Source organism: Carya illinoinensis, chromosome 14, assembly GCF_018687715.1.
Source record: "Carya illinoinensis cultivar Pawnee chromosome 14, C.illinoinensisPawnee_v1, whole genome shotgun sequence".
NCBI classification, from domain to species: domain Eukaryota; kingdom Viridiplantae; phylum Streptophyta; class Magnoliopsida; order Fagales; family Juglandaceae; genus Carya; species Carya illinoinensis.
In genome coordinates this window covers 26,040,784-26,112,872 of record NC_056765.1, presented here as the reverse complement: position 1 = coordinate 26,112,872, position 72,089 = coordinate 26,040,784, and the positions used below count along the sequence as shown (strand labels likewise).

The window sequence follows — 72,089 nt, the reverse complement described above, 5'->3', positions numbered from 1 at the left end:
AAGGTATGTGTCTTAATCTTGATCACAATTGGTTTATGTGCTTTCTTGTGGCTTGCTTTAAGTTGGTGGTTGATTTGCAATTTCGAGGACGAAATTGTTTTTAAGGAGGGGAGGATGTGATGACCCGCTTTTGAGTGTATTTTCGCTGAAATAATTGTTTTTATTTTAATTAATATATCAGTTATTTATTTTAATTTATTTGCGTTTTAAAATTAGTTTTTAATTTAATTTAATTTATTTGATGTTGTGTTTTATTTCTTTTAGTTGTTTTTGTGGTTTTTAATCTCTTTTGGCGGTTTAGTTTTGTTTCCCGGAATGAGGATTAGATCTCCTCTTTTCCCTACATCTCTTTTTCTTTTTTCTTTTTCTTTTTCCTTTTTCTTTTTTCTTCTTCTTTTCTTTTTCCTTTATTTTTCTTTTTTTTCTTTTTTTTCTTTTTTTTTTTCTTTCTCTCTCTCGCGTCGTCCCCCCCTCCCGAGCTCTCTCTCTCTCTCTCTCTCTCCTCCCTCTCCCTCACGCCGAACGTCTCTTCAGCCCAACCCAGTGCCGTCCGGCCACCGTGTGGCCCACCATCGGTCCCAAACTTTTCCCCTCCTTCCGACGCACCACCCCTCCAAAGCCCACCCCCAACCGGCCGGCCGTTTGGCCGGAAAAGCTCTCCAAAGGCTGCACGGATTTTGCTCCGATCCGCCGCCGTCGCTCCACCTCCGGCCACCATTTCTTCACCACTTCATCACCGGTCCCTTGCCGTCCTAACCCACCCATTTTCGGCCTCCAACGACCACCGGAACAGCTCCTACGAGCTTAGTTTCCGATTTGCGTTTTCCGGCCATTTCCGGCGATTCCGCCGCCACCCACGGCCGTTCATCACTTCCAATAGCTTCACAACCATCCCTAGACCATTCCCTATCAATTTCGTGTCCTAGTTTGTCCCCGTTCAAAAGTGGGTTTTTCAAACCCACGGCCGCAGTGAATTTTCACTGTGACGTTGCTTTTCCGCCGCCGTTTGCAACGCCGCTTGTTTTCTAAAATTACCGTATAGCACTGTGAGTATTTTCCAAACCCTATTTTCAGATTTAAAAATATATTGCTCATTCAATTATTTTATTTGTTGGTTGGCTGATTCCGGACTGAGTCCGAGGAGTTCGGGGGTCGGATGGATGGAGGATGGAGATACTTGTTTTATTGATTTATGTTGGTTGGTTATCTTATTATGCATTGATATGGCATGACATGGTGCATGCACGTGTGTTTTTGTTTATGTGTGAAAAGCCTGTGTATTGGCGTAAGTGGTCTTACGGGTGCGTGTGTATCACGACCCCAAGCCGGGATGGGGTATTATCCCGGTGGAGCTCCTCTGGTCACTCGGGAGCGGAATAAACTGAGTGATGTCCCTTGAGTTGTCGCTAGACGACGGGAGCGGGGGCCAGGGGTTGCTTGGCTACAAACGCGCCGGGCGCGGAACCGAGCATCGCTCTACGCACCGACTCCGTGGCCCTTCGCTGGTGAGGGCTAGAGGATGCTTGGCTACGAACGTGCGGGGCACAGAACTGGGCATCGCTCGTTAGGTGTCACATGCGTGGTGGTACTCTGCGGTGTGGCACTGGAGCCAGGGTGTGCGGATGACCCCTAGGGGAGGTCATGGTGCATACGGATAAAAAATGTGATTTTGGCGTGTGTGGAAAACTGTGTCTTTGGGTTTTGTGCATTGGGCATGGTTCATGCATATTGTTTGAGTTCTATATGTGTTTTTATCTGGTAGTGTTTGGGTTTTACTTACCTGCGGTACCATTTTTGGTTCCGTAGCTTTTGGTGCAGAGTTCGAGGAGGAGGAGGAGGAGGAGGCTGAGCCCGAGGATGCGGCTCCGCCGGGTTGTTGATGTCATGCCTTGTATTTGATATTTTATTATATGCGTGTTTTGTAGTATTTTATTTATGTATGTTTTAAACAGCTTGTATTACGTCAAGAAAATTCTGGTACTTAGTTATGACTTTCGTTATCCGCTGCATGTTATTCCGTGCACATTTGTTGCTTTTGCACACACTCGGCACCCGTCGATAGGATGGTGACCCGGGTTGTCACCATCCGGACGTCTCGATTTCCCCGTGTTCGGGCGTGGGGATTTAGGGGCGTCACACTTAAAGTACTTGAAAGGACAATGTGAGTTAAATAGAATGTATGTTCTTATCTTTATTTTAAATACGAAGTTATTGAAATTTGAATATTATAAGAAATTATATGCTAATAATGATGACTTTGCTAGTGTGTATGGAACATGTGAGAAAGCATCATTTGATAAGTTCTATAAACTAAATTGGTATTTATCTAGAGAGAATAGATTTTGTGTACCTACTAGTTTTATACGTGAGTTGCTTGTACGTGATAGAAATAGAGGTAGTTTGTTAGGTAACTTTGGTGTAAGGAAGATTTTAGACATGTTACATGAGCACTTTTGGGTGTATCATTTGCCATTTATTGAGTTTGCAAATAATTGGAGTATTCATTCTACTACCAAATTTTCACCTTTTGAAATTATTTATGGCTTTAATCTATATATTATTTTAGATTTAATGCATTTACCTGTTGATGAAAGGAGTAGCTTAGATGGACAAAAGAATGCAGAGTTACAAGTTGAGAAAATTAATGAAAATGTATATAAAATGGATCTTCTATGTGAGTATCATGTTTCTGCTACTTTCAATCTTTTTGATATTTTTCTCTTTGATGTAGGTGAAAACTTAAGGTCGAATCCTTTTGAGGAAAAGAGGGAATGATGAGCCTCAAAGTGGACTGAGTCTTAAAGATCGTTTAAAAGTTCTAGATAGGCCAATTATAAAGTCAAGAGCTAAGAAGATCAAGGAAACAATACAAGAATTAGTGCAATCCACTTAGGATGAGTCTAGCAAGAGCTCAACATTCAAGATGAGCTTGAGAAGATAAGACTCTGTTTTGATCCACATGATACAAGGTATGGAAGATATGACTTGATCCTATTGTTATTGAAGGCTTTGAACTTATTCAATTCATTAAAATGACTTATTTTATTAGTTATATGAATTAGTCTAGAATAATTAAGCTTGAGGATGTTCAGCCCACATATATTTTATTTTGTTAAATTGGGGTTTGAAGAGAAACATTATTGTATGCAATTACAAGAGGGGATGCCGGCCACATAAGGGTAGCTTGGGAATTGTTTTAATTTCAACTAGGTTTTGTGTTGTAAAGAACATCCGAGAAAACTCGCGGGTAGCATGAGCGGGACCACCTTAAACGCTCGCGGGCAGCACAAGCAGCACCATCGTGAAGGACTCGTCGATCAAAACATTCCTCTACCATGAGATTAGTCCCTACTAGGTGTAAGCAGGCAACCAACATCAGTCGCCATACTCATACTAAGGACAAGCATGCATTTCAGAGGATATAAAAGAGAGAGAGAGAGAGAGAGAGAGAGAGAGAGAGAGAGAGAGAGAGAGAGAGAGAGAGAGAGAGAGAGAGAGAGAGAGAGAGAGAGAGAGAGAGAGAGAGAGAGAGAGAGAGAGAGAGAGAGAGAGAGAGAGAGAGAGAGAGAGAGGTAAATAGAAAAGTGAAACAAAACAAGAAAGAGAAGAAATAACATCCAGTAACGGGCAATTTTAGTTAAGCAAAAATTGGTTATAGTAGCTAAAATACTCCGGTCTATCTTTCTCAAAACTTGTGTGAATTCTATTTTTGCTAACATAATTACTTCTTGTGGCACAAAACACTAGCTATGCAGCCTTATTCAGACTCCACTAATGAAATCTCCACCAACTTACCTTCCCGGTGATGTTAATAGGTAAAAGCGGGTATAGTTGCAAATTGCCCAAACAAACTACCTCTACGTGCGGGTTAACAGGCGGGACTAGCCCTGGGCTAGCCCGAACTCCTCCACCGGGGAGAGCTAGTCCAGCCCTGAGACTATTTGAACATTACCCCGTCCTCGTCAAGATGAAGAAGCAGATGACCCCTCAGCCTTCCGACACTTACCTCCTTGCGGGGTATCAAGGGGATGGATGTAATGCTAGAGAATTGTTTTATCCCTCCCGTGGCGAGAAGTGGGTAAGCCCCAATTGCACATCGACTTACCTTCGTCTTGGGCATCGATCGATGGAAGCAGGTCCAATCAGGGACTACCTGAACAGATTACCTCCCCTAGGGGCACCAAAGGGCAAGATAAGCCAGAGACTATCTCGACCCTCTCGCGGGGGAGAGCGGGTCTAGCCTTGATGTTGTTTGAACATATCTCGTCTCAACACGACGAATAGTGGACATGACACTAACTCAATCCTCACTTACCTTCCCTATGATGTCAACACGCGGGAGCCGGTATAGTAGCAAACTGTCCTAACAAACTACCTTCATGTGTGGGCCAGGAGGCTGGTCTGGCCCTAGGCTAGCCTGACCTCCCCCGTGAGGGAGAGCGAGTCTAGCCCTGAGGTTGCTCGAACATTACCCTGTCCCTATCGTGGTGAAGAGCGATAGCCCCTCAGCCCTATGATCCTTACCTCCCCCATGGGGTACCAAAGGGATGGGTGTAATGCCAAATGGTTGCTTAATCCCTCTCGCAGCAAAGTGCAAGTCTGTCCTTAACAACCCGACACACATTACCTTCCTTGTGGGCATCGACTAATGAGAGTTATTCCAGTATGGGACTGCCCAAATAGATTACCTCCCTTCGAGGCACCAAAGGGCTATATGAGCCAAAGTCCATCTCAACCTTTCCAGAGGAGAATAGGTCCAACCTTGAGATTGCCCGAACATACCCTGTGCCACCATGACGAAGAGTGAGTACAGCACTAGCCCAACCCTTACTTACCTTCACTGCGGTATCAACGGATGGGAGAGGGTCTAGTCAGACATACTGCCCAAACAGACTGTCTCCACGTGAGGGCCAATAAGCAAGACTAGCCCCGGGCTAGCCCTACCTCATGTGGGGAGGAGAGCAGGACCAACTTGAAGGCTACCCGAATAGATTAACCCATCCCACCGTGGTGAAGAGTAGTCCATCTTCGAAGCCATCGACTGATTACTTCCCCTAGGGGGCCTAAAAGGGAGGGTGTGGTTTGAGATGCCCTTACCCTTCCCCTAGTGGAGTGCGGGTCTAGTCCTTCGACTACTTGATGCTACTCAAAGGACGACATCTCTTACAACAGATATTACTTCAGCCAGGTAGCTCAAACAGACAAGCATCTTCATTGTACATCTGCCAGACAACTCAGATTTGCAAACTTCAGTGATTATTTATACTAATTAGTTTAACTTTTACGACATCGACAATTAGCCCCCTCTTGTCGACCGCGAGGGTCAACGAAGTGAACCCAGTCATACATACTGCTCGACCCTCTCTCTCCAAGTGCAAGTGTCAATGAGGCGAGCTAGGCTTATCTGCCGCTCGACCTCCGTCTGAGTATTAAGGCTAGGCAGATCATACATACCTCTTGGCCCCCCCTCACCTGGCTTACGTGTCGCTAGACCTCTGCCAAAGATTCTGTGTGAGCCCAGCCTTCATTTGCAATTCGACCTCCTCTGAAGACTCAGAGCAAGTTCAGCCCAATCATGCTGCTTAGCCACTCTTGAAGAAGTCAATAGGCGGGAAAGGTTAGGGACTACCCAATCTCCCATGCACCCAAATAGGAAGGTAGGTCCCTTAACTGCTCGGTCATCCTTCGCGAGCACGTTTTGCAGTAGAGCCTATCTTCCGCATAGCCGAGCTCCACACTCGCACCCTGTTCTGGAAAGGTTAGGGATCGCCCGATCTCCCAAGCACTTGAATAGGCGAGTAGGTTGCTTGACTGTCCGGCCATACTTCGCTCGCACGTTATGCTGTTGAGCCTATCTCCCTCTTATCCCACCAAGACGAGCTACATACTCGCACTTCGTGCGGTTAATCTCATGTCTAGCCTAATCCCAGCTCGAAAGCCTTTATTGCTTAGCATGAGGAATGGATGAATAAGGATCAGCTTCCAGAATTTATTTCTCTACGAACTGGGACAGATCAGTTCGAATACCTATTTTACTTCAGTCCCTCTTCTGAGCGGTCATGTCATTCTCAACACTTAAATGACAACCAATAACAGTTCGAAATGTCAGAGGTCCTCATCCTAATTCCATGAAGCACACTAGGGAGATAGAAAAATAAGAATTGTAAAAACAGAGGGAAAATCGTTCCAGTGGTTCTCTCAACGTCACAGCCTTCACTTCATCCTTCGCAGTTCAGGCCATCACAGCCTCCAGTTCAGGCCGTCACAGCCTCCAGTTCAGCCTGTTGCAACCTCCACTTCAGCCTGTCGTAGCATTCACTTCCGCCCCAAAAAACCTGTCACACACTTCAGCCCCTCAGCTGGTCGCATATGATTGTTTTACCATCTAATAAATTCTTGTTTCCAGATTGTGAACATCTTGTTTTCAGATCTATTAAGTTTTGGGTTTTATTTCATATCACATTCAGTCGATCTGCAAAGCCATCTTAAGTTTTTATTGTAATCTTGAATCTTTGAAGTCGTATTGTACTGATGCCATACTCTTGACAGATTTATTGGATGTAAACTCGATTTTGTTTCAGTGTGGATGATTCTAAATAAACTCCCAAATAATATTTGGGCCGGTGTGTTTGTTCATATTTATGTTGTGAATATTGTTCATGCTATTGGAGTCATACACTCTGTTATAGGTGACAGATTTGATCGATAGAAAACATCCCATTTTAGTTATGAATCACTGCTAAATCCACTTAAGCTATATATCGCTGTTAAAAAAAAAATGAGTCAGCCATCTAAGACATGTAAAACAAGATTTTTGGAATTTTTATCTTCTTGAAAATTTATTTTGGCATATGGTTGGGGAGGTTGGAATCTAACATGGCGTTAGTCATAATAGAAAGAGGAACTGATGCATATATGCACATCAAATTCAATAACTGTTATGCTTCTATGTTTTTTTTTACAACAGAAATTTTTATTATAAGAATTGTTATGCTTCTATATTTATAACAGTAATCTTTTTTACAAGAATTGTTAAATTTTTGTAAAAAAGATTACTGTTATAACAAAGATTGGGTATAAAGTAACGATGTGTATAAAAAAGAATTGTCAAAAGTGGACAGTATGCAAGTTCATCCGCAAACACAACCATGAACTACTTACATCGAGAAGCACTAGTTTGCTTTGTGGACATAGAGGCGTAACACATATCCAAAAAAAACTCATTTTCACTTTGAATGAGTTTGGTGTACCAACAAGAAAGATAATGTCGGTGTTGAACAAAGAATCAGGTGGTGATTTTAATGTTGGATGCATTGGTAAGGACGTCGAAAATTATTTGGAAAATAAAAGAAGGAAATTGTTTGGAGAGGGAGATGCACAAAGATTGTATGCCTACTTTCTTGATAGGCAGTGTAAAGAATCTGGATTTGTGTGTTCCATGCAAGTCGATGAGAATGGGTGTATGGGAAGTTATTTTTGGGCAAATGCAAGATCAAGGGCTGCATATCAATATTTTGGAGATATTGTCACGTTTAATGCGACGTACTTAACAAATATTTATAAGATGCCGTTTGTGCCATTTTCAGGGGTGAATCATCATCACCAAACTATAATATTCGGTTGTGCTTTGTTAGTTAATGAAACAGCTGAATCCTAAATTTGGCTATTGAGAACTTGGCAAGATGTAATGCTTGGGTGTGCCCCTTCAACCATAATTACTGATGATGACAAGGCGATGGCGAAGGCCATTAGTGAGGTCCTCCCAAATACAACCCATGGGTTGTGCATGTGGCATATTTTACAAAAATTTCCAGAACATTTGGCACGTGTATAACAATTTTACAGACTTTCAAAAAGAGTTACGTCATTGTATCCATGAGACAATAACTGTTGATGAGTTTGAGCAGGAATAGAGTTCAATACTAGCGAAGTATGGTCTAATGGATAATGATTGGCTGGAAACACTTTACAACCGACGGGATAAGTGGATTCCAGCTTACTTGCGAACCACGTTTTGTGCCGGTATGTCAACAACTCAAAGGAGTAAGAGCATGAATAAATTTTTTAAAGATTATATTCATTCGAGCACAATGGTGAGTGATTTTGTACATCAATATGAGAAAGTCTTAGATGCACGTTATTTCAAGGAGAAAGAGAAGGACGTACGAACAAAATCGACACGGGCGATTATGAAAACGTTATGGAAAATTGAAAAAGATGGGCCCTCAATCTATACAAGAAAGTCTTTCACGATCTTCCAGGATGAGCTATTCAATAGCCAACGGTACACTCCAACCAAAGTTGGAAAAGATGGTGAAAGTAAGATATACGGAGTCACATGGAATGACAAAGAAAAACCTATTTATCAAGTGACCTTGGAGAGTGGAGAAGTGAAGGCAATATGTACATGTAATATGTTTGAGTTTTTGGGAATTCTTTGTCAGGATATCTTAAGTGTCCATGGGAAGAAATCGAAATTAGATTTGTTGCCACATCATTATATTCTAGAGAGATGAACCATCAATGCTAAGAGCTGGACTATTCTTAACATACCAAATTCTGATGGGCATGTAATGACACAGGATGATCCAATGTTAAGAAAAAGTAAATTGATGATGCAATTCTATCATATTGTCAAACTTGGCTCACAATCAATCAAAAAATGTCAACACCTCTCTCTTGCCTTAGACAAGGTCCACAAGGAGTTACTGTTGATGGAACAACTTGAAGGAGAAAAAAAATTTGAAGATGGAAACATGTCAATGAATAATTCACAAATGTTCAAATCACAAGTTGTATCAAATTTTTCACAAGCTTTACAAGATCCTCCACGGGTGACAACTAAAGGCCGACCAAAATCGTTGAAAGTAAAAAACCCGAAAGAGACTCAAGCCACCAAGAAAAGGCTTTGTAGCATTTGCAAGACTGAGGGTCATGCTAAGAACAACTGTCTTTCAATGAGGTTGTAAGAGAGTTTGAAAATTTGTGTTGTAAATTTTTAATTAGTAAATCAATAATTTTTTTATGGTTTATTATCATTTATGTAGGGATATTAGAAATACAACTGGTAACATATTACAAAGCTTGGACTCGTCAGTTCAAATATGAGGTTGGTGTGCAAGTTGGTGTTTTAAATTATTTCAAGGATTGAAGGTGATGGGATGGTTTTTAAAAAAAGAGTAATTCTAAATATTTATTTATTTATTTATTTAATTTTTTTTACTATTACAGTTAATAAGAGTGAAGAAGCACTTGGTTGCCTTAGAGGATGAAGTTGGAGGATTGCGGTGAGGATGCACTTGGAAATGATTTTTGGATTGAAATGGGAATGATTGTTGGATTGTAATGGAAATGATTGTTGGATTGAAATGGAATTGATTGTTGCATTGTAGCATGTATGTTCATCATCCACTTTCAGCATGTAAATTTTTAGATTTAGACAATTGTATTTTCAGCATGGTGCGGTTCAATTGTTTCAGATTCAGATTCAGGTCCTGGAATACATGCTGAAATATAAGTGGATTTTGTCATGGAAATAAAATCAGACTCGGGCTATGTTCATCATCTATAATGGAAATGATTTCTAGATTCAGACATTCAGATATAAGAAACATTTTCAAATTCAGAAATTTAGATTAAGAAACATCATGTATTTTCAGAAGTACATCATTACATTTCCAAAATAAGTTCAACATTACAAGCTAACTATAATTACATTTCGGAAAAAAGTTCAACATTACAAGCTAAGTATCATTAAATTTCCAAAATAAGTTCAACATTACAAGCTAAGTATCATTACATTTCCAAAATAAGTACAAGATTACAATGTCAAATTCACAAACAGCCGGCGTGCCCATTGGTTGAAACAAGAGGCCGAGGTACATAATTGTTGATGAGATACAAAATGATTATACCCAAAATCAGAACAAAACAAGACCATGACAAATATAAAGCTTTTAAGGTTCCCTTATACTTCTTCTCCATAGCGGTAAATTTGGCTTCTTCAATCATTACACGTTCTTTCATTATTATGATGTTCCTTTTTTGAGCTAGCTCCAACGTCATCTTGCAACATGTGTTTAGTTCCATTTCAAGATCGATCCATTGAAAAAATCCACATTACTTGTTGATCTTATAATTTAGACAGTTGTAAAACCGCCTGCCAAAACTAGTAGCCTTGCCTGAAATCCTAAGCTTGGATAGAATCCCACAGTAGCAAAATGGACTGTCGAAACAGGCACTACTCTCACTGGCACTACTGTCATCGTATTTCATTTTCTGTCAATTCGGGATCACTAGGAGCCCAAGTAAAGCTCAAGTATTGCAACTACTGCAAGCAAATTAAGAAAGCAATGAATTTCGATTTTGAGGAACAAGGCAGATTCTAATTAAGAAAGCAAGCAACTACTACAAGCAAATTAATAAAAGGTTGTACAGATCGATTTTGAGGAACATATTCTAAGATATTTAGCAACTACTGCAAGCAAAGTAATAAATCCAGTGAAGGAACGGCACTGAGGAACTGGTCAGATTCTAAGACTCAAGCAACTACTTAAGCAAATTAATACATATCATACTCAAAGAACATATCAAAGAGATGATGACAAGTTACCTTAATTAGTACAGAAAATTCAAAGAACATGACCAAACAACTGTCCTTTAGCTATATAATAAGTACCTTGCTAATTGAAAGAGTGTTAAAAGTAAATTAACACAGAATGAATGATTTAAACAGATTTCAGAAGAAGATTCAGAGGCAAAAAAACTTATCATAATAGATTTCAGAAGAAGAGTCATACTCAAAGTACATATCATAATGCAAAAAACACAAGTTACCTTAATTAGTACAAAAAATTCAAAGAACATAACCAAACAATTGTCCTTCTGCTATATAATAAGTACCTTGCTAGTTGAAAGAGTGTTAAAAGTAAATTAACACAGAATGAATGATTTAAACAGATTTCAGAAGAAGATTCAGAGGCAAAAAAACTTATCATAACATATTTCAGAAGAAGAATCATACTCAAAGAACATATCATAATGCACAAAGCACAAGTTACCTTAATTAGTACATAAAATTCAAATAACATGACCAAACAACTATCCTTCTGCTATATAATAAGTACCTTACTAATTGAAAGAGTGTTAAAAGTAAATTAACATACAATGAGTGATTTAAACAGATTTCAGAAGAAGATTCACACTCAAAATAGATTGACAAGTTCTAAGACCTTTCACAAAAATCAGGCCAAATGGTTGGAATGCAGTCTTAAACCATTGTACACCAACCTCTCAGTGGCTACAAACAAATATCCAATGCATGAGATCGCAAGCTCACCTTACTAACACATTTCTCAGATAATTAATGACTCAGACTACAACAATTTATCTCACTTGCACAAACAGATAATGATTGATATATCATATACAAATAAATGACTTTGCACCTGCGTTTTGGAAGCAAGTGAACAAAGCATGTAGAAAACCCACATCCATGGACCAGAAAAGCTCAAAAAAACAACGAAATTTATGTTCAACAACTAACACCAAAAGAGGGAAATCCTTTCGAGATTGTTAGAACCATCTATTCTATCCATATAAAATAATTTATTGGGCTCTTAAAAACAAAATTCATAATAGATTCATATAAAATCTACAACTACAAGGACAAACATGGTTGTTCAACATTCATCCATGGAATAAATAAAAAGCAAACAAAATAATGGAAATGGAAATGATTGTACAAAAACAGCAAGGAAAAGAGCTGGCAATCAAAAGTATCAACAAACCCAACAACGAGAAACAATTAGTATTTCGTATCAAGGGCCCTGGTTTGATGGGAGGGAAGGAAGGGGTGGGTCTCGAGCTCGAGGTGAGGGAAGGAAGGTGTGGGGGTTAGGGCTCGACGGAGAGGAATCAGGAAGGAGGGGGTGAGGGTTAGGGCTTGAGGGAGAGGAATCGGGAAGGGGGGGTGAGGGGCTAGGGCTCGAGGGATGGGTTCCCGAGGGAGAGGATGGAGGAGACGTCGCGGGAGGGAAGGAGGGGGTGAGGGGCTAGGGCTCGAGGGATGGGTTCCTGAGGGAGAGGGGAGAGGAGAGGTCGCGATAGGGAAGGAATGGGTGGGGCGGCTAGGGCTCGAGGGAAAAGGGAGAGGGGAGAGGAGAGTTCACGGGAGGGAAGTTGGGAAACCTAGATTGGTTTTGTATGCGGTCACATGGTATGAAAATAAGGTGTCTACGTGTCATGTTTTTATTTTATGCTATTTTTCAAATGAGACCGGCTTGACCGGCAGGAAGATATTCTCATTTTACTTTTGAAAATTCAAAAGGTCAGCTTTTGAGCAAAATTGCTCATAAGAATCGCAGATATCTGTTGGTGGGATTTTTGTCAAAGGGCCCAAATGGGCTCTCAAGGCCTAGCTCATCAAAGGGGGCTTCACTAGAGGACAAAATATGAAGAAAAGGTGGGAAGACGGGAAAACAGAGGTAACAGGAAGATGGTAGGAGGAAAAGATGAGAAAAGACGTGAGGGAAGATGATGTGACATAAAGGAAGGAAAGTGAAGAAATAAAAGGGGTGAGACGAACAACTTGAGGGGGACTTTTCAGGCGGACTTTTTGCTAGGCTTCTCAAGAAAGCTTTTTCAAACTCCAAATACGGGTTCCTGTTATGAGATCTAGATTGGGAAGAGAGATATATGAAATCTATTGTACAGTAAGGATGAGAGAGCCTGAGAGACTATAAATCAAGTTTATTATAGTGGATTCTCCCTTCCTCAAGCCCCTATGGACGTAGGCCAAGTGCCGAATCACATAAATCTGTGCCTATCTCTCTCTATTTTCTCTGTATTTATCTATTATTCACCTTCATGGTCATACATACGGACTCCATCCAGCTGCATCGGATCAGCCAGGGGCCCACATAGCCTTGACCTAGGCCTAGCATACCAGGGCCTACACAGCACTAATCCAAGCCCAATGCCACCTCAGCGAGCCAAGCAGGTGGATAGGGTAACTTGCATGTGGATCTAGGGTAAGTAGAATAGAATCAAGTTGTGTCACCCTCCAATTGGAGAATGTAAAACTCATAAAGGCATTGCATCTGTTTTGAAGATTTTCTCGTGCTAAAATCCAGTACTGTTATTTGAAAGTGTCTACACTACACACTACTTACAGGATATAATTTGATTTGGAATTTTATAAATCAAATCTTGTAATTTTATATTCTACATACCAATTTGAGAATATGAGTGGTGCTATGTTGACGAAGTAAGTGTTTATACTTAGGGCTGAGCACCGACACAACCGGAGTTGGTATCTGGGTCGTCCGACTCCGACTCCGACTTTGTCGGAGGCCGAGTGCGACCTCCGACTCCGGCTCCGAAGGGTATATGCTCCGCTCCGGCTCCGGCTCCGACTTGTCGGAGTGGAGTCGGGACGGAGCCGGTGAGAAATCTTCAAAAAAAACAAACCCAGTAAGGTATGGTTTCGGCATAGGGGGAGGGGAGGGATTCGGTGGATTCGGCGCAGGGGGTAACTTACCCAGTTAAAAAACAAACCCAGTAAATGGGATTCCGGCGCAGGGGGAGCCGGGGAGGGGAGGGAATCGGGGGGGAGAGAGAATCTAAGATGAGAGGTGAGAGAGGCACCTGGGTTGCACAGAAACGACGGAGGAGCTCCGGCACTCAGATGAGAGCTTGAGATGACTCAGATGAGAGGAAGAAAAGTGATGAGAGGAAACGGCAGAGGAAGGATTCGAAGGAAAGTGATGAGAGGAAACGGCTGAGGAGGAAGGAAGTGATAAGTGACAGCAAGGGGGGGGGGGGGGGGGGGAACCCTAATGGGTTGCACAGAAACGGCGCCGTTTGGGGTTATTTTAACCTCAAACGGCGCCGTTTGTTGCCAACAGTTATAACTATATATATATTATATAAATATAGTTAATTAGTAAGTTAATATATAACTATATATATTATATTATATAAGTACTCCTCCAATATATTATATAAATATAGTTAATTAGTAAGTTAATATATAACTATATATATTATAGTATATAAGTACTCCTCCAATATATTATATAAATATAGTTAATTAGTAAGTTAATATATAACTATATATATTATATTATATAAGTACTCCTCCAATATATTATATAAATATAGTTAATTAGTAAGTTAGTATATAACTATATATATTATAGTATATAAGTACTCCTCCAATATATTATATAAATATAGTTAATTAGTAAGTTAATATATAACTATATATATTATATTATATAAGTACTCCTCCAATATATTATATAAATATAGTTAATTAGTAAGTTAGTATATAACTATATATATTATAGTATATAAGTACTCCTCCAATATATTATATAAGTATAGTTAATTACTAAGTTAATATATAACTATATATATTATATTATATAAGTATAACTATATATATTATATAAGTATAGTTAATTAGTAAGTTAATATATAACTATATATATTATAGTATATAAGTACTCCTCCAATATATTATATAAATATAGTTAATTAGTAAGTTAATATATAACTATATATATTATAGTATATAAGTACTCCTCCAATATATTATATAAGTATATACATAGTATAGTAACTATATACTATACAAGCCCTTAATATATATAGTATATATATAACTATATATTATATATTGACTTATAGTAAACTAGTAATGTAAAATATAAAATAAGCTATAGTAACTTATATAGTAACTTATAGTAAATTAGTAATGTAAATTAACTATATAAGGTATAGTAACTTATATAGTAACTTATAGTAAATTAGTAATGTAAATTAACTATATAAGGTATGGTAACTTATATAGTAACTATATTAACTTATAGTAACTTATAGTAAATTAGTAATGTAAATTAACTATATAAGGTATAGTAATTAGTAACTTATAGTGTAACTAATAACTATATTAACTTATAGTAACTTACTAACTTATAGTAAATTAGTAATGTAAATTAACTTATAGTAACTATATTAACTTATATTATTCATTATAATGTTTATAGATTATTATTTATTAGATGTTAATATATTGATAACAAATATTTTTATAAAATATGCACAATATCTGAGTCGGAGTCGGAGTCGGAGTCGGATTGGAAGTCGGAGTCGGAGTCGGATTGTAAGTCGGAGTCGGAGTCGGAGTCGGAGTCGATGTGTCGGAGTCGGAGTCGAATCGGATCGGAGTCGGGACACCTCTACCTCCGACTCCGACTTCCAGGGGGAAAAAAACTCTGACTCCGACTCCGACTTGTCGGAGTCGGAGCGGAGTCGGAGTCGGAGTCGGATTTTCGGATTTCTGCTCAGCCCTATTTATACTCTTTATTCTCAAGATCACCATCTAACTGTTGCTACTAAATGCAAGGTGCCCTTTTTAGAATTAGTCATTAACAATACTCAATTTATCAGTCTTAGCAAATGCAAGTTATTTGCTAAGAAAATCTCTTCAAGAGTCTATTTCTAATCTCAGCTTTGCTTCTCCTCCTTGGATGATTATTGGCGACTTTAACAAGTTTTGACCTGCTTCCTGAGCAGATATGTACCCTTTTTAAACGTATTGGGGTCATGTGTACTCATGTGATGACCTTTCTTTTTTGTTTTTGTTTTTCATTTTTTTTTTGGAGTGATCTAAAAGAACTCCCTTTTCTATAACTAGAAAGAGAGGCTTCTTAATTTGGGCAACACGATATTGATAAAAGCTTATTTTTAAGGAAAATATTAGAGTGACTACTAAATATGCATATCAAATATACACATTAGTACAAATGATTTTTTTTCTTTAATCATTTTTTAAACATTGTTAACGATTAAAAATATATAAATTCACTAAGGCCCCATTTGGTTGCAAGACTCAGTTGAGATTAATTCAGTTTAGTCTAATTTTAAACTGAGTCTACCCAACTCTCAAATGACTAAACTCATCTCAACTTAAAACCTCCTTATGCGTGGAACCCATAATATTTTTCAATTTTTCATAAATAGTACTAAACTTATCTAAAATCATTTTAGATAGCTCTCATAACTCGCTCCACTTACTCAATTCACTACTATTCATAAAGAATTCAGCTCAACTTAGCTCAATATCCAAACACAGCCTAATAGTCACTTCTTTAACTATTAAAAAATAATAAAAAATAAAAATATATGGGTGGATACATTTAGTAAGCATATTAATTTTTTGAGGGAAAACATATAGTTTTCATTCATTATAACAAAGTTTGGATACAAAAGGGAATAGCATCGATAGAAGTAATGCTATTACTGATACTTAGTGCATCTTGACATAAGGCATGGGTTATGGAATTACATGCTCTCTTAATATGTTTGACTGTCCATACAATGAAGGAGTCTAAAGTTGCTTTTGTAGTTTTGATCAAAACGCCTGCATAAGAATCTGTATCAGTTTGGGACTTTAGGCAATTGACTACTTGTAAGGAATCACCCTCCATGATCACATCCTGCCATCCTAGTGATTTAAGGAAAAGAGAAGCTTGGAAAATAGCATAAGCTTCAGCTAGGAGGGGGTCGGGGAAGAGAGGGTGGTTCATTCTCATGGTGGCTAGTACCTTCCCTTCCCAGTCACCTACCACTGTCCCAACTCCAACCTTGCAGTTAGTTTTATCCAAACCTGCATTCCAGTTTACTTTCAGTTTCCCTTGTGGGGGAGCTTCCCAGTTGAGGTGAGCGTTTGAGGAAGAGGAACACTTCTAGACAGGATGGTAGGTTTTGTTAAGATCTTCAATGAATAGTTTGACCTTTTGGTTGATAGAGTTTGGGTGAGTGAAGGTGTTGTTAAAAATCACTTCATTCATTCTTTTTCCAAATCTTCCAAGCTGTGAGAGCAAATTCTATCATCTCTTTTTCTTCTAGTGTATTGAGGAAGACTTCCAGTAGAGTCTTGACAAGGGATGCTAGATTTTTGGATCTTCTTACTACATTGGCTCCACACATCTTGGGCAGAGGGACACACCCATAGAGCATGTGCTACTGTTTTGGGGTGAAGCTTGCAAATTGGGCAGGAGTCATCAGTAATAGCTTTTCTCTGGTGTAGTTTTATTTTGGTGGGGATGGCTTCCAAACAGGCGCTCCATAGGAAGTTCTTGGTTGCATTTGGGACTTTTAGTTGCCATATGAATGACCAAGGCAAAGCCTCATTTATGGCTATAGAGGATTGACCATGTTGTTGATTCTCCATCTCAGATTTCAGATAGTATGCTGACTTGACAATGAAACTACTAGTAGTAGTGTCTCTCCATATCATTCTGTCAGAGGTGGGGTAAGGACTGAGAGGGATTCTCTTGAGTAACTCAGCTTTTGTTCTATCAAAAATAGCTTCAATCAGTGGGTAGTTCCATTGGTTCAAGGACTTATCAATGAGCATAGCCACCTTTGAATCTGATGGGAGAAATCTGATTGAGCTCTGTGGTTTAAAGGTTGAGAGTTGAGGAAACCACTTGTCATTCCAGATTCTATAGTTTCTCTATCACCAACACGCCAAATTAGTCCTCCCTTTATCAAAGGTTTTGCAGAGATGAAACTCTGCCATAGGAAAGAGGTATTATTCCATCTTTTTGCAGTTATGAAGGAGCTATGTTTGAAGTATTTTGCTTTAAGGACCCTAGTAGCAAGGGAATTAGGGGAAGAGGTGATCCTTCATCCTTGTTTTGCAAGGAGAGCACTGTTGAAATGTTCAAAGTCCCTTAGACCCAATCCTCCTAATTTTTTAGATTTTATCATTTGTTTCCATGAGACCCAGTGAATTTTGTGCTCCTGTGCCAGTTGTCCCCACCAAAAGCCTCTTACTTGTTTGTTAAGCTCATTGAGTAGTTGCCTAGGGAGCTCGAAAATTCCCATGCTATAGGTTGGAATGGCCTAGATGACTGCCTTGATAAGGGTTTCCTTGTCTGCTTGAGAGAGGAGCTTTGTTTTCCAGCTGTTTAGTTTTGCCTGGACTTTGTCTAAGATGCCTTTGAAAAACTGGGACCTGGACCTTTCTACAAGGGCTGGTAAGCCCAGGTATTTCTCATAAGAGTTAGTTCCACAGATTCCAACAATGTTTGTTACAATGTCCCTGGTCTGTTCTCTGGTGTTTGAGCTAAATAAGATGGAAGTCTTGTCTTTGTTGAGCCTCTGTCCAGAGGCTTTCTCATAGCATTCTAGTAGGGAGTAAAGTTGGCTCCATTCAATTGAGTTAGTCTTGCGAAAAATAAGTGGTTAATGTGCAAGTGATTTTTCCTGATTGGTAGGCCTGTGATCAGGTGGTTCTTCTCAGCATGGTTTAAAAGGCAGCTTAGTGCTTCTGTGCACAAGATGAAGAAGTATGGTGAAAGGGGATCACCCTACCTTATTCCTCTAGTAGGACAAAAGGAAGGTTGAGGTTCTCCATTTACGATGAAGGAGTAAGAAACTGAGGAGACACACTTCATTACAAGCTCTATACAGGTTGCTGGAAAGCCCATTTTCTTCATGACAGATTTCAGGAAGTCTCATTCAATTCTATCATAGGCTTTGCTCATGTCAAGTTTTAAAGCCGTATATCCCTCCCTTCCTTTCAATCTAGCTTTCATAGTGTGTAAGGACTCGAAAGCTACAATAATATTATCTGTTATGAGCCTTCCTGGTACAAATGCTGTCTGAGTAGGAAATATGATGCTAGGTAGAATTTTTTTAAGCCTGTCTGCCAAAGTTTTTACAATGATCTCATAAAGAACATTGCATAAATTTATTGGTCTGAAATCTGTGACAAGACTTGAGTTCAGCTTCTTTGGAATGAGAGCTATAAGAGTTTCATTTAGAGTATTGTCCCATTTACCCCCATTTAATACCTCAAGGGAGGCCTAGGAAACACAATTGCCCACTATGTCCTAGTATTTCTGAAAAAACAAGGCAGGGAAGCCATCAGGCCCAAGTGATCCGAGAGGATTCATGCTAAAAATGGCTTCCTTGACTTCTGTTTCAATGAATGATGCAGAGAGAATTGAGAGCATATCTTCTGTAATGACTTTCTGCAGAGGGTTTAAGCAAGACTCAATACCTATTGGTTGGGAGGAAGTGAACAGATCTTTGAAGAAATCTTGCAGAGTTTTGCAAATAGTTTGAGAATCCTGAGTTGAAAGACCTAATGGTGTTTGGAGCCTGTTGATGGAATTAATCTTTTTTCTTTGGCTCGAGCACTTGTGGAAATACTTTATGTTTCGGTCACCATTTTTGAGCCATGCCTGTTTTGCTCTTTGTTGCCACTTTAGGTTCTTAGCATCCATGAGGAAATTGATGTCTTGTTTGACCTTCTTGATTTCTTCAAATAAGTCTCCCTGGTTTCTCTCATGTAAATGCTTGAGTAGCTCGGTTTTTTCTTTTAATAGTTTCTCTTGATCCCTTCTCTTGGTCTTGCTCCAAGCCTTGAGTTTCTCTTGGCAGTGGTTGAGCCCTTGTAGGGTGCTGCGTAGTCTGCTTGTACTGTTAGAGAAGATCCAGGTATTTTTTATGAGGTCCTCACAATTCTCTTCCTTAGACCAAGCTAACTCAAACCTGAAGATCCTCTTCTTCTTCCCTATGATGCTTGTGTCTATTGTCTGAACTAGTATTGGTTTATGATCCGATTGAGAGCAATCTAGATGGCACACCTTATGATAGTAGGCATATTAATAGTGATACTATCATTTTCCTATTTTTAATTCTTGGACAATGAAATCTCGAGAAGATTGCGTTCAATATTTAAATGGTGTAGATGGGTAGGAATTATGAAATACCATTCGGGTTGGTTTGTCTGAGTGACTGATGCTGCCATATTGGTACTAGAAAATGGGGCCCTAACCTCGTTGGCCCCCAATTCAGGAAACTATGAGTAATAGAGTGAGATACTAGTTTCAATATTCACAGGCAATAGGAGTGTGGCTGTAGAGGTGGGATCCAGCTTCAAATAAAAAATTTATTCATTATTTATTTTATTATTATCTTCTTATCATTTTTTTATAATGTAATATTAAATAATATGTTAATAAGTAAAATATAATAAATATTTTTTAATCTAATATTATATTATAAAATGACAAGAGAAGTATTTAATCTAATATTATATCATAAAATAACGAGAGAATGATAAAAAATGAAATAAAGAGAATAATTACTCACCTTCTAATGATGTTGATCCTATAGACTGTGAACAGATTCACCTGTGGCCTTCGAGCATGTCCAAATTGTAAAAGTTCACCCGGTACCGTCCACCAAAATCAACATAGAACTAGGTTAGGCTATTGACGATGGAAAAGTTAGCTCGTTTGGACAGTTAAAAAGGAGTTGAGATTATTTGTAAATAATAATAAAATAATTTATGAGTAATAATAAAATAGTTTGAATTAATATATTTTATAGAATTTTGAGAAATGATAAAAAAAAAGTTGAATAAAAATATTATAAAACTTAACTATTATTTAATTATTATTATTTAATATTATTTTTATTTTAAAATTTGAAATAATTAAACTGTTTTTAATATTTTATTTAAAAATTTAAAAATATTATAATAATTAAATGATATAAGATAAATAAAGTGGATTGTAAACAAACCAGTGTTAACTCAAGCGAAGTACACTCATGAATTCTTATCTCATCCATTTGCCCTGCGCTCCTCTTATAAAAGAAAGATAAGGATACAAAACTCAACTATTATTATACATTAAAATATTAATATTTTTACTTTGATTTAAAATTTTTGTACTTGCAGCAGTTTAAAGTAAATAACATAATATCTTTTTTTATACTTAATTGTAAACAAATTGTAATTTTTATCATGAGTCCAGTTACTCGAGACCCAAATTTGGGACAAGTGCAATTTTTTTTTTATGTGTTTTTAAAATATTCGTAAATATTTTTAAAAAATAAAATATCAATAAAAAATACTTAATAACTAAATAAAAAAAAAAAAGATATTGAGATAAATGCTCGGAATTCATTATTAGAATCCCAAGCGTTTCTCTTCTATTATTTACATAATGGCATGTTGTCTTGACTCTACGTCGTTCTTTTGTATCCTTAGTATTTACTATTTTCTTGTTACATGTGGTTTTGGCAAGGGAAAGTAGCCATGTTTAGTTATACAGATAAGATGAGAGTTAAAAATTGAATAAAATATTATAAGAATATAATTTTTTTTTAATTTTAAAAAATTAAATTATTTATTATATTTTATGTGAGAGTTTAAAAAAATTGTAATAATTAAATGAGATGAGATGAGTTGAGTTTAAAAACAAATCATCCCTAAATCAAAGCCTAGTCAGTAGTCAGTCATAATTGGACTTCTAAAATTTTCTGACGTGGCTTTAAAGCCTAATCATATAGTAAAATCATTTCAATTTATTTTATCTAATTTAATTATTACAATTTTCTCATACTTTCAAACAAATTACAATAAATAATTTAACTTTTCTAAATTTTAAAATAAAATTAATATTAAAAATTAATATTTTAATAATATTTTATTCAATTTTTAATTTTTATTTTATCTAAATCAAATCTAAATCAATCAAAAATAAATCAGACCTAAATCTATCAAAAATGTAGTTTTGGATCATTCCCTCTGTTGATTAAAAAATGATGGCTCTTGTTCCTTCAAGTGTCAAAGAACGTGGATTTCTAATCCATATTTTTTTTTTCTTAATTATCTTGTGGCCAATAATTGGGCTTAAACATGTTCATTTACTGGGTGGGATGAAAAGGATAACAGTCAAACTGAAGAGATTGGATTGGCCATTCAAGATTAGAACAAATTCACTTTTATTAATATTTTCCAAAGTTAATGGATAAGATTCTAGCTTCTGGGTTGGCTTTACAATCATCTTCTTCACCTTTTGATTAGGAAGTACTTCTTATATTAGGGTTTAGAGAATAATTATGATAGTAAGTCTCTTCGAACAAAAATCTACAACTTCTTGGATGAAGGAAGGCAATGGGAATGCTAAGCTTTTTCTCCTAGTGATGATTCATAATAATAATAATAAAAAAGGAAGAAGGCTTTCATCCCTCCTACACTCTTCCTAATGGTGAGCTTTGCACTTATTCTTCCTCTATTTAATCTTCTCCTATATTTTCTTAATATGAGGTTCCAAACATTATTCAAATATAAAATATATTTTAATTTTAAATATTAAATATTTTCATTTAATCATACAACTTATTAACACCTAAAAATAGAGCAACAATCCAAAAGAGGAGAAATATCCATTACCGGTCTCGCTAAGATTATTTGGGCCTAGAACGATATTGTGTGGAGCCCTCGGTGGTGGTCTAGTGTGGTTGTGTGGTGTCTGTGCGTATATTCATGGTGGTGAAAAATAAATAAATGCAGAAGAAATAAATAGAGGGAGATAAGTAGATTTACGTGGTTCAGCATTGAGCATACGTTCATGGAGGTTTAGGGAGGGGATAATCCATTTATAATAAACTTGTTTTACAATCTCTCATGATGAGAGATCTCTCATCTTCACTGTACAATAGATTTTGAAGGTTTGTCTTCTGGTAGATATCTCATCGCTAGAACTCATGTCATGAAGTTGAAGAAATCTTTTAGGAGAAGTCTGGCCCAAGTCCCCAAATTCGTAGGGTTTCCTTATCTTTGATCTCCTAGTCACTTTTGCTTTATGTCACATCATCCATTTTTCCTTCTAACACTGTGCACTCCAGCCCTTTATCCTCCTTCCTTCTCTCTTTCTTCCCTCCTGATGAGTCTTTCCTCCCATTGGGTTGGGTCTAGAAAATACCATAGGCCTGATATATTTTATCCTTACCATGGGCTCGAGATTCTTAAGTGCGATTTGTTCCATAAAAGACATTGAGAATCTTTTAAGACAAAAGATGCAATCAAATTGATCCGCCCTAGTTCGTAGAGAAATATATTTTGGGAGCTAGTCCTTGGTTATTTGTTCCTCTTGCGTTAAGCAGTAAATGTGTTTGAGTGTGCAATTAGGTTGGAGATGGGCTCGACTGTGTTAAGTGCGACGTGAGGCTTGACTTAGCAAGATAAGCGAGAGATGGACTTGATCATATTATGTGCGAATAGCGAACATGGAGTTCGACTATGGCAGGAGATGTACTCCACTGCATAAGTTGAGAGCTTGTAGCTCGGCTTAGCGAGGTGAGTGGGAGAAGGACTCAATCGCATAGAGTGCAAGCGTGCAGTTCGACTATGATCAGAGATGTGCTCGGCTGCTAAGGTATAAGTGCAAGGCTCGACTATGGCGGGATATGTGCTTGACCACGTAAGGTGCGAGCGCATAGCTCGTCTATGGTGGGAGATGTCCTCCAATGTGTAAGTTACAAAGGTTGGGCAGTTGACTGACCTGCCCGCCTGTTGGGTGCCAAGGGAGTCGAGCGGCTCTTGGCCCTTCTTGTTTGTTGACTCATTGTTGCAAATAAACCAGGAGAGGCGGTCGTGGCTCGAATGTAAACACTCAATGTTTATTGGAGGAGATGTTGTCTCAAGAGTAATGTCAAGCAGCCAAAGGAGTAGACCTGCGCTTCATTGTGAGGCAGGCCAAGCTGCCTTAAGGCTAGATTGACCTGTTGACCCTCAACAGAAAGGTAAGTAGGAGATGTTTGATCATGCTGTAAAAGTCAAACCAGACAATTCAAATATTCTCCAATCACAAGTGCAAAATTCGCAAACCTAAATAGTTTTCTTGGAGTGTGGCGAAGGTCAGAGGCTCGGCCTTTTTTGGAGGAGATGTGATCCCTGGAGTAATATCGGGCAGTCAAAAGACTAAACCCGCATTTCGTGGTGAGGCAGGGTGAGCTGCCTTAAGGGTAGATCGACCTTTTGACACTCAGCGGGAAGGTAAGTAAGAGATGTTTTATCATGCTACAAAAGTCAAACCAGTTAGTGCAAACAATCTCCAATCACGGGTGTGAAATTCTCAAACTTGAGCTATCTTGCTAGAGTGTGGTAAAGGTCTGAAGTGTTATCTGTTTGGCATTTTGTTACAGGAGATGGCATCCCAGGAGTAATTTTGAATAGTTGAAAGATTGAACCCTTTATCCACTGGAGGAGAGGTTAGGATGCCTCAGGCTAAACTAGCCTCTTTGGTCCCCCCAATGAGGTAAGTTGCCAGACAGTTAAGAAGCTGGTCCACCTTTCGCCATGATAGGGGTAGGGTAAGTTATCGGGTAGTTGAGAGGCTGGACTTGCTCTCTCCCATTGACATTATAGGAAATGTAAGTGTTAGATCAGACTGGCGTTGATCCCACTCTTTTTCGTGGTGAAAGTTAGGTTAATTTGTTAGGTAGCCAAGAGTTTGGACCTGCTATCCTCCGTGATGGAGGTCGGGCCACCATAGGGACTGGACCCGCCTATCGCCCCTCATATGGAGGTAAGTTATTGGACAATTTGAGACTGGACCTGCTTCCGCCTGTTGATGCTTACGAGGATGGTAAATGTCGAGCAGCTGAGGGCTGGGCTGTTCTTCGCCATGAGAGAGATAAAGCAGCCTTTAGGAGTAACTCACCCTTTTGGTACCTTGTGGAGAGGTAAGTGTTGGATAGCTGAGCAGCTAGTCCGCTTTTCACCATGATGGGGGTTGGGGTAAGTTGTAAGGCAATTTGGGACTCGATCCATTCCCAACTATTGACACCACATGGCAGGTAAGTGTCAAGGAAGGTTGGTGTTAATCCCGCTCTTCACAGTGATAGAGGCCAGGGTAAGTTGTCGGGTAGCTGAAAGGCTGGACTCGCTCTCCTCCATGAAGGAGGTCAGGCGTTTGGGTCATGCAATGGGCAAGGAGCTCCTGACTTGGAAGCTGACGGGCAAGTCGGGACCTGCTAGGCTAGTTTGTGGTGGCTGACTCGTGCAGTGGGCGAGGTGAAGTGGACAAAACGTTTAATTTGATCGAGGAGTTTGATCTAAGAAAGGATTTTGATCTAACCAAACACTTGTGCTTACTGCTAGGTGGCTGAGGAGCATGCAACGATGAAGGTGTTGGGCTGAGGAGATGGTTGCTTGCCAGCGGTGACCAAACCATATCTCAGTATGAGTGGGGTCTTAGTGGTTGAGAAACTTGGTCTGCGAAACCTCCCACTGGTTACAGAAATTGCCAGCAAGATTGTTAGGGCTTGGCAATGGTGTCGCCAGCTTGCAGATGTCATGGGAGGAGGGTCTGCTAGGTACACGACAGGGTGTACCCATTGTCTCCTAAAGCGCACGACGTGCATGCCCTTCGTCAACGGGGGATGTTTGGGCGTGGACATAAACTATCGGCGAGCCATGTGTTGGCTATCGGTAGGTCTAGCGAGCTCATGGCTGCCAGCTGTGAGCTTCTCGAGCGCACGATTTGTGAATGCCATGTAAAAGCCATGAGCTGCCGCTTTGCTCAGTATGGTGGTTAGTGACTACATCGTCAAGGACAAAAGACTCTAATGTGCCATGGGGTGATCCCCGACACCCCTCTCGGGTCGTGCCATTGATTGGGCAGAGCTGCCGTTTTGCATTGCTGTGGCTGTTGTCACTGTTTGCGGCCCCATGGATGGGGGCCATTGTGGCTGACGTCAGAAACCACTGATTGTCCAGGTAGTTGACTCTCTCACCGCAAGACTCTTGCTGAGTGCACGTTGAGGTGCACCAGGTGCGTGCCTATCTGCCACCATGTGCTAGCCGTGGGTGTAGGGTGCCCCACCGTGCACTTAAGTGCACAATGTTTGCCCATTGTGCACGTGCATGTACCCAATATATTTTTATGAACAATATTTATAATACTCCCTTAAGTACACCGTGTACTTAAAAGCACAGGAAGTAGTGGGCGCTACTTAAGCTCAAGTGGCCAGGGAGTTTGGGTCCCCGACCTTACATGCTGGGTGTATAAAAAGTTTTTAAGTGCAGTACACTTAACCGATTGGGCGAGGAAAAGTTCACTTGCCCATTCGCTGCAACATCATTTTTCATAAAAGTATAATTCAAAAGGACAAGACCACTTATATGAGAAACTTTCATATGCTTCTTTCGAGATTATTTAGCACGCCAGGAAATCATCATTCTTCCACTTCCGACATAAGAAAAATAACTCGGTCCCATAGACGGCCCAACTATTAACTTTTAAAAATGGCGCAACAATCTGAAAGGGGATAAAGATTCATTCTTCGCCCCGTTGAGGTTGTTCAGGCCTAGATCGGTGTTGTGTGGAGTCCCTGACAGTGGTCCAATGTAGATGTATTGTGTCCGTGCGTACATCCATGCCATGAACAGTAAAAAAATACAAAGGAAATAAATAGAGAAAGACATAGATTTACGTAGTTCAGCATTGGGCCTACGTCCACAGGGGTTTGGGGAGGGGAGAATCCACTTTAAAAAGTTTTTTTTTTTTTTACAATCTTTCATGGTCTGTCATCTTTACTATACAATAGATTTCGAAGGTCTGTCTTCTGGTAAATATTTTATTGCTAGAACCCCTGTCATAAGGTTGAAGAAGCCTTCTAGGAGAAGTTTGGCCCAAAGTCCTCGAAGTCTTAGGTGTTCCCGTCTTTGATCTCCTACCTCATTTTGCTTAATGTCACATCCATTTGCTTTATGAGTCTCCCTTCCCATTAGGTTAGGTCTAGAAAATACCATAGGCTTGATATATTTTATCCCTTACATAATTTTTCCAAAATTTTAATTAAAAAATAAAAAATAATGCAAGCTTTTCAAATTTTAAAATAAATATAATATTAAAAAATAATATTTAAACACTTTTTTTTAATTTTATAATATTTTTAATCAATTTTTTTCTATATTTTTCTAAAATCTAATAAAATATCTTAACAAAAACTATTTTACTACTATTCACAAATATTTTTAATATCCAAATGGATCCTAAATATAATTGGTATTTTGTGCTATTAACTAAAGTGAGTGTTGTTTTGTGGAAACTATGGCATGATTGAGTTGCTTTGGGTTCCAAGATAAAGAATTGTGGAGTTTTATATGCTTTCTAGAAGGAGATTTTGAAACTCCTAATCACCTCTTTCATGGCTTTGGGTTCCAAGATAAAGAATTGTGGAGTTTTATATGCTTTCTAGAAGGAGATTTTGAAACTCCTAATCACCTCTTTCATGGCTTGTTGAGGCTATCTGATTGCACTTGTTATTGGGCAAGTCCTAATCACCTCTTTCATGGCTTTGGGTTCCAAGATAAAGAATTGTGGAGTTTTATATGCTTTCTAGAAGGAGATTTTGAAACTCCTAATCACCTCTTTCATGGCTTGTTGAGGCTATCTGATTGCACTTGTTATTGGGCAAGTCCTAATCACCTCTTTCATGGCTTTGGGTTCCAAGATAAAGAATTGTGGAGTTTTATATACTTTCTAGAAGGAGATTTTGAAACTCCTAATCACCTCTTTCATGGCTTGTTGAGGCTATCTGATTGCACTTGTTATTGGGCAAGTATGGTTGGCTCCCAACTTTGCAAGATATGATGGTGTTCTTAAGAACTCTGAACTTATTTATATGAGTAATGCTATATATAGTTGTAGAGTGTGTAAATACTACGTAATCGTTTTGAAAAAGAGTAAAATTCACTATTAAAATTTTAATTTTTTTATGTGAATTCCATATTAACTCACTTTTTAAAAAGAAATTGTGTGGCATTTGCACACTTTACGACTGTAAATATAATTTTTTTTAGTTATTATTATGTTATTAATTGCAACTTTTTTTTTTCTTATAAAGGAGGGAGGTTAGAACCAAATTTTTTATTTAAAGAATTGAGCTATATGTCATTAGGCTCTTGGCATTAATTGCAACTTATTGGTTGTGTGACTTGCAATTGATTTAATAGACATAAACAACCATCATGACCGTACTTCATAGATTTGGAATGGTATCGGTTCTTCACTCTTTCATACCATTTTGTCATGTTTCCACTTTTAAAAAGAAGAAAAAATTCTATTTACAGCCTCATTTAAAAATTATGTGTAGATTTTTTATTAAATGATAAAAAGTATTATTTTAGAAAGGATATTTTTATAATTTTAAAAAATTTTAAAAATAAAATTAACTAAATTTATATTATAGTCTTTAAATAAAAACTATATCTAACATTACTCTTAGATAAAGTAATGACTTAAAAATATTTGGGTAATAAAAAATTATGAAATATTTTTTCATTTGATCTCATTTCTAAACAGATAAATATAAAATTCATCTAACTCAAAATTTTTAAATTTTCAAAATTAAAAAAATTAAATTATTTATTATATTTTATATAATTTTAAATTCTCATCCCATCTCATATCCTATATAACCATACGAAGCGTTTTAGATGTTCCATATTCTTGCCGTCATACATAATTGTTTCGCCCAAACAGAGAACCTCGTGTTTCCGAAACTCGCCTCCTTCTTCAATTGTGAATGAACTTGCGCTCCAGTAACCTGATGCGGCATCACACACCCACTTTCGAAATACAGCCTTCGGCGACAACCGATGCCCAGCGCCGCTGCTTCCCATTATCGGCCGCCACACTATAGAACTACCGCGCGCCACCGTTTGCAACAACACCTTCAAACATAGCGCTACCTCTTGGCTCGAGATCACTGCGCACAGCACAGCTGATTCTGCAGCACATGAACCACCGCGTCTTTGCTGAACACCAAAACACCAACGGCACACCAACTTCCCGGTTCTCCGGGTTCACCCAAGTCTCGGATCATAATTTCTTTTGGAAAGCAATTTTAATTTAGCTCCTATGCTAAACTTCCACCATTAATAGCCGAAGAGAGCATGACTCTCTGTCGTCCCTTTTTAAGGACGCTCAGAAAGTCTCAGACAAAGCAGACACTGAATACTCTCAAACTCTACCATTTCACATACTACACGAGTCCTCCATGTCAATCAGGTGCCATTGCCGTTGACCCTAAAGGTCCATGTGCACCTCGTGGCAGATGCAACGTTGATCATGCATACCCCGTGTTCGGCAAAAGTACCCAGAAAGACCTTTCGATATGTAATCACTTTCTTTTCGAATACTCACGCACTGGCCGTAACCAAGAGGCTCTGAATCTTTTTGTGGAACTCCACTTTTCGAGTTTACCTGTTGATGCGTCAACCCTGTCGTGTGTGTTGAAGGTCTGTGGATGCTTGTTTGATCAAAATGTGGGCATGCAGGTGCATGGTAAATGTATAAAATCCGGGTTTGTTGAGGATGTCAGTGTTGGGACTGCTCTTGTTGACATGTACATGAAAACAGAGGGTGTAGGACGTGGGAGGAGGGTTTTTGATGAGATGGGTGAGCGAAATGTGGTGTCATGGACTTCGTTGCTTTCTGGTTACGTACGGAATGGGTTGAACGTGCAGGCCATAGAATTGTTCTTTAGGATGCAAGTTGAAGGAATTAAGCCTAACCAGTTTACTTCTGCGACTGTTCTTGGAGCTTTGGCAGATGATGGTATGCTCGAGAAGGGAATTCAAGTTCATTCTATGGTTATAAAAAATGGTTTTGATTCTACCACATTTGTGTGCAATGCTTTGATTAATATGTATTCAAAGTCAGGGATGGTTAAAGATGCTAGAGCTGTGTTCGATGGCATGGAGACCAGGGATGAGGTTTCTTGGAACGGTATGGTTGCAGGTTATTTAACAAATGGGATCTATGTGGAAGCTCTTGAAATGTTTTATAAAATGAGGCTTGCGGGCCTAAAGCTTACCCAGACGATATTTGCTACCATGATTAGGCTATGTGCTAATCTTAAAGAATTGGGTTTTGCAAGACAGCTTCACTGTTGTGTTTTGAAAACAGGATATGGATTTTATGACAATATCAAAACGGCACTTATGGTCACTTACAGTAAGTGCAGTGTTATGGATGATGCGTTTCAACTGTTTTCTAGGATGCATGGTGTCCAGAATGTGGTGTCATGGACGGCCATGATCAGTGGGTACTTGCAGAATGGTGGACGAAGGGAAGCAGTTAATTTATTTTGCAAAATGGCCAGGGAAGGTGTTAGACCAAACCATTTCACTTATTCTACCATCCTTACAGCTCAACCAGCTATTTTTATCTTCCAAGTACATGCACAAGTCGTTAAAACTAATTATGAGAAATCAGCTTCTGTAGGAACTGCACTCTTAGATGCTTACATTAAGATAGACTATGTTGATGAAGCTGGAAAAGTATTTGAATTAATTGATGAAAAGGACATTGTGACATGGTCAGCAATGGTAGCAGGATATGCTCAAAGGGGAGACACAGAGGGAGCTGTTAAAATTTTTCTCCAGTTGGCAAAAGAGGGGGTAGGACCAAATGAGTTTACCTTTTGCAGTGTCATTAATGCCTGTGCTGCACCTGCAGCAGCAGTAGAGCAGGGGAAACAATTTCATGCGTGCTCAATCAAATCAGGACTACATAATGCTTTATGTGTAAGTAGTGCCCTTGTTACCATGTATGCCAAGAGAGGAAATATTGAGAGTGCAAATGAAGTTTTCAACAGGCAAGACGAAAGAGACTTGGTTTCATGGAACTCGATGATCTCTGGATATGCACAACATGGTCATGGGAAGAAGGCTCTTGAGGTGTTTGAGGAAATGAGAAGAAGGAACATAGAAATGGACGAGATAACATTCATTGGAGTGATTTCTGCATGTACTCATACTGGTTTAGTGGTTGAAGGTCAAAGATACTTTGACATGATGGTTAAAGAACACCACATTGATCCAACAATAGAGCATTATTCATGTATGGTTGATCTGTATAGCCGTGCCGGACTGCTTGTAAAGGCCATGGATATCATAAATCAGATGCCATTCCCTGCGGGTGCAACTGTGTGGCGAACTCTCTTGGCTGCTTGCCATGTTCACCGCAATTCAAAGCTGGGAAAACTTGCAGCAGAAAAGCTCATTTCACTTCAGCCACAAGATTCAGCTGCTTACGTCTTACTATCCAATATTTATGCTGCGACAGGAAATTGGAAAGAAAAAGCTATGGTAAGGAAGTTGATGGATGAGAGAAATGTAAGAAAGGAAGCTGGTTACAGCTGGATTGAGGTAAAAAATAAGACCTACTCATTCTTGGCTGGTGATCTTTCACATCCCTTGGCAGATCGTATTTATTCCAAACTTGAGGAGTTAAAAATCCGGTTGAGGGATGCTGGATATCAGCCTGATACAAATTACGTGCTTCATGACGTTGAAGAGGAACACAAAGAAACAATCCTTTCTCAACACAGTGAGAGGCTGGCCATTGCTTTTGGATTGATCACTACAACTCCTGGAACCCCGATCCAGATTGTAAAGAACCTTAGGGTCTGTGGAGACTGTCATACTGTTATTAAGCTATTATCAAAGCTTGAAGCTAGAGATATTGTTGTGAGGGACTCGAACCGATTCCACCACTTTAAAGGTGGTTTATGCACATGCGGGGACTATTGGTGACACTGCATTTGGAAAATGGGTCTTATATGAGGTTTTCTGATGGCTTCTCATGTGAAGAATATTCTTCTCGGGCAAAGGAACTATACAACTTTTACACTTTCCAAGTATTCTGTTCTGGAAATCACATTGCAAAGAATAGCTCACATTGGCTGTTGCCTTGGGCAGATTTCTGAAGTAATTGTGAAAGTGATGGTCGTTCACATTGAAGAAAGAAGGAAGGAACAAGTACTAATTTTTAAAAATTTGTAAAGGTTAAGTACATGAGTGGATATCAGAGGGAGTTTGTGCCATTTTGGAAAAGAGTTTGATATCTTCACTCATGCTAATTGTTTTGCCCCATGAAGTCTGAAAGTAATTTTCCCCATTATGCTCACAACATGCTGGCTTAAGAGGCATGTGAAAATAATCTTCACGTACGTGGGAATTGTTTTCTTTGTTTTTGACTGAGTGTCATTTGGTCAATCTGACCATGCCCATAAGGGCTAGTCCTCATCTTTAACCCTTAAAACCGAGATGTTCTCACATGAAACCATGCCTGTAAGAACTTAAATTTTCTTTTGCAAAATACACAATGGAACCATGTCTCTACACATCCTTTAATGCCAAGGAATTGCTGAAATAGAATCTCGCAATAAAGAGAGCAAAATATTTCTGTCATAGAATCTTGTTATATTTGACATCATGTATTTTCATGTTACTTCCTCTTGAAGACTTGTTTAGAAAACAAATGAGATAATGAGTAACATATAATCATGTTTTAGAGCCCAAAACCTGACAAGCTTATGGAGTTTACACTTGTTCCTACACAGAAACCACGTTCACACCAATAGAACTCCTAACCCTATTTATACCATTGGTCCATGTTAATGCCCCAAACACACAGCTCCCATTTCTGTTCTTGTAGGGCATGAAATCAACTCTGAAAGACAATTTCTCCCCCATCTTTGTAAACTTCAGTTTAGCTGGCTGGACTCTAACTTCTACATCAGTTGGGTAGTCAATAGATGCAGCATATGTCGTTGGATTTTCACCATAATAAGTGACTGTTTGATAAACAGGTAAATTTCCATTCATGTTGGCAACACCAATTGAAGGGTAATTAAAATTGTAGGAAGGTGTAGGAGGGTTCTTGCATTGTACTAGTTCCCCTGTAAGGTTTTTCAACTGTGAAGGGGTTGCACCATTGCTGCAGAGAAAATTGATGATGTCATGGGAATTAAAATCATATACAAGTCCAGGATTGAATGCTGCAGCTAGGTTGATGTGTCCAGATCGGTAGTCAAAGGGCGTGGTGGGAGAGCCATTTGGATCCCTTCCTATGGCATGTCGAGTGGGACCATTGCTATGAACCCATAGATATTGGATAATCAGAGACTGGAGTAAATTACAATTTTTGATATTATAATGTTGGCACAATTTACCTGTTGTCATTATTGCGGACATTATGGCTGCTGGACACCAGGAAGGTTGGTAAGATTTTAACATTGCTGCAACTGCAGAAACATGCGGGGAAGACATTGAGGTGCCGGAGATTATGTTATAATTGACAGATCGTTCAGCTGTAGCTGTAGTAGCCACTGGAGACCATGCTGCCAAAATATTCACTCCAGGTCCTGTGATGTTTGGCTGCAATAGGAATTTCCACTTTTAGGTAAGTCTACTTTTCTTTATTTCTTTTTTTATTTCCCACCATGTTGGTATAATCTTTTTCTTTATGGAAGTAGTTTGAGTGATTCGGTTTAGCATAAAATTCAAGAATACTAGATAAACTTACCTTAATAATGTCTGGAGTTATTATATTTGGTCCCATGGAAGAAAATACGGCCACTTCTGGTGCGGGTTTAGTATTCAGAACTGTTGTAGTTGGGGAGATTCTAGCAACTGGATTCCTGCAATAGCAGCAGGCAGCCACGATCAACTTAAACTATTAATTTTTTATTTATTAACGAATTCATGATTAAGTATTCTTCGATTGCAAGTATTTTCAGGCTTTTCTTTTCTTTGTTGGATTAAATTTATAAAGCTTGATAAACTCACTTTGCTGTAATGATATATGCTTGAAGTTCTTCTGCTTCATCTTGACCAATTAAAGTGCCAGGGATGGCGAAATGAAAGCCAACATCTTTTACCAACGGATCGACTAGTATCATTCCAACAGCACCAGCTTCTTTTAAGAATATGCTTTTTTCACCCCTGTTATCGTTAACAGTTTCAATTGTGCACACCACTATTTTCCTCCCAACTAAGGTTGGGTTTAGTTTATTGTTCTTGCAAAAGCTGATACAGAAAGGGGGAAAATAAGCTTTTAAAGCAATAGATCAAGTAATGCAGTTTTGATCTCTTGGGATAGGTTGAGCATTGTGGAGCAGGACATTTGGTACCCAAGTTAATTAAAATTGAAAGATATTACTAGTTAGTCGCCAAACAAAGGATGCCAGTGTTCTGAGTCTTTTTTTCATGATGCTTCCAGCAAACAACGTAGGAACTTGAAAAATTAAAAGAAAAAAGGAAAAATTCTAAAATTATTGAAGGTGGTGATAAGATTGAATATTGTGAAGATTATAAGGATATTTCTTGAGAAAATAATTCATCTAGTGTTAGCAATAGCGGTGTTTTCTGTTGGGTTGAGGAAAACAGTCGTCAAAATAAAATCTTTGTATCAAGTTATACCAGATAAAATTGGCTTAATATAAGGAGGAAAAATCCTTTGTATAGTCTGAGAAGAAGATAAATTTTTTTGTAAGACTGCAATCATGATTGAATTGATTTTGTGTAAATGAAACGAATCATGCAGAAAATGCAGAAGATACCTTGCATTCTTTGCTGTAACACCTGGGGCAGCTGCAGAACTTGCAGCTATCAAACCATAAGAAGTTTGCATGTTGATTGGGTTTAAAGAGAAACCCTGAAAGTACAGAAGCATTTCTCTTTTTAATAAAATATCATAATGATATAACTTTTATTTGTTAAATGGGTGCATTGTAATATGCTAAACTCACCTTTAGAACTTTCGAATTTCCAAGATAAATGTTTGAATTGAATTCCCTGTCGACTGTGCTTGCGGCCACAGTAAGGATCCAAGGTGCAACGTTGGTAGCAGTCCGTGGTAAACCTGAGTTTCCCGCGGAAGCGGAAACTAGAATCCCTCTTTGGAATGCATGGAAAGTACCAATAGAGATCGCATTTTCAAAGCAAATAGGCTGGGGAGGATCTGGGCCTAGGGAAAGAGAAAGGACATCAACACCATCACCAATGGAATCATCCAGGGCAGAAAGAATGTCAGCATCGCTGCACAGGTGAAACCAACACGCCTTGTAGATGGCAAGTCTGGCATTTGGTGCACCACCTCTTGCAGTGCCGCTAGCCATACTAAATAAGCTGACATTTGCTACCATGGATCCAACTATTGTTGAGGCAGTGTCAAGTGTGTGATCCATGCCCATCACCATCTCGAGCTGACCGGAAGAATGGGAGGTTAAAAGATTCAAGAGGCCCAGACTCTGCTTCAAACCCTTGTGAATAGAACCGGGCACCTATAATCTTCCTGAAAACTCAAGCCCGGATGGTAAGCCTCACGGTGAGGTACTTACATTCAAAATATTGGTTCAGTTAAATACTAAACCTTTTGGTGTTTAATATTTCAGGAAAAATTTTGTGTCAATCATGGGAGTGGATTCTTTGATGTTTTAGGTGTTTTGGTACCTGCTTTATTGAATTTCTGTTTTGCTTATCAAATAAAGTGTTTTGGTACCTGTTGCAGTTGGCCAAAGTAAAACGTTCACCAGTAACACACTCTCCCTTGAATTTTTTGGGTACAGGACCCAATCCTTTATCATTAAAGCTCTTTGATTCAGGCCAAATTTCTACAAAACACATGTTAAACAATGGTTTGTTGGTGATGGGATAAAAACAGAATAATTGGATGATAAATCTAAGGAAAAGTCTAATTGCAAGCACACTTGTGTACTAATATGTGCACCAGTTTATTGTAATTGGTCAAAAAGTAGATTTTATTAAAAACAGTGCTAATTTAAATTTAAGTACGAAAGAATTAATATTGGTACGCAGATTAGTACGCGACTTTGCTTGTATATACCAAAAGTCTAAATCTAAAGTGCGGAGCATTTACCTGCGTCAATGACACCAACAATGATATCTGAATGAGTTTTGCTACATACAAATAAAATCGCGTACTAATTTGCGTGCCAATACTGATTCCTTCATACTTAAAATTTAAATTAGCATTGTTTTCAATAAAATCTACTTTTTGATCAATCACAATAGATTGATACACATATTAGTGCACAATTATGCTTGTAACTAAATTTTTCCTATCTGAATTCAAGTTCATTGGCATCTGATTATATTGATTTGTAGACTCTATTCCCGGAAATACCCAAGAACGTGTTGTGTGGAGCTTATTCATCTTGCTCTCAAACATGGAAACGACCAAATCACTGGCTACAGAAGAAGCAAATTAGTTCAATTAGAGCTTGTATAAGCCACCGTTAGCCATAATTAAAGCTTCCTTTAGAACCCCAAAAAGCAATATCAAAACTCTGAATTAGTTTAGGTGAAGATGCATATGAATTTAGAGGTTTAATAGCTCTATTTTACCATTGACTATTGATGTAGATATCAATTTTTGGACTTAGAAAATGTAACTTTTTTTTTTTTGAGGTAATTTTACCCAAAAACAAATTATAAGAGATTACATTCATTTCAGCTACATTTGAGTTGTTGTGCCTGCTCTGGTGTAAGCATAGCTGAGAAGCCTCTAAAGCTTTTGCTGTAATGGTGAAGTGCCTCTTGTTGTGCTCCATCAAAACTGAGAAATAAATAACTTTTAGTAATGTGCAGCTCTTATTTCTGAAATTATATATTATTGCTAGGAACTTTTTATGAATGTCTCGTTTATATCCAACAGAAAAGATGGCAAGACCACTCAATTTGTATTAGCTCCATATAGCTCATGTTTTCAGTTAGTGCCTTGCCTTCTGGTAACTGAAGCAAACAACTTGTGATTGGCCCTAACCACCGATTCTGAATTGGGGTGAGAGTGTTCCCCCATGTACACTATTTAATGCTGCAAAATTGCCCAAAAAAATGAAAATGTGTTAGCTACATAAACATATGCATGTAACAGTGTTGGCATTATCAATCTTGGGGAGTTTTCACTTTCACACACCCCTCAAATTCGAAGAAAAAAACTCTCTTTATTTCGTTTAATGGTTTTCCCATGCTTGCTGCTGTACTTATTCTTTTGTTTTTGTTGAAAAGCAAAAGGAAGTGATGAGTCTCAGACATGAACAAGCACAGATTAAATCAAATCATGTGGATTGGAGGGAATGTGATTAACACGTTTTCTGAATAAATTCTTATATAGTGAAATGGATAGTTTTCATGTAGTATAAAACATGATCGTATTTCAATCACTTCGCTTGTTCAGCATAACGTAAAATGAGCAAAAGGATGATCTTATTCCATTCTTCACCAAAAGGCACTTTCATAATGTAAGAAAACGGCCACCCATTTTAGAGGAACAAAACTCTTAGGTCTCTGCGATTTGTACAAGCTCTTCAGAGATCTCTAGTCCATACCTTTGTGTTAGTTGTGGTTGCATCTGAGAAGGCAAATCTAATGAAGAATAGAAGAGAGAAAACTTTGACAACTCTCGTGATGAAAGAAAAACCCTAAAATGAACTTTATGTCAAAACAATATTGCGACAGCTGATCGAAAAGTTGGTGTTTGTGCAAAAGAAAGCATTCCCTTTTTATAGCTCAAATGTTTCATACCCAAGCATGATGTAAGATTTAAGTGCCGGCTTGATGTTGCCAAAGATACCCAGGAAAAAAATATACCTATTGTAGAAATTTATTAGTTTTGACAGCTTTTATGCAAGTCTTTCGGCCGGCTGATCAGGACGTTTTCTTGAGAATGAAAGTTTTAAATATCACCTCGAAGGTTCTAAACCATGAGATGGGTTTGTCTTCAAGGAAGGACCCTCTTCTCCAATAATTAGAAGTAAGCTATTGGATTGTAGTAGGAAGTGTACGTATATATAGGATGTGGTGAGTAGTGTAGCAATATTGCCATTCCAAAATGTGGCGGATTCTGTAGAGTCCATCAATTAGAATACAAGACATGTCCATACAGAAATTTGTTATCCATTGAGAAGAAGCTTGCGTTCTTTATTAATAACTGGCTAAGATTGTGTCATTGCTTAATCACATCATCTAGATGTTTAGAACAATGCCTGTTGCAAGCGCCAAGTGCAAATGGCGTGCAATCAGTGCCATTTAATAATTTTTTTTTTATTTTTTCTCTTCTCTCTTTCATTCTCTCACTATCAATTTTGTCAGTTGCCATTAATAAGCGCCTAAGGAGCAAAAGCCATGGCCGACTCAGACTTAAAAGAAAAAGCTGAGAGAGAGAGAGAGGAGTTAAGAAGGAAAAAAAAAAAAAGTAAATGGTGCGTTGACTTTCTGTGTAAAGCTCCTGGATTTACACATTGTCGATGCCTAGTAAGTGGATTGTTGCGTGGGTCATCTTCCTTGTATGGATCTTCAGCTTCGTATTAGTGCAAAGTTCCATGAAAGATCTTGAATAAGTGCGGCTATTTGTTCCTTGAGTTTGACCATAATATCCAATTCATTTCGTGGTTTTCAAATCTTCAAGTGGAGATGTGGCAAAGAGATTGGTGTCGTTCCGTACTTCCTCTCTCTTTGAAGATGACGACAAGTTGTGGCAAAGAGAAACTAAGGATGTTCTTTTTAGAATAATAAAAAAGAAGGTGCATCTAGCCTTTAGATCTATTTCAAAGGCCAACCACTTGCATTTATCCATAGAGATTCGGGTTTTAAGACGAAAAAAAAAAAAAAAACAAACAAACAAACAAAAAAAAAAAAAGATGAAAAAAAAAAAAAACTGTGATTGAATGCTATGGGATGGTGGGACATCTTAAAACCAACTTGACATTTTTCCACCTAAAAGAAAATCTAACCGGCAGTAGAGAGACGGATGAGACTGAAAAAAGTCCAAGAAGACCAAAATATGTGAGAGGGAGGGCGGGAGGAATAGATTAAAGAGAGTTTGTCAGTGTTGGGTGGTTGAAGACGATATAGGGTGAACCGGTGAAGGACAGTGGAGACAAGTTCTCGAGAGAAATAAGATGGGGGAAGGAGATGGCAAGAAAGAAGAACCCAGAGGCCAAAAAGAGATTAGAAAAAGAAAAAAAGAAAAAAAGAGAGATGAGAAAGAAGAAAAAGAAGAAAGACAAGGAGAGACGTATGTTTTTGTCGTTTTTATTTTTATTTTTTATTCCTTCTGTACATTCATTTACACGCTGCTTGTATATGATGACTGTACCTAGCAGTTCTGAGATGTTTAAGGCCAGCCTAGAACTTAAAAATACTTGTGAAATAAATTTGGCAGAATAAGGACTGGGCAACAGGACCATTTCTCGACCTATTCGTGTGTCCCACCTGTCTCATAAGGTATCGGGTAGTTTATTGGATAGGCTGGGTGGGTAAAAAACTTGAAAAAATATCAAATAAAAAGGATGGGTTGCAAAGAGAATATCCATTCGTTCGGAAATACACCCACTCCACCTATATATATAAGATCTGGCTACCCTGCCACCAGCTTTTATTGCTGGGCATGCCGCCCAGGCTATTTTTTTTTTTAATTTTCTTTTCACATTTTTTAATATATTTAAATATTTTTAAAAATAAAAAAAATACACTAATACATTTAAAATTATTTCCGTAATCACTAAGTAATGTTTTTGTATTTTTTTGTTTTGCCAAGCAACAACATAGTAGCTTTATGCATATATGTATATATATATTTATATATATATAAACAAAAACACTAATTCTAAGATCAAATCATCAAATTCCCTCTCTGTCTCTTCCTTTTTCTCCTTAGTCCTTCCTCCTCTACGTTCCTCTCTTCTTTCTTATCCTTCCTTCTCTTCTTTCAGCCTCTCCTCAACTGATCTCTTTTTCTTCCTCCTCTCCTCACTTCTTCTTCTCCAACATCATGGGTCTCATGAAGCAAAACTAATCATTTTCCTAGTTGTTATGCTGTCACTCTTTGGTCTCAAACCAGAGATGCATGGCGTCATTATTTGGTCATGAACCAGAGATCCACGGCGTCGTGGGTCTCTGGTTGTGGCGTCGTTCTATGGTGCAATCAGATACCAACATTGTGGATCTCTGGTCGTGAACCAAAGACCCATGGCCTCTTTGATTTCTGGTCTTGAATCGTTTGTTCTATTTTTTGTTTGATTTTCGTTCAATTGTGGTTGGTTTTTTGGATCTTGAAGATGTGGGTGGAGGGAATGGTGGGGGAATTTTTTTTTTTTTTTTAGGGTGAATTTTTGTAGTTTGGGAAAGGAGAAGCAGCTACTTCATACGCTACAACCATCTGCCTATATGATGGGGATGAATGGCCTTTGTGTAGGGGGTGTGAGGGGCAAGATAGCCCTAATGCCATCCTGCCCAAGTGGGGCAAGGGGACAGAAAGGGTTGCTATTATCGTATAGGGTGGGTAGCAAGCCTAGATAGAGCCACTTAACAAACTACATATTATGCGGACAATCAAAGATAGAGTTGGGAAAAGAAAAGTAACATTATTCAATAAGTCGTCTAAGATTAGCTCCGTCAAACTTGATTTTGGCACGATCCATTTATGCAATGAGTTGTTCATGAACACTAAATTACTACCAATTATGAAACAAACACTATTTGAATAAAACTTGTTTTCAGTTGTGTAATGTCGTATAAACTCGAAACTTCCTATTTTTTAACTTTTCATAGCATCCTAATATTATGTATATTGCTTAGATTCTTATGAGTATAAGCAGTGATATATGTATATATAACTTATATCAAGATACTTACTAAACACTCAAAAAGTTTGTACATAATTAAAGTAATAAGATAGAATATAAATAATCTAGTTTGTCATAATTAAGTAATTTCTAAATAAATCATGATCTTGATCAAATCAATATATAAAATGAATTATACTTGAACACCAAATGTAACTTGGTAATGAGCTCAAGTTCAACTAATTTTTGAATGGCTTGATCACAAATTACTCATTTACAGTTTTTCTACCATCTTTAAATAAAATAATATATTTTGCAATATTTATATGAATTTTGATTTTGATTTGAAGTGTTTGATTTTTTTAAAATATTATTTTATTGATAAATGGCAAATAAAATATACTTAGGTTGTAAGTATATTATAAGCTTGTCACTTTATGAAATTACCCATATTATAACCAATTTCACAATTTATAACCAATATTATAAACTTGTCAATATTAAAAATGAGTTTTAATTTTACAAAATTATCATTCGTCCTTAACATACATGAGTTGAAAAAGATTAATTTACAAGAGATCGAGATGTTTCATATTAATCAATAATATTTTCTTTTTTGATTAAGTTATTCCACGTCTTACCTATTTTTATAAAAGACATGCAAATATGAAATATCAAAAATTTTATATATATGCAGTTATTTTTGCGTACTTCATTAATATGATTGGCTGCATTATTTTTTAATATAAAAGAACTGTTTTAACCAATCATATCAATAAAGTATATAAGAAATACATAAAAATAATTATATATAACAGAGCTCATGAAATATATACATGTTTATACGCACGTTTGTTTCTAGTATGTTAGATGCAAGAGCCGTGCATGGGATGATAATGTCCATCACAATGAATGATGGTAGTTTATTAATATGAATTAAGATCAAAGCCTCTAACTCCAATAATACCTAATCAAAGCCAAATAGATAGGAAAAAGAAGAAGAAGAAGTGCTAGATCTACAAAAGAAATTACTCTACAAATGAACATTGCTTAATCTGATATATATGTACGTCCTATATATCTAATTCTTCTTCTTTAATGATGATAGATCTCCATGGTCCACTAATCTCTAGCTGTGAACTAGTTTTTAAAGGCTCACCGTCGTTCATCAACAGAGTCCTGATCCATCTCATGAATCTTCAAGGCCTCGACATCCCCTCCTGTGTACTTCACGTGTGCCTCACCTTCATTTACGTACAACTCCTAGATTGCTATTTCCTGTACATCTTTAACCTCTAAACTTCTTATACACAGCCCCTTGGTAAAACCCTCGTGTTCTCCCTGCAAATGTTAGGGAGACAAAAGCTCCGACCAATGAAATGAGAGCCAAAGTGGAGAATAAAGGCCTCAAACAATGGGAACCCTGGCAAACTTGATCCATCACATGAGTCGACGGATCCTTGCCCTGAGCTATAATGTCGTTGATCACCTCCTTTTCGTAAAGAACTCTTGCGAGGTTTTGATTCATTAAATACAAGCCAAGTGGAGTGGTCAACTGTGCAAAATTGAGCAATGTGCCGTAGTACTTAAGGCCAAAGAACTCAGAAATCATTGCCAAGTTTACTGGCAATTGTGCACCAAGTGCAAACCCAATTGTCGCTGTTGCTAAGCAGTACGCGCCGGGGATTTCTGGGATGGCGCCGAGGAGCAAGGCTATGCATTGCAGGAGGAGCATGAACGCCGAAATCGTCGCCCTCGGAACTCTCCATTTGATAATCAGGAGTTCGGAGAGAAACCCAGAATAGATCCTCCCAACGCAGTTCCATACACTAGCCATTGATATCATGGAGGTCACGACTTGTTCTTTGTTTCCCAGTGCTTTACCAAGGCGCCAGAAGTGTTCGTAGGCTGTCAAGCCTGACCCATATCCGCATAGCATGATAAGAAGGATGTACAACATATCGATGCTTAGGATTGCTTGGAAAATGGAGTGGTCCTCTCCCCTTTCTGGTTTGTTGAAGAATATGCTTGAGAGACAAGATCTTTTGGGCTTCTTCTCTTCTAGTATTTGATTATTAGAAGATTTAGAATCTGCAAGCAATATTCCTTGTGGTTTTTCAATGGATTCTACCACTACTACAGCAAGACGATCAAAGAATTCGTGTCTCTCGAATGATTTGGAGTACTGGGCAGCAGCGATAATCTCTTCTTTAATGACATTATAGAGCGGAAGGAAGATCAGGATAAAGATCACAATGACACCATACATATGATCTGTCTCGGTAACATGGAAGTATTTCCCAAGCAAAGTCACGATCATGACAAAAAGTGCAACTACGCTCGTTAGATAATAGAAATTCAAGAACACTCTGAGCTCGTTCGTATGATGTTGCCACCTTTGATCGTCATCATCCCGCTCTATCTTCCGGATTGTGAACACAAAAGCAACTGAAGTTATGGTGGGGAGTACAGCAGTGGCAAGAATAATATTTCTAACATCATCATCTCCATTTATAACGAGGTAAATCTGGGTCAGGATAGCTACGGAAGCTTCAGCCATACCTTTCATTAGACCCAACACAACGCCTCGGCTCTCCGGGAAGTTTTTGACACCGGTGACGAGAGCTATTGTGTGTGCAAAGTTTGGTGCAGCGGCCCCAAGGCCAACGAAAACGCCCATGTCCCAAACTTTTGGTTTTGGAATTTTGTGCATGACGGCCATCCACGGCATGTAAAAGCCTCCAAAGTTCAAGGCTGCACCGATGAGGAGCACAAGCCATTCTGGTGTCAAGTCACAAAGGAGGCCAACGAATACTGAGAAGTGTGCACCCACATGTTCATAAAAAGTTATCTGTTTCATTTCTTTCTCTTCAAACCCAAGAGTTTCTTTAATCACTTTGTAGTACACTACATAGATGGCCGAGGGTGCTCCAAACCAACACATAATCACCATGGTGGCGAAAAACATGAACCATCTTCCTTTCATCATTAATTTTGCATACTGGAAAGTACTCATGTCCCCTCCACGACCGATTCCCCTATCCATTTTGTCCTAGAACTCTTCTGTAAATTAGGCCTGCAGTGTAATTAAAGGGAACTAAATTAGGGATTAGAGTAGAGCGGCTAAAGTGATACATATATTAACTAAGTAATGATAATACAAGCCTTAAGAATGAAAGACTTGCGTAGGTATTCTGTAAAAAAGTGAGTTTTACTTAAAAATATTAGGTGCTTTTTTACACTTTTCATGACAAAGAACCTGGACGAGGTTTGTACATTTAGATTTTGTACGAATCATTACTCATATTTATAACCACATGTAATTTGTGTGGGAGGAGTCTTGAAGGTTTGATATCCTATAACTCGCATGTTGCGCAGACTTGTATTGATTTATCGGTACTACAATTATAATATTTGAATTTACATTCTTTGATATTTTTTAAAATATATAAAAAATTATCATGTGAATATCAAAATAAAATTATAATCTTACTTATGATAACAACTAATGTTGATTAATCAGGTCATGCTTTAATTTAAAGGAAAGGAATCCATGAGGATAATCACTCAAAACAATAAATCAAACGTGACATATATAATTCTAAGGCAAACCAACCAACCAAGATTAAAAGAGAACGAAGAAGAACTGAAAATTCAATCCCATGGAAGTTCAAACACGCAAAGAAAATTATAATACCCAATACAGCAAATTGTATGTCTTAACGTTAGCGTTCAAATTGTAAACCAGCTTGTATATATATATATACACGAAAGGCTCTGAGACTCACCTATTTAATCTCCTTTGAACGTAAGCACCACCTCAATATATCTTACAACCCGGCCGATGGCACCTCCACGACCAAAACAGAGTTGAATGCAGATCAATAGGATATGTATAAAGGCTTTGTTTCATGCAGGTGGGACTTGAATCATCTACTGATCATCAGGTTTGATATGCTCAAATGGTTGGAAGGATTCCTGATCATGCAAATGCAAGGATCTCCGCGAGATGAAGTAACGTCGATTAGAGAGAGAGAGAGAGAGAGAGAAGAAGAAGCAGAAGAAGAAGCAGAAGAAGAAAGTGCAACGAAGAAAAGCACATTCACTGAAGTTAAATAAAATGATGATAGAAATCAATACGTATATAAACGAACGACGTGGTGCTTTAATTGCAGTTTTCTTTCCCAACCGTGTCTTAATATCCCATTTTTTTCGCTTTGCCTAACACCTAAAAACGATATATGCAGATGCAGCTTCTTTTGGTTTTTCTCTTTCACGCGGTAATTCATTCCGAGTGACCTGTCGTCTGTGCATTATCTCTTCGCAAATCTCGATGTTAATTTTCTCTTAGGATGGTTTACATTGTTCAGTTGCTCTTAGCATGATTTCCCTTAGTCAGTTACAATAATTAATTAGCTGTTGTTCCGCGTTGATGTGTACGTACTTAGAAGTTTGGTTTCGGGAGTTGTCATTTTCTTGCTACTTTGGTTGGTTTTGTTAGTTTTAGAAGTTTCGGACCGAACCGCTGCTTTGGATTCGGGATTTATGGTTTTTCCTAATTGTTTCATTGGTTTAAACTGGCCTTTCGTTCATATAAAGTTTTATCGAAGCATGGAAAAACAATTTTCTAGTTAAAACGTTTAATAACGACAAGGAAGACTTCATGAATCATGGCGAGGCAGTTCTTCCAACAGTATACCTGTTAAAGTACCATAACGATTATATATATAAATTAGAATATTACACTATTTTGAGATATTGAATTGATCAAGTATTCCTTGATTAGTTTCAACTTGTTTCAAAACAGAAAATTATAATTATATTCTTGACAATTTTTTATTTGAATAGACATTTTTATATATGGTGGAGACAATTTTTATTTATTTATTTATTATTATTATTTTTAATTAAAAACTTAGATAAGACTTGTATATTTGAGACTTGTTAAAATCATTATTCATTAAAAAAAAAAATTCATGGGTAAAAATTTTGTAAATTTGGTGAAAATCTTACGAAAAGAAAATTTGAAAAGGTGGCAATTAAAAAAAGGGTAAAGTGAGAATAAAAGTGGTAAAAATGTTTACTAAAAATATTTTCAATGCATGGTATGAAAATGATATATATATGTGTACTAGTTAATTTTGAATATAAAAAGTTGTTTATAATATTAATATCTTTTATCTCAAAATAAGTGCTATTTTTAAATATATTTTTTAAATTCAGAAAATATTTAATTATGTAGAGATGAAAATTAATCGTTCCCCCACCCAATATTGTTCTAATTTCGTTTCTTATTATTAAAACATTTTTGAGGTTAATTTTTTCAAACATAGAAAAAACCAGAAGCTCGTTTTCTTCTTCTTTTTATTTTTTTCGTTTAATTTTTATTTTTTTTTTAAATTTGAGAAACGTTTAGTTGTAAATTTTTTTATAAAAGTAAATCTATAAATTGACATAACTTAACGTGTTACACTAAATTGTAAACTTATTTTTATTATAAAATAAATCTATTATACCATATAAATTAAGTCATGTCCATTAATTATGATTTAGTTTTATGAAATTTCTTTATAATTTTAACATTTATCCTTAATTTTTGGTCTGATATTGCGCGCACAAGTTGGCGTGGCATATATATTTTCTGAAATTGAAGTCCTCAAGTGCCGCACCTTATAATGGACGTATATAATTATATATATATAGTTCCCAATGTGTTAAGAAATAAATATAAATAATGAAATCTCTATTTTTTCATCAATTTAAACTTTTGAGACAAGTTATGATTTTAAATGATATTAGAGTAAAGATTTTGAATTCAAATTTTGACTCTACAGTGCTCTACTTGACCTATTTAATTAAACATTCCATGTACGTGAGGAAAGTCTTAAAAACATAAATATAAATAATAAAATTTACATATTTTTATCTGATTAAATTTTTAAGACAAATAGAAATTTTACACATGATAATTCTTAAAAACTAGAACACTTTCGGAGGTGGTACTATGCGTGATTCATTTAAAAGCAACAAAAATAAAGAGAAAAAAAAATTAAATAGCACATGTACGTCCCATGTTTTATTTATTTTTTTCAAAATAATTATGTGACGATTGCATAATTCACTATTACAAATATCTTTTTGATCTCCCTATATATACAGATTTGGGATGCATGCTTGGAATCCCATAATAAACTAACAAATGGGGCATCCTCTGCTTCCCTCAAGGGTCCCAAATCTTGTTTGAAATTCTCCAAACGACATTTACAACCTCATATATAACAATTTACTAGGTCATACATTTATTTTATTTTTAGCATATTGTGTCATATGCACCTACATGCCGAGCGCGCTTGACTTATGTCCTGTTAAACACTTATTCGAAACATGTTGTTTGGAAAAGTGAATGAAAAAGATAGAAGATTGATGAAAAAGTATTCAACATGTTTTTTTCATTTAAAGTAATTTTATCTATTTATTTTTTCAAATGGAATGGATCTAATAAACTTTTAACAGGATATAAGCCAAACTCGTATACGCCATGCACCTTTAGTAATTATATCCACGACTTTTTTTCGTTTTTAGTTTCTACAAATAGAAGACTTCTCTAAAGGAGTTAAAACTCACAATCTCATACCTCCCTGTCGCATTATGAGTTTTAGCAATCCCCCGACTAGCTGCGGAACAAAGCCACTAAAGATGATGTTTTAACAACTAAATTTATGAGTTTTGGCAACTGGAAATCTTTAATGGCTTCAAGTGAGTATTGAACAATGGAAGTTTGTGTAGGGTTTTGGTTCGGGGGAGTGATTGGTTTGTTTAGATAAAACGATATTGAAAACAATTATATTTGCTATTTACAAGCAGGTGCGTGACCGTTAAGGATAAGGAATCCGATCGTGATAAGTTTATCCAAGTTTAGAAGACCCGCTCAATTAGACTTTGTTATGTTTTCCACTATTGCTTCGATTGTAACAAACTCTTCCTATACTAATAATACATGCCGCATGTTATTTTGCGTGGTTGATATTTTCCTCAACATGGTATCAAGAGATGTTGGATGACTAACGTCACTTTTTCTATGGCCGATTCCACTTAACCCATTCTCTCCAATGCTTCCCAGTACACTATTTATGTCAAACACCTTTCATGCACCTATTACCTTGCTTCCTAATTTCACCTTAGATTAGAGCTAAAGAGTTTTTGGTCCGTATTGGAAAAATTGGCCGGTCTAAAATTCTTATAGTCAATTTTTGGTCCATCATATGTGGGATTGAAGGGGTTCGGTCTGGTCTCGGGGTTTGTGATTTTTGGATTAGACTGGATCAAAACCAACTGAATTAGTGTATATATATATATATTTTTCAAAGATTTTTTTTTATATATAATATTTTTTATGTAGTAGTTGTATAAGTTAATTATATAACTTTCATATAATCTATTATCATTGACCATATAAAATGCTAAATAATATATGCTATCAATTAATAATATATCATAAATCATATATATGATAATATATGTAGATACATAATACATTCATACATACTCTACCATTTATACTTATATAAAGTAATTAGGTAATATTTTTTTAAATATTAAAGTTGCAAGCAAACATGAATAATTTATGTACAATGAAATTATTAGATTTATTAACCATCTATAAAATGTTAGAATTTTAATTTAAATGTAGGAGATTATTAATAATTATGCATACCAAAGTCTAAGTTAGTAAGTAGTAACTATCAACATTATAAATATAATTATAATTATATATTTTTTAATGAGTTAATTACATAATCCACATTAATAATTCACTTAATTTTAATTTTAGTAATTTAAATAATTTTTTATTAATTTATTTTTAAAAAAAGATGAAAAATAATTGGGTTTTGGATTGAACAGACCAACCAGATTGATAGCTATTGGTATCGTCCCTATGGGACTTTGGTCTGGTCCAAGGTGAAAAATTTTTGGACTGAAAGGGTTTGGTTCAATCCAAAAAATCACCTCTAGACCAACTGGATCGGACCAAATTCACCCATTGCTAACAGTAGACAATTATAAGGTGCGTCTTTGGAAAGCTCAAGTTGTTCCCTACCTTGAGGGGTAGCATCTCAATTCTCTTTGCCTTTTTGTCGATGGGTCCTCTCCATGCCCTCCTACCATGATCACTACCGCCACCAACCAAACGGTTGCCAATCTTGCATTCATGCAGTGGACATTACAAGATTCGTTGATTCTCTTTGCCCTAAACTCTTCCCTCTTAGAGACCATGCCCACTCATATCATGAAGTACCAAACACCTTGTGAAGTCTGGATGTTGCTACAATGGATGTTCAACTTTACATCTCATGCTTATTCCATGAATCTAAGTTGTCAACTGGAAACTGTAAAGAAAGGCAGTTCCTCCATGTCGTATTACTTCCACAAACTCATTACCTTAGTTGACACTCTTGTTGCCGCCGATCATCCCCTCAATGAATTTGAGTTGATCTATTTCTTGCTTGTCAAACTTGGGCCTGAATATGACTCATTCGTGACCTCTTTAACTACATGTGTTGACCCAATCTCACTAGAGAATCTTTTATGGCCATATGCTCACTCCTAAACTTGTGGTAGAGGTCATGGTTCAGGTCCCATTGGCTTGTTTGATCCTCCACTCATTTGTCAAGTGTACAACAAGGTGGGACATACTACTTTAGGATGTTACCATTGCAATGATGAGTCCTACCAAAGTGAACCCTTCTCTATGCAAGCTTATTTTATCAGTCCCAGTCATCTGATTTCAACTATTACTCGACACCAACGCGACACATAATTTAACTTCAGATCTATCCAATCTCAAGATCAATGCTAAAGAGTATAGTGGTTACGATCAGACCCGCATTGGTAACGACACTAGTTTAACATCACTCACTATGGCACATCTAAACTTCCCACAAATCATCCAAAATTTGCTGCTACAACTAATACCTTTTTCAAATTTCATACTTTTTTTTTGAAGGATCGAGCAACGGGGAACATTCTACTACATGGGTTGAGTAAGAATGAGTTTTACTCCTTTTCTGCTTCCAATAAGGATTCTCATTCAGCTGCGCTTGTTGGAGAGTGAACCTCGCTTCCCCAATGGCACTTTGGGATGGATCATCCAGCTTTTAAAATTTTTCATTGAGTCTTATCTCAATTTTCTCTCCCTGTACTTTCTTCCAAGTCTAGATTTTCATGTCTTGCATGTCTTAGTTCTAAAAGTAGACATTTGCCATTTTTTGAGTAATATAGTCATGCCTTTGCACCACTGGAATTAATTTATAGTGATGTTTTTGGGGCCCTTCCCCTATTATTTCACATAATGGTTTTTGCTATTTCGTTTCTTTTTTTACTCATGCAGTTGCTATACAAGGTTCTATCCTATTTATTGCAAAATTAATGTTCTCACTATTTTTTGCAAATTTCAACCCCTTGTCGAATGATTTTTTAATTGCAAAATTAGAGTTTTTCAATCCAACTGGAGTGGTGAATTTTGCTCTTTATCTTCCTTCAAGTCCTCTCGTGGGATCTCTGATCATTGTTCCTACCCTCACACTCATCAACATAATGGTGCTATTGAGCGAAAACACGATCATATTGTTGAAATCGGTTTGGCTCTTTTAAATCATAATCACCTTCCTCTTTGCTTCCGAGATAATGTATTGCACATTGCCTACTATGTAATCAATTGCATGTTATCACCCATTTCTTACAATCAGTCTCCATTTCAACGTCTCTTTCACAATGACCCTAATTTTTCTTTCATTCATGTCTTTGGTTGTGCTTGTTGGCCTAAACTACGGCCATATACTCGTCACAAATTACAGCCCTGAACTATCTGTTATTTCTTCCTTGGTTATAGCCTAAATCCCAAAGGGTATAAAATGTCTCAACCCCCAAATGGAAAAAATAATCATTTCATGGGATGTCATTTTTTAGGAATTAGTTTTTCCATTCCAGCTCAGGTCATCCTCTTTTTAGCCAACACAAAATCAATTTCCATTAGTTGAGAGTGAACCTTCTTTACAACTTTTCCTTCGCACACATGGGCACATCCCTTCTTACTCAATTCATGTAGTAGCTAAACTTGTGCAAGCCTAATTACAAGATTCAAGCAATGGTCAACACATCCAACAAACCCAGTTGTCTCCTTCCTCGCTCTTAACTTTTTTGGATCATCCTAATCTCAAACATCTCCTCCCTCAATCTTGAATCCTCTCAAAGCCTTTTCCACTCAACCACCAATAGACCCTCTACCCTCCCTACATCCTATGGTCACTTGGTCCAATTTGTAAACACAAAGTGCACACTAATGGTATCGTTTGTTGTCCCCTTCCTAAAGCTCTCTTTGCTGAAACTAATTCAAACTTGGTTAAACCCACGTGCTATACTACAACGATTAGAAATCTTGAATGGAAAGCTGCCATGAATTAAGAGTTCTTTGCCTTGCTAAAAAATGGCACTTGGAGTATAGTTCTGCCCATTACAACCTGGAATATTATTGTTTCAAAACTGGTATATAAGATACAAAGGAAAGCTAATGGTGAGGCTGAATGCACATTCCGACACCTACGTTCCGATTATCAAACTGAATGATAAGAAAAATTTGCTCCATTTCTATCTCTTCAGGATGGTCAATTAGACAAATTGATGAACAAAATTCCTTTTTGCAAGGTACACTTTCAGATGAGATTTTTATGACCCAATCTACTAGATATGCTCATTTACACTTTCCAAAACACGTATGTAAGTTGCACAAAGTATTGTATGGGCTGAAAAAAGCCCCAATGGCCTGGTTTTCATGTCTAAGTAATTGCTTATTGGAGTTAGGCTTCCATGGCTCACGTTCATATACTTTCGTATTTATTCATTACTCTACCAAGTTCACAATGTATATATTAATCTATGTCAACGACATATTGATTACCTGCTCACACAAGCGTGCCATTGAGGACTTGTTGAATACTTTGGATTGTGATTTTGCAATCAAGGACTTGGGAAGTCTGAATTTTTCTTCGATATTGAGGCACTCAATTCATTGCCAAACCTATTATCTCAACAACAATAAATCATAGATATTCTCAAAGAGATAAAAATGCATGAGGCCAAACAAATAGGCTCTCCAATGGCTAGTTCCACCAATCTGAGTGCCTTTGATGTTGAGGATTTCAGTGACACTACTCTATTTCGCATCACAGTTGAGGCCTTACAATACTTATTAGTCACTCGCACATATATTGCTTTCACAGTTAACAAATTATCTAAGTTCATACACAAGCTAGAATTGTCACATTGTCAGGCAGCAAAGCATCTTCTTCACTATTTAAAACAGACAATCAACTATAGTTTCTATATTTGAAACTCTACAAATAGTATTCTACAAGCATTTTTGGATGACGATTGGGTGGGCTTTTTGATAGAAAACCAACTAGAGTATACTGTATTTTCTTAGGATAGAATCTAATTTCATGGAATTGGAAAAGTAAGCTACAGTAGCTCAGTCTAGCACCGAGGCTGAGTGTAAAGCACTAGCCGATACAACAACTAAAATTCAATCCTTACTTCAATAACTTGGTATCAAAGTTTCACAACCTCCTATATTTTGGTGAGAGAACATAGGAGCAACGTATTCATCTGCAAATATAGTTTTTCAATCTTCTACAAAGCGTGTTGGAACTAATTTTCACTTTTTTAGGGACATGGTTGCCAAGAAAATTATTGAAGTCAAGTTTCTATCTTCCAAGCCCCAGTCTTCATCAAAATTTACATTTGTTCTAAGCTCAATGTAGTTTCCACTTCATTGGACTTATGGGGGCATGTTAAGGATAAGGAATCCGATCTTGATAAGTCCATCTAAGTTTAGAAGACTAGCTTAATTAGACTTTGTTATGTTTTCCACTACTGCTTTTATTGTAACAAATTCTCTCTATATTAATAATACATGCAAACGTTATTTTGCGTGGTTTATATTTTGCTCAGCAGTGATGCATCACTTATTATGTTTATAGTATAGAAAGAGTTAAAACATAATCATATTTTAAATTGATATAATAGCATGTATCTACATCAACCCTATCGTTGGTGTGTTAATTACAATACTTGCAAATAGATTTATTTGGAAAGTAATAGATTGAGACTTATCTTTGGCAAATCTCTGTAAAGAACAAATTTTTTTTCTTTTTTTCCCCATCTCCCTGGAAAAGGTCACAGACGTGTAAAGTGCAAACTATGGTTTATATGAACCGTGACCAAATTTAAAGAGTAGAAATTGAAAAAAAAAAAAAGAGAGGATGGTTTCACTTGCAAATGGGGAGAGGAAATGTTGACGTCGTGTTTTGTACGCTTTTGGGCTTGACCCTTAGTAACTCAAATTTTTGATCTTGGGCCTGAAAACACAAAGAAAAACTCCGGAGCCTGGCAGACATTGTGGCAGCCGAGAGAGCTTTTGATGCCCAAGTCAGTAATGCTTTGGCTGAAGAAGTAGGGGAGCTGTAGTAGTGAGAAGAGTTCAGAAAGTCTAACCTCCATTCTGGTGTTTGGGAGTCGTTTTTATGCTTGCATTTGGGATCAAAAGCCCATGCCCTGCCATCGAGGGTAGTGTGTTCTCCATTATTTCTCTAACCATGCCCATTTAATGTTGCGTGGCCCTCTAGGGAATCATTTAATGTGGCGTGACTTCTATCCTGTTTAAATGTCATGGGTGTGATACATCAAATTGCCCATCTCCTTTTCGCTTGTTGTTAGAAGGTTATGGTTTTTCTGTTCTGCATGGGCCGTTTGCCAATCTTTCATTCAGGGTTGGGCGGCTAGATGGGGACTCGAGTATCCTTTATTTCTTCTTTTCTGGCTTTGAAGGACTGTCTGGGCAGGGCTTTACCCTAGTTTCATAGGCCCCCCTTGTCTGGGCCTTTATTCATGGGCTTTAGGCCCTAGGGAAAAATCCCCCCAACAGGAACTTATCTCCACCAAAAAAAAAAAAAAAAAAAAAAAAGAGAAAAAAGAAAAGAAAAAGGGAAAGGGAAAATTGGTAAAAGATCGGTTTCAATTTATGAACCTAGTTCTATTTTTGTTTAAGAAAAATGATTGACGTGGCATGTTATGAGAGAGGCTTGTCTCGTCAACATGCTTGTCTTCAGCCTCAGTCACGCGGTTGAAGACAAGCATTTCCTTTTTGCTAAATGCGATTGTAAAAATAATATAAGGTGTGGATCTATTGCATATGGATTGACTAGGATGTTATACAAAAGATGCTTGGAGAGAGAAGACAACCTTGGCTCTTCCCTTTCTTTTTTTTTTTTTTTTCCTGATTCATAGCTATTTTTTTATAATATTAACTCTAAAGAGAGAAAACTTCATTTTAAGAAAACTCCATTTTAAAGAGTTTTGAGTGTTTTTTGCAGCCCCCTTGCTACAATGGATTTTTATCATCATTGGACTACTTGTGGATGTAGGCTCTAATGCCAAACCACTCAAATCCTTGCTTATGCTATTTTATTTATTTTCTTTCATGATTATGTCATTCCCATTTTTTTTATCTTTAGAACCATACCATTGATTGTTACATCCAAAAGTGACATCAAATACAGAGATTAGGAGTGCTACCAGCCCTTGCTAGTAGGGTTTATGGTGGCCTATTGCCTCCACTCCACTCTCATTGGAAGGATTGGTACCCATTTCTAATCTTAAGAGGAGAAGTCCTATCCACCCCTATAAGTGGGCAGTTTGAAAATGCTTCTTGCTATTTGGGCCCTTGAGCTCTTCGTCTGTCTACCGAGGCCAGACTAACCCCCTGTCGCCCACCCCTACTTCTCGCCCATAATTTCATAAATTTAAGATAAAATAATTAACAATTAACACAATGAATATTCCAATCAAAACCCTCTAAGCAACAATTTCAACAAAAAGAATAAGTAGTATTAACGCGAGAAAGAGCATAAGAAAGAGAGGAGGAGACCAACAACCAGGAAGAAGAAGAGGAGTGAAGAAAATGAAGTAGCTGTGCTAGACAAGATGAGAAAGAAGGATCCTAGTTTTATATTATATATTTTTATTTTATAAAAAAAATATAAAGTATAGGGTGGATATATACAATGTGGCTTTTTATTCAACCAGACCATGAGCAGTCTTTAATATTTTGGAAAACACTAAGGCCACTATTGGTGGCTCCAGCTGGGAGCCACCGCTGGCCAATTTTTTATTTTCTTTTTCTTAGTGATTAAGAAAAAATTGTTTAATATTATTATAAATTTTTTATATTTTTTAAAAATATTAAAAAGTATTAAAAAATGATTTGAAAAAAAAACAAAACAATTTTTTTTTTTTTGCCCAATGGTGACTCCCAGGTAGAGCCACCAGCGGTGCCTGTAGCACCGTCCTAATATTTTTATTCAATGTACGGGACGATCTTGCGGTAGTCATCAGATGAAAATATATACACACACACACACACACATACATACATATAAATCTATATCAGAGAGTTTCCATCAAGCAATTGGGGTGACTTCAAATATTTGATCTAACAAAATTGTAATTTAACTTCGCAAGACATATGGTCGAGCTAGATTTTAGATAATTACAATTTGTATATTATTGTATGGCCAGAGCCCAACAATGAAATGGCCCGATAATGATATATTATTGTTTGACGTTGATATGATGCTTATCCATGAAATAAATAATGAATAAAAATTTTAAAATGTAAATTAAGATAGAGACGTATAGATTTATGTGATTTGTATAAAAGTCTACGTCTATAGATCGTTTGAGGGAGAAATCCTTTACGTAACTCTTATACAATTTCTCATGACCTGATGTACCTCTTAATAAAGTGTAGAGAATATGGTTGAGAAGAGGTTGAAGACGAAATTATCCTTGTAGAGACTTGGAGAGAGAGAGAGTGTGTCCCAAGAGAGTGTATATGTCCTTGTGACTGTGCAGAAAGAGAAATGATATTTATAATCATAGAATATGCATTCATTTTGAAAATAAAAATAAAAATAAATATAAGACCCAAATAAATAATAATAATTTTTTAATAGTAGACCCCATATTTTTCAAAGGTAGTGTGCAACCTTTGCACAACCCATAACTGTACCTAGCATTACTCACGCAGAAATTTTTTTCCACTTTATAAAGATAATTTTCTTTGATACATGTTTTTTTCTATATTTGGAATAGCCAGGTTCTACTTATTTTATGTTATTTTAATATTTTTGTATGTCAATCAACCTCTTCTGACTTTACTCTAATTCGCTGTCTCATCCTTATTTTTTATTCTTAACAATGAGATGTACCTTTAATTCATTTTATATCTAACGTAAACTTGATATGCAACTCCTTCACAATCTCGGTTATAAACAATAAAAACTTGCAATCTGTTATAAACTATCTTGAATTGTATGACCACATTTATCTAGTCGTCAAATGCATAGTGCATAGTGCTAGTATAGTACTAGCATAGTGAATTGGCCGACATATGCATAGTGCATAGTGCTAGCATAATACTAGTATAGTGAGCTAGCATAGTCTCCTTTGTACGCCTATATATATCGTTGAATTCTTTAAGAAATTCATAAGTTTGATAATATATCAATAAGAGAATCTCCTCTCTCGCTCTCTCTCAATCTCTTGAAATTCTCTCATTTTCATTAAGTTTTCTAACACGTTATCAGCACGATCTGCTTCTGATCTGCGTCGAAATCCATCAATCTGTTGTTCAATCGTGTAAGAGAGTGGCAGAGAAAAATTAAAACCAAAAGGCCATGGAGAAAGGCAACGTCGACAGTTTTTCGCAGGACAAAGGCAACGCCGATCCAATTAGCTGACCAAGTTGCCCTCCTCCTCTCTCTCATGACTTCCATTAATGAAATCACCAACAAGAGCATGGGGAAGTTGTTGTGCTAGACGATGGTGGTGAGGTGGATCTGGATCTTGGAAATTATGAGAGGTTCCTCGATATCAAGCTGATCCAAACCGATGGTGTCCAAGCATACAACGACATCCTTGGATTAGACCTGGGTTTTTGGGGTCTAAGCTGGTGGGAGCACAGTCGGTGCCTCCAAACCTTCCCAAACTAGCTCCCACTCGATGGCTCTTCTTCGATCTCGTTCCCATCGGCAAAGATCTAGAGCTCTTCCTGCAGACAAAACCCCTCGACCATCATCTCGATCTCGTACGAGTCTCACGTCCAAAGAAACAAGCAAGATGATGATATCGGCAACTGCTACTCAATCTCACCCAGGAGGATATTGTCTTATTACGTGGTGGTTTCAACAAGGGGCAACAAAACAACGACGATTCAATTCTCTCTCTCTCTTTCTTCTTGTTTATTGTTTTTTGCCTTCTCTTGTTTTCTATTTCTTGGATGGGCTTTATTTTTAGGGAAAATACCCGGCCATGGGAAGTCTTCGTTCAAGGATTCTCTGAAAGCGCTGGAAGCCGATATTCAGCATGCAAATACTCTTTGTATTCAGCGGTGATGATCTGGGTTCTTGGGCTTGTCCAGTGATCATATAAGATTGAACAACAAGAGAGGCGTCGATACAGTGTGAGTACAACAGGAATCTGCGGTGCAATAACTGTAGATTTGACCTGATGGGAATCTACCAACAAGAGCCTCATATTCAATGGTAATATTTACATGTTCAAGGCAACACGAGTCATCGTCCGCTCTGTTCTGTTCTGTTTGCAATTACTCGCAAAATTCCCCATCATTCCTCCTACCTTTCAAACAAAGATCTAGCTACCGGTTAAATATTAGTTAGACTTTTAAGATAGAATTTCTTGTCTTTATAATTGTACGTGTTGTTAAATTATTGGAGCACGTTGCAACCTAACCTTATTCATGCATGGACATTAATTAACGAGGTGTCATATTTCTTCACAATTGACTAGATAGTACCATCAATTATGTTAGCCTCTGAATATGCTTGTCCATGTAGGAATGATGCACCTTAGGAGTCAAACACAAGTTTTAAAGCTGTGATCAGATTTATTAGTCAAATATGATATACCAACCACTAAATAATTATTGCATGAAGGTTATGATAATTCTAAAGTTAGTAATATTCTATTTCAATTTATATCTCAAGTTAAATTTAAGGTGAATTAAAATTTACATAATTTACATATCAATTATATTTGTGATTAATTTTATACACATAGTATATATACAAGTTTTATCTATTTATTCATACTTGTTATAAATTATTGATGATATGATTTATCTGAGAATGGAAATGGAGCATCCCTGAAGGATCGTCCTAAATCAATAATAGCTTTTGAGTATCTCATAGTTTAAATGATTGATACTTGTACCAAAAGCTCATTATGATTTATGCACCTGAAGTTGCATAATTGAAAGTGTGGAAAGAATATATATTTAAATGAACGTCTCGAATATGCTTCTGAAATAGCAATATCGAGTATGCTCTTGAAGTAGTAATATGAAATGCAAACGTTCACAATATATTCTAAATTTATATCTGGTCTTTCAGTGACTCAGCAAAATAATGAACTTTTGATAAGAATTATTAGTCACGTCTTACTAGATCTACATCATTCCCTAAAGTGAATGATAATAAATTTATATCATTCTATTCCCTGAAGTGAAAAGAATGATGCGTTTTATTCAAAAAAAAAACTAAGAGATTAGACGTGATATGATTTCAGGCCAGAAGCTCGTATTGGAAAAGTTATAAGCTTTCTCTTTGAGATGATATTATACAATTATTGAATCAAATATTATGATGCATCAAAAGGTGATATGATTCAAAATAATAAGCTTTCTCTTTGAGATGATATTATACAATTATTGAATCAAATATTATGATGCATCAAAAGGTGATATGATTCAAAATATTTGTATTTTTTCATGGTTATCTTGATCATCCAAAATCAATTACGATAAGTCGAATGATTTTCATATGGACGTCCATAAAAGAACCAGAAGATTCTTTTACTATAAAGTCTTACCACCAGAAATGGAAAGAAAAATTTGCTTGAAGCAAATAAGATGAAATTATTCGACGTTATCTTGATTATCATATGTGAACCAGAAGTTCAGATGATAATTAAATTTTGGATGCAATAAGATAAAAATGTCTCATATTATAGCTGCTAAAATCCCAACGGGGATTGAAGTCCCTGTAGGACAATTAAGAAAATCAGCAGTCTAAAGACATGTCTAAAGGCATGTGAGACGTATTGATACAAAAGATAGAACATCTCAAAAGAGAAAGACACAAATAATTTGGTGCTCCTGAAGAGGCCATACCCACAAAACAAGCAATAAAGTCCATCCAAATTCTCTGTATAAAATTCTCCTATATAAACTCTTGAAGAGTGCCTCCTGAAGAGGTTTTTCATGAAAATGTCTTCCCTTGAAGAGGGACAGGTACCTGAAAATAACGAGATCTTGATACATTTCATGAATATTGGAGAAATTATGGATAGAAATAAAATCATTGTCGACAACGTATTTCCATATGAGATGGCAATTGACATTACCAGAAGTAATGATGAAAGTGAATCAAGAACCGTCGAAGAATACGACGTAAAATATTGGCCAAAATTGAAAGAAACAATTCCTACAGAATTGATCCACTAGTAAAATATGATGCATCGGGACTTATAGTCCAAACACCTAAAGAGGTGATGCTTGTTGAATATCAGTGGATATTTATAGAAAGGAAATAAAAATATGATATATAAATCACGAGTTAGTTTCTCAATTCCTGCAGAATTGATATCACTCAGTAAAATGTGATAAATATGGACTTGAAGTCCAAATACCTAAAGAAGTGATTTTTGTTAAATATCAGTGGATATTTATATACATGATATAAAAAGTCTGAAGCTTTTAATATGAAAATGTGATATAGAAATTACAAATTAGTTTCTCGAAGAAACAATATTGATATGATTTTAAAGTGGTTGAAATCATATTGAGATTTTTATTAGCATGAAAGTTACCAAAAGTTTGGATATACATGATTAACTGCATATTTATATGGATCATTGGATCATGATATATATATAAATCCCTGAAGGATAGAAAATGTCTGAAACTTCTAATATGAATACATCTGGAAATATGTATTCTATCAAGTTTCAAAGATCCTTATATGATCTAAAGCAATCCAAACGCAAATGGAAACAAGCTATTATTGCAGTTTATATATATGATTGAGGTTCCAGAAGAGCTCATGAAACTGCACATATTTGATATATAAATCTGAAACCCTTGCGGCTTTAAGGGGAAGATGGATGATGTTATTAGTTATGAAATACCATCTTTTAATACAATTAGTATTCCAGATTCATATTATGGGTTTGATATGAAGTGTGCATTATTAAAGAAGAAATAAAAGGGAGCACACAGAACATCTACCGAAAGATAGAAACACAAATATATTTGTGAAATATTATTTTATTATCTTGAAGCAAGAATTACAGAAATTTGAGGCACTTTGCCTCATTCTTCAAACGCTCTTGTTCTTCAAGAATCTGCATGGCATCCCTATCTAAAGGGGTGGGCAATCGAAAAGAAGATTTAAGTAAGGATTTTAAATTCCTATTCTCTTTCTTTATTGATTCTATCTTCATGTTGGATTCCAGAAGAAGTCGCTGAAGTATAGCAATATTCTCATGGAGATTGTCAACTCCACAAGTTCTGGATTGCAGTCGCTAAGAAAATGCGACAATGGATGATGAGTATTGGGTACCGAGACTCACAAGCTCATAGATAGCTTCATTATTTGACCTACAAGTCAGATCATTATATTGCATGATAACACCTGTGGTAGAAGCAGGAACATCTGATGAACGAGGTGCAGAATACCTCATATATTGACCCTGAGAAGATTGCTGAGCCATTGCAGAGAGAGATTGCAGGATAAGAATGCAGAAAGAGATTGCAGAGTAAAAATGCAGTATGATTACAGAAAAGTGAAGAAAATGAGATGCGAATGAAGATGAGCTGAATATCTCTTTTATAGAAAAAATTATGATACAACATCTCTCGTGAAGCAAGAGAAAAGAGATGGAATATAGCTTCATAACTCTGTGGCGTCTGACAGCACGCCTGACAGCTGCGGTGCCTGACAGCACGCCTGACACCTACAGAAGAGTTGAAAATCCGCGGTGCTTGTCTGATCTTAAAAGGTTGGCCACTGTTTTTATTAAAAAAAGGGAGGTTAGCTGTTTAATGTTGATGAATTCTCCACTAACTGTGTTATTTACAAAAACTCCAGAAGAGTACAACTCCAGAAGAGTAGTGATGAGCAGAAAGATCCAGTTGTGATTATTTTATCAATATGGATCAAGTCCACAGTTAGTTGGATGTACAAATGCGAGTTATCGTTTAGATACACACAAGAAGATCATTGCAATTCATGAGAAGAAAGTTGAAATTGATATCAAGAAGGTACGGTCAAGTAAAAATTTGGCAGATTTATTCACTAAAGCATTACCAATTGCAACATTTAAGAAGATTATGTAGAACATTGGAATGCGGAGGTTTGAAGACCTGTTATCGTACACTTTTCAGGGGAAGTAATGTTTTGAAGACTTGTGCTGATTGTACTCTTTTTCCTTCGCTAAGGTTTTATCCCACTGGGTTTTCCTTTGCAAGGTTTTAATGAGGCAATCCTAAAGCACTCGGTGATACACATGAATACTGTACTCTTTTTCCTTCGCCATTGGTTTTTTTTTCTCACAGGGTTTTTCCTTGACAAGGTTTTAACGAGGCATATTCTTTAAATATGGTCATCCAAAAGGGAAGTGTTATAAACTATCTTGAATTGTATGACTACATTTATCTAGTCGTCAAATGCATAGTGCATAGTGCTAGCATAGTACTAACATAGTGAGTTAGCATAGTCCCCTTTGTACGCCTATATATATCGTTGAATTCTTTAAGAAATTCATAAATTTGATAATAGATCAATAAGAAAATCTCCTCTCTCACTCTCTCTCAATCTCTTGAAATTCTCTCATTTTCATTAAATTTCATAACACAATCCACATTTAAGAAATTAATAGAGGCGGCGGAAGAGGAAAGTTTGGCGGCACTTGCTAATCGCTTATAACTTATATTTCTTCGTATATTTTATAGTATATCTTTCTTTGGGTCTCGAAATTGTGTGGTAATCCTTCACGCGAGAAAACAGTAATTTAAAAAATACAATATTTCTATGGTAAATTCTCTCTGAATATATTCCTGTAAAAGATTCCAAAGTTGACTTGAAATCTGGTTGGGTAGTACAGCAAATATTGTTGCCTATGCTCCACCATTTTTTTTTTCTTTTTAATTAATAAACGTGTGGTAATCCTTCATTCATTGTACTCATTTTTATAAGTTGATATAATAGAATGTTTCTATGTCAACTTTATAGTTAGTGCGTCAATTACAATACTTGCAAATAGATTTATTTGGAAAGTAATAGATTGAGACTTACCTTTGGCAAATCTCTCTAAAGAACAAATATTTTTTCTGTTTTTTTCCGTCTCTCACAGATTTGTAAAGTGCAAACTATAGTTTATATGAAACCATGACCAAATTTAAAAAGTAGAAATTGATAAAAAAAAGGGACGCTTTCACTTGCAAAAGGGGAGAGGAACTGTTGACATCGTGTTTAGTAAGGCTTTTGGATTGGACTCTCAGCAATTTGGATTTTTGATCTTGGACCTAAAAATACAAAGAAAAACTTTGGAGTCTGGCGGCCATGGTGGCAGCTGGGGGAGGATTCGATGTCTAAGTCAATAATACTTTGGGTGAAGGAGCAGGGGAGCCGTAGTAGTAAGAAGACTTTAGAAAGTCTAACCCCCATTCTAGTGTCTGGGAGTAGTTTTTATATCTACACTTGGGATCAAAGGCTCATGCCCTACCAACGAGGGTGGCGTGTTCTCCGTTGTTTCTCTAGCCATACCCATTTAATGTGTCGTGGCCCTCTAGGGAATCATTTAATGCAGCACAACCTTTGTCCTGTCTAAATGTCATGGGCATGATACATCGGATTGCCCCCTTCCTCTTCGCTTGTTGTTAGATAGTTATGGTTATTCTGTTTTGTATGGACCATTTGCCAATCTTTCCTTTGGGGTTGGCCGGCTTGGTGGGGACCCGAACATCATTTATTTCTTAATTTTCCGTCCTTGAAGGATCCCTTGGGCTGGAGTTTACCTTGGTTGCCTGGGCCCCTCTTGTTTGAGCCTATATTCCTGGGCTTATTCACAAAGAGGGAAAAAAAAGAAAAAAAGAGAAAGGCAAAATGGGTAAAAGATCGATTTCAATTTATGAACCTAGTTCTATTTTTTTTTTTTTTTTTTTTTTTTTTTTAAGAAAAAGGATTGACGTGGCATGTTATGAGAGGTTTGTCTCGTCAACATGCTTGTCTTCAACCTCAGTTACATGGTTGAAGACAAGCATTTCTTTTTTGCTAAATGCAGTGAAAGTAATATAAGGTGTGGATTTCTTGCATATAGACTGATTAAGATATTATACTAAAGATGCTTGGGAAGAGAAGACAACCTTGGCTCTTCCCCTTCTTTTTTTTTCTTGATTGAGAGATGTTCTTTATAATATTAACTTTAAAGAGAGAAAACTCCATTTTAAAGAGTTTTGAGTGTTTTTGGCAGCCCCCTTGCATCTACAATGGATTTTATCAGACTACTTGTGGATGTAGGCTCTAATGCCAAACCACTTAAATCCTTCCTTATGCTATTTTATTTATTTTCTTTCATGATTATATCATTCCCATTTTTCATCATCTTTAGAACCATACCATTGATTGTTACATCCAAAAGTGACATCAAATAGAGAGATTAGGGGTGCTACCAGCCCTTGCAAGCAGGGTTTATGGTGACCTCTTGCCTCCACTCCACTCTCATTGGAAGGATTGGTACTCATTTCCAATCTTAAGAGAAAAGAGAAGTCCTATTCACCCCTATAAGTGGGTAGTTTGAAAATGCTTCTTGCTGTTTGAGCCCCTGAGCTCTTTGTCTGGCTGCCGAGGCCAAATTGGCCCCCTGCCGCCCACCCCTACTTCTCACCCATAATTTCAAAAATTTAAGATAAAATAATTAACAATTAAAACAATGAATATTCCAACCAAAACCCTCTAAGCAACAATTTCAACAAAAAGAATCAATAGTATTAACCCAAGAAAGAGTATAAGAAAAAGAGGAGAAGACCAACAACCAGGAGGAAGAAGAGGAGTGAAGAAAATGAAGTAGTTGTGCTAGACAAGATGAGAAAGAAGAATCCTAGTTTTGTATTACATATTTTTATTTTATAAACAAAATATAAAGTATAGGGTGGATATATACAATGTGGCTTTTTCTTCAACCAGGATCACGCGCACTCCTTAATATTTTTATTTAACGTAGGGGACGATCTTGTATATATATAAAAATCTAAATTAGAGAGTTTCCATCAAGCAATTGGGGTGACTTCAAATATTTGATCCAACAAAATTGTAATTTAACTTCGCAAGACGGATGGTCGAGCGCCAAATTTGATGCTCATGGGACTTAAAATTATAAAAAGTTGTCTGTTATACATTTTTTTAGATAATTACAATTTTTATATTATGGAATGGCAAGAGCCCAACAATGATATGGCCCGATAAGGATATATAATTGTTTAACGTTGATACGATGCTTGGATACTTATCCATGAAATAAATAATAAATAAAATTTTTAAAATGTCAATTAAGATAGAGATGTAAAGATTTATGTTATTTGTATAAAAGTCTTTGTCTATAGATTGTTTGAGAGTGAAATCCATTATGTAACTCTTATACAGTTTCTTATGACGTGACGTACCTCTCAATAAAATGTAGAGAATATGGTTGAGAAGAGGTTGAAGACGAAATTATCCTTGTAAAGACTTGGAGAGAGAGAGAGTGTCCCAATAGAGTGTATATCATGTCCTTGTGAGTGTACAGAAAGAGAAATAATATTTATAATTATAGAGTATGCATTCATTTTAAAAAAATAAAAAGAATAAATAGAAGATTTAAATAAAAAAATTAATTTTTTAATAATAGACCCTATATTTTTTAAAGGTAGTGTACAACTTATGGACAATTAATCTGTAGAAAAGCTTTCCACTTTATGAAGATCATTTTATACTGTATTCTTCCATATTTGGAATAGCCAAGTTCTACTTATTTTATGTTATTTTAATATTATTGTATGTGAATCAACATCTTCTGACTTAATCTCTTCACTGTCTTATCGTTATTTTTTATTCTTAACAATGAGCTGTTCCTTTAATTCATTTTATATCTAACGTAAACTTGATATGCAACTCATTCACAATCTCTGTTATAAATAATAAAAACTTGCAGCCCACATTTAATAAATTAATAGAGGTGGAGGAAGAGGAAAATTTGGCGGCACTTGCTAATCGCTTCTAACTTATCTTTCTTCTTCTATTTTATAGTATATCCTTCTTTGAGTCTCGAAATTGTATGGTAATCCTTCACGCGAGAAAAAAAGTATTTTAAAAAACATAATATTTCTATGGTAAATTCTCTCTGAATATATTCCTGTAAAAGATTCCAAAGTTGACTTGAAATCTGGTTGGGTAATACATCAAATATTGTCGCCTATGCTCCACCATTTTTTTTTTTTCTTTTTAAGTAATAAACGTGTGGTAATCCTTCATTCATTGTACTCGAACCGATCCATTGACCACGCATGCTTCATGTCTACTAGAGATTCATTTTTTTAGGCAGGAATGATGATGCCTTGTGGGCATTATTTGTTGTATTAAAATTAAGGAGATAATGTAAATTGTAACGTTTAGACGTTGAGTTGATTTAAATTTTTTATAAATAATAATGAGTTGAGATGATAGAGTAAATTTTGTAAAATTTATTTAAATTGAGTTTAGATATATTTATAAAAAGTTGAAAAATATTATGGATCGTGTGTAAATATATATTAAGTTAAAAAAAGTTGTGGGTCCCATATCTGTAAAGATGTTTTGAGTTGAATTGAATTTAATAATTTAAAAATTAGGTATTTAGATGTTAGTTTTAGTTTAAAATTAAACTAAACTAAGTTAATCTCAGTTCTATTTAAATTCTAAAAGGAGCCTAAAGAGTAGAGGTGCTTAATGCTTTATATATTTAGAAAGCCTAATTATCTTTTTAGTATTACTATTGTAAGTTCTCTGCACCACACATGATTTATGTGACATAATTTAATTTAAAAGATAAATTTTAAAATTTAAATCTTACCAATCAAATTTTATCATTTAAATAATATAAATAGTATATTCTACCCACCAACTTCAAATAACTCTTTCCATTTACCATAGAAGCATACATATAGATAGCGATGTTTGAGTCACATCAATAAACGTGAGATGCATGTTCACTTATTAGTTGATTTCAGTACCCCACACTGGAGGAGACTATAGTCCCTGCCAAAATTGGTAGAAGAAGTCTTCCATGAAACTTCTTGGATCATTTCGCCAAAAAAATGAAAGAATTTAAAGCAGTTTATACACTGATATTGCCCAAAGACGCACTAACCATTTTCGGGGACTTGCAAATCTGATATTTCTTGACTAAAATCAAATCAAGTAGCAAAATATTTGTGAGCATATCATGTATGCATGCAGCATGCATCTTGGAGCACGCTTTTGAGTCATGAATCATGATGGGAATACCAAAGCCAATACAAAGACTTGATTCCTATTCGTAAAACCTTGAATACATTTAAAAATTTGAGTCATCTTGCTGGGATGTGATCTGGGTCCACTCTCAAATCAACACACCCAACCTCAAGTCCCACCCTCACCACACCACCCCACACCACATCTCACCTCACCTTCCTCTCTGATGTGGGGATGTTATCTTCTTAAAGGTGTGCTTCTGGTTGTCAGTAAGGTGTGGGGTCTTTCTCTCTCTCTCTAGATATATATATATATATTGATGGGTCCTCCTTAATCCATCCACAGACCTCAGTTTACCTTCCTAATCCCACTTTCTCCCTTAGTCCTTCATATTTTCTGTGTTTTTGTTTCTCCAAACTTTCTCCAAACCCCCTTCCCCCCAGTTGGCCTTCTAGCTACCACTCTCCCTTTGAGCTTTGAGCTACTCCTCACATCTTCCTTTTCTGCTCAATCACATCTTCCTTTTCTGCTCAATCACTCCCAAAAGAAAAGAAACGAAACTTAACGAATTTTCTATGGTTTTCTTTCTCACCACAAGGAAAGCTGATCTTTAATCTTTGTTTCTGTTCAATCAGTGATAGAACAACCATGGAATTCCCATTTCCCAACCAAATCCCACATTCAAATTCGATTCTTATTTTCATGTGATAACTGCTTTCAGACTCTCGCGGCTACTTGAGCTACTCCTCGCTACGAATTCTAGCTCTCTCTCCAACAATCTCGAATCCCACTTCCTTACAAAACCCAACATTCTTATTCCGTTTTCTTTTGCATTTCATGATCCAGATTTGCCCCCTTCTCTCTGTTCCGGTGCCCCAAATTTCTTGAAAGCGAAGATGCATCTGAATCCCCTACCTTCAACTTCCCCACATCCTGCTACTAGTGGTCGTCTCTAGCGAAACTTGTCAACCAGTTCGGCGATTCATTGTGCCAATGAAACGGTCGGTCCGCCCTCTTTTCAGCATTCTTCTGCTCTTCGTCTTCGCCGCCACCATCAGCTTCCGCTCAATGATCCGCCACAGTGTGGGCTCGGGCGTTATCGAGTTTGACCTGATCAATATGTTCGGGCAGACGCCGCCGCCAGCGCCTGTCTTTAACTCCACGCTGCTCCAATATGCCGCGATGGACATGGGTGAAATACGAGCAAAGCAAGAGATTGAGCGCTTGTTGGATGGAAACTTTACTGACCAGGTAAGGTACAGGACCTTCTTCGCTCGGCGAAGGTTCAATCACCACGATGTCAGAGCGAGGTCCTGGGATGGACTGCCGTGGACAATGCAGCCGTCACAGTTACATCGTTATATGTTGGATTTCCGACGAGTATTGCAAGAATGGGCTCGAAAGAAAGCGTTCTTCCAGCCGGAAATCATGACGGAGCTGACGAGACAAATGAAACACCCGATTGACAAGCACATTGGTTTAGTGGGTTCCGACCGACGGTACGCGTCGTGTGCGGTTGTGGGAAACAGTGGGATTTTGCTGAAAAGTGATTATGGCGATCTGATTGATAGTCACGAGGTTGTGATAAGATTGAATAACGCCAGAATCAAGGGTTTTGAGCGCGATGTGGGATCAAAAACCAATGTTTCGTTTGTAAATAGTAACATTTTGCATTTTTGTGTGAGGAGACAAGGGTGCTTCTGCCATCCATATGGGCTAAAGGTACCGATCGTCATGTACATTTGTCAACCGGCGCATATCTTCGACTACACCGTCTGCAATTCCTCCCATAAGGCTCCTTTGCTCGTCACCGATCCGCGTTTTGACGCTCTGTGCGGTAGGATTGTAAAGTATTACTCGTTGAAAAGATTTGCAGAGGAGACGGGGAAGGCATTGAAGGAATGGGAAGCTGTTCATGATGGTCCTAATTTTCATTACTCTTCAGGTATGCAGGCTGTGATGTTGGCTTTGGGAGTATGTGATAAAGTCAGCATTTTTGGGTTTGGGAAATCGGCTTCGGCTACGCATCACTATCATACCAATCAGAAGGTTGAGCTTGCATTGCACGACTATGAAGCAGAGTATGCCTTCTATCGAGATGTGATTGAGAAGCCGTGGGAAATTCCCTTCATTTCCGGCAAATTCAAGATTCCTCCTACGGTAATATACCATTGATCTTTTTTTTTTTCGCCTCCTATTCTGGCCAATGTAAAATATGTAAAATGGAAAATGCAAGTAAAATTCAAGATTTAGGTCCACATTTCTTTGTGTGGCAAAATGTCTGCTTCTCTCTAATTGAAATCATTATTTCTTTTAACCCAAACTAAACATTTTCTACAGGGAAAAAGGTAGGTAGACTGATTGGTCTACCGATGGAATGTCCGGTCGGTGTATTCCTGTCCCCCTTTCTTCTTCTTTTATTTTATTTTTAATTATTATTATCATTTTTTTAAATTTGAAAAAACTCTCATTTGTGTTACTTATGAATTAATCGTATACAAACAATCAAATTATCCTGTGTAACAACTTTTTGAACTTCTTGGACAACTCTCCATCCAACCTGTTCCTCAACTAAGAAAAAAGAAATTCTTGCAAGCTTATGTGCAACTTGATTACATTCCCTAAAAGTATTATGTACTTTCCGCCTTGGCCTCTATCATTTCATATCTTCTACCATTTGACCATACTTTCCTTGTCATTGTTTACAGTCTTCATTACTTTTTTTTTTTTCCTTAACCATTAAGAAATAGATTTGTTAATGTTTTAGAAAAAAGAGAAAAGAAAAAGAAAAAGAAAAAGGAATGCATGTATTTCTTAACGTTTTAAGAAAAAGAAAAGAAAAAAAAGAATTCACCAATTGGGCATTCCATCAGTTGACCATCAGCCTCCGTAGAAGCTCACTTTCTACAATACGAAGATATATTAATACATTACGAAAATATTCCTATAATTAATATAAGTAGTGCTAGCGTGCGGCCTAGCTTTGACTGTTGGGTGTGCTTGCTAGCACAAATTTGTTTTTTTTTTTTTTTACATTTTTTAACATATTTAAATATTTTTAAAAAATAAAAAAAATTTACCAATATACTAATATTCACCTCCTTAATCATTAAGTAAAAAAATAAAAAACTTTTAAATACATGAGCAGTCAAAATGAGGGGGCAAACTCAGGCAGTATACTAGTATTTTCCAATTAATATTGGGATTTATGGTTGGGTAGCATTTAATGTGGTGCAGTTCATAGACTGCGTAACAGCTCGCAAAAAATTCAACGAAAGAATTTCTTTAGGCTTTTGGAATCTTGTGAAAATCTGAAAGTTTTCATGAATCAACCCAATTGCATAGTTTTTAATTTGTTAGCATGGTTAGTGTTATCACTCACGATGGTATCAGAAGTGTGATTTTATTCATTTGAGCCACTTAGAAGTGTAAGAATGAGAAACAATCTGTGCCATTAATTTCATATGAATATTTAAGATTTAATGCCGCAGTAAAAACATTTTCAATTTTCGGAATAACGTTTATTTGAAAACACGTTTTGATTATTTCGAGGTATTTTGGAGTCGAATCTCGATAAACGACTTGCACTTTGAGATTAGTATGAATATTTAAAATTTTTCAGTCCAAAGTTATTTTTCACTTTTTTGTAATGAATAGCAACCTCGGTGTTAGTACGTAGAGAAGTGTTTTTAAAATCATAGTATAGGTTGTCTAAATTAGATTAGAGAAGTTTTATTTGGATACTGAATAGGATCTTAGCCACATTTGGAGAATATTATTGGAAACTTAGTAACAAGAGTAATAATGAGAAATAAATATGAAGGAAATCAAGTTTTGTGCTCATGTCACCTACACCAAACATTATTCCATCCAACCATCAAGTTTGTATCAAACCAAAGAGGGTTTCAACCCTAGTGAAACCACAAATAATTGAAATCCAATTGAAATCCCAAAAACTTGGAAAAAACTGAAACTTTAAATGGTTTTCCCCAAATCCAAAAGTTTGGCTCCAAACCCTAAATGAACCACGTTTTAGCTTATTGTTGAATCATTTGATTAAATCACCTACATATGTTATTAAACACTCAAATTCATATTATTATATCATTATTTATTATTTTATATTTTGGTAATGTTATTGGACCAAGAAAAATTAGATTTGGATATAATAGCAACCAAACCTCAACCAAACCCTTTTGAGACCCTAAATGGGAAGCCCATTTGGTTAAGGCTCACGAAATTGAGCCACCAAAACAAGGTTTGTGGAGGAAGTTTCCCCCTTCCATGGTAATCCTAACACTGTCTCACCACCACCTTTCAAAAGGAAGCTTCCTTGGTTGAAACCATTCACTATTGCTCATGGTTTTACCCCTGGTTTTGGTAGATACCCCCATCACTCTAAGCATCATTCACACCCTTCATATCACCCTTTAGATGAGTAAGAGGCTTCATGATCCTTCCCCATTTTATTTGGTCACTTTCCAATCCTTTTCTTGGAGAGAAAACTAGATAAGCTCTTAGGCCGATTTTCTTACTTACCTTGCTCAACTTTGTTGAAGTACATTAATGCATTTTCTCATGAAGTCTCCTTCAAGAAAGTTGTTCTTATTTGAGTTTAGTTTCTGTTGGTATGTTTTGTGTTAATTTTTGTGGTCATTGGATGGGTGAAAAGTGGGTTTAAGCATGAAGCTATCATTCTAAGTGATAAACTGGACAATGTGTGATATTTTGATGATTTGACCAAGTTATTGCCAAGATATTGGTCAGATTTTTTTATGGAGTATATTTAACATACTAATATATAAGATTGATGAATATTCATTGCATGTTATAAGCTTTTGATGAAAGTTTTACTTAGATCTAAAAAGTTGAAAACTGGAAGGTTGAAAACCGTTTCTATTTTGAATAAGCTTGAATCTTTTGTCGAGAGAGCATGCTTCAATGGCTTTAATATTTTTTTATGATGTTTGGTTAGGTCATATATTTGAGGGTTTTCAGGTAGATTGATGTTTTGATTTAATTTTTGCCATTTGATCTTGAATTTGATGCTTGAATCTACTTTAGGACACGATATACTAACCATATGATGTTGTTGATTTGTGATTTATTTCATGCTATATTTTGAATCAAAGGGTTTGCTCAAAACCAAACCAAATAGGAATCGGTTTTGGTGAAAGTGTTAAGGCCAAGTGCTTTAAGAAGGAGTTTTGTGATTTTTGTGGTTTTGACTTGATGATTCAAAGCATAATAGTTCTTATGAGTATGTTATGAATGTATTGGAAGTATTTTTTTTTTTTGAACTTTTGAAGTTCTTGGAGTGCTTTTAAAATAGATAAAGCCTTGAGAGTCAAGGGTTGTTCTTAAGGTTAGAAACATGAAGTTTTGCATTGATAAGATTTGTGATTTTGTTAAGTAAGTTTTGTTAGCTTTTCTTGTATGTTATTTGATCATAGGATAGGGTTTTACATGTTGCAATATTTCGGTTTAAGTATGAGAAACGAGGTTTGAAAAAATTGCTATAATAATCATGAGATTTGGCTTATGTATGTTTCAACCTTGTCATGGTTGATATAGTTTTGATGTGTTTTTAGATTTTCTAATTAGATATAAGGATTTCGGATAAAATTTACATAAGAAATGTAAGTTTTGGAGTTAGGATATGAAATCTTTAAGTTAGGGGTAATATGGTCATTTTTCCACATGTTAAGGGGTAAAATGATAATTTTATTCTAAGATAGTAGTTTTTAAACTATTAGTGATGAGTTTTGAATGCTTAGAAATCTCTGCTTAAAGTTTCTTATATTTTGCACATTTTTACCAATCATGCAATGATCACTATAAGTTAGCCTCTTATTTGCTATAAGCAAAAATTTTGTGTTTGTATGGTAGAAAGAGACCATCATCCATGTTTATTATGGTTATTATAAACATCATATTAATATAAACGTCATGTTTATAATGTGATGTTTGTAGATGGTAGGCACTATTGAACTTCAAACTACACAATTTCTTGACATGTTTACAATAAGTATAATAAACATGATGATGGTCATTTACCACCATACATATACAATATCCTTATAGCAAGTTAGACACTAACTTAAGTGATGATTGCGTGACAGAAGAAAATGTGAGAAATATGAGAAATTGTAAGTAGAGATTTTT

At 36.6% G+C, this 72,089-nt stretch overlaps 4 protein-coding genes across 5 annotated transcripts; 2 read left to right on the top strand and 2 right to left on the bottom strand.

The window, feature by feature from the left end:
• The first annotated feature begins 28,324 nt into the window (after nt 1–28,324).
• On the top strand, nt 28,325–35,198 carry LOC122295021 (pentatricopeptide repeat-containing protein At2g27610). 2 transcript variants are annotated; one of them, XM_043104027.1, is made up of 3 exons: nt 28,325–31,842; nt 32,929–33,080; nt 34,500–35,198. In XM_043104027.1, the coding sequence occupies exon 1, from the start codon at nt 28,784–28,786 to the stop codon at nt 31,427–31,429; it is 2,646 nt and encodes an 881-aa protein (XP_042959961.1). In that variant the 5' UTR covers nt 28,325–28,783; the 3' UTR covers nt 31,430–31,842; nt 32,929–33,080; nt 34,500–35,198. The 2 variants fall into 2 exon arrangements, with proteins under 2 accessions (XP_042959961.1, XP_042959960.1); XM_043104026.1 differs by having other exon boundaries at nt 28,325–33,080.
• On the bottom strand, nt 32,231–36,513 carry LOC122295022 (subtilisin-like serine-protease S). The gene is given in 11 exon segments (XM_043104028.1): nt 32,231–33,055; nt 33,204–33,318; nt 33,467–33,706; nt 34,240–34,334; nt 34,429–34,854; nt 34,856–34,973; nt 35,181–35,292; nt 35,559–35,602; nt 35,779–35,890; nt 36,160–36,257; nt 36,424–36,513. Coding segments are annotated over 11 exon segments (2,262 nt in total). The 5' UTR covers nt 36,501–36,513.
• A 5,041-nt stretch (nt 36,514–41,554) lies between these two features.
• Nucleotides 41,555–43,312, bottom strand: LOC122293735. Its single transcript, XM_043102225.1, has one exon. The coding sequence runs from the start codon at nt 43,310–43,312 to the stop codon at nt 41,555–41,557; it is 1,758 nt and encodes a 585-aa protein (XP_042958159.1).
• A 22,937-nt stretch (nt 43,313–66,249) lies between these two features.
• On the top strand, nt 66,250–68,202 carry LOC122293234 (beta-1,6-galactosyltransferase GALT29A). Its single transcript, XM_043101753.1, has one exon. The coding sequence runs from the start codon at nt 66,918–66,920 to the stop codon at nt 68,097–68,099; it is 1,182 nt and encodes a 393-aa protein (XP_042957687.1). The 5' UTR covers nt 66,250–66,917; the 3' UTR covers nt 68,100–68,202.
• Nucleotides 68,203–72,089: the final 3,887 nt, after the last annotated feature.

What these genes read in the sequence shown, in the direction of transcription:
- LOC122295021 (XM_043104027.1), top strand. Translation starts at nt 28,784, where the DNA reads ATGACTCTCTGTCGTCCCTTTTTAAGGACGCTCAGAAAGTCTCAGACA.
- LOC122293735 (XM_043102225.1), bottom strand. Translation starts at nt 43,312, where the DNA reads ATGGATAGGGGAATCGGTCGTGGAGGGGACATGAGTACTTTCCAGTAT.
- LOC122293234 (XM_043101753.1), top strand. Translation starts at nt 66,918, where the DNA reads ATGAAACGGTCGGTCCGCCCTCTTTTCAGCATTCTTCTGCTCTTCGTC.